Source organism: Miscanthus floridulus, chromosome 15 (genome assembly GCF_019320115.1).
Source record: "Miscanthus floridulus cultivar M001 chromosome 15, ASM1932011v1, whole genome shotgun sequence".
NCBI classification, from domain to species: domain Eukaryota; kingdom Viridiplantae; phylum Streptophyta; class Magnoliopsida; order Poales; family Poaceae; genus Miscanthus; species Miscanthus floridulus.
Genome location: NC_089594.1, coordinates 31,522,672 through 31,594,064, shown reverse-complemented (window position 1 = coordinate 31,594,064; position 71,393 = coordinate 31,522,672). Strand labels below are relative to the sequence as shown.

General features: G+C 46.6%; 3 protein-coding genes across 3 annotated transcripts; 2 read left to right on the top strand and 1 right to left on the bottom strand.

Annotated features, from left to right (window-relative positions):
- The first annotated feature begins 37,124 nt into the window (after nt 1-37,124).
- On the top strand, nt 37,125-38,663 carry LOC136508200 (pentatricopeptide repeat-containing protein At3g22690-like). Its single transcript, XM_066502836.1, has one exon. The coding sequence runs from the start codon at nt 37,139-37,141 to the stop codon at nt 38,606-38,608; it is 1,470 nt and encodes a 489-aa protein (XP_066358933.1). The 5' UTR covers nt 37,125-37,138; the 3' UTR covers nt 38,609-38,663.
- Nucleotides 38,664-38,712: 49 nt separating this feature from the next.
- Nucleotides 38,713-41,911, bottom strand: LOC136508201 (organelle RRM domain-containing protein 1, chloroplastic-like). Its single transcript, XM_066502837.1, has 9 exons — nt 41,418-41,911; nt 41,225-41,325; nt 40,564-40,798; nt 40,375-40,472; nt 40,236-40,301; nt 39,518-39,589; nt 39,319-39,387; nt 39,121-39,227; nt 38,713-39,024 (listed from the first exon to the last, which is right to left on the bottom strand). The coding sequence occupies exons 1-9, from the start codon at nt 41,762-41,764 to the stop codon at nt 38,917-38,919; spliced, it is 1,203 nt and encodes a 400-aa protein (XP_066358934.1). The 5' UTR covers nt 41,765-41,911; the 3' UTR covers nt 38,713-38,916.
- Nucleotides 41,912-57,662: 15,751 nt separating this feature from the next.
- On the top strand, nt 57,663-61,501 carry LOC136506704 (aspartyl protease APCB1-like). The gene is made up of 9 exons (XM_066501600.1): nt 57,663-58,368; nt 59,163-59,280; nt 59,478-59,701; nt 59,800-60,036; nt 60,228-60,381; nt 60,454-60,536; nt 60,644-60,758; nt 60,891-60,963; nt 61,097-61,501. The coding sequence occupies exons 1-9, from the start codon at nt 57,809-57,811 to the stop codon at nt 61,210-61,212; spliced, it is 1,680 nt and encodes a 559-aa protein (XP_066357697.1). The 5' UTR covers nt 57,663-57,808; the 3' UTR covers nt 61,213-61,501.
- The last annotated feature ends 9,892 nt before the right edge of the window (nt 61,502-71,393 follow it).

The following is a 71,393-nucleotide window of genomic DNA, read 5'->3' as shown; positions in this document are numbered from 1 at the left end:
CAAGTTTGTGAGGTACTCATTCTTCAAGATTGGGTGCTTTATATTCCATCTTGTAGCTCTCACGGTCAAGAAGCAGATCACATCCCTTGACTATGAGGGTTGCAAGATGGAAGGTAGAGAACCTCACTGAGGGTGAAGTTTTGCGATGTGTTGCATCGTTCTTTAGATTCCATAATCTTTATACCTCGGAGGATCTATTGCTTTGTATGTGCAAACCGTCATATGATACAGATCTATTATCGCGTAGACATCAATGGAAAATACATAAAGAAGTACTACCAAAGTATTTAATTTTGGTTGATGCTTGATAGCCAAGTCTCATCGGCTCAAAATAGTTGACACCTAGAGTATCACCTTTAGAACAAAAAATAACAATAAAAGACATAGGATCAAAAGTGACATTCAAATAGTAGATTATTTACTTATAACTTATAGGACCCTAGATATAATCTGTGGTCCTAAGAAAATATTGTTTACAACATCTGGCGCATGGATGGTCACTGTGATAGCCTCGACAACATCAGTGAAGTCTCCAATCAGGTCCTCTTGATCTTCCAACCGATCAGTGTCCGGAAAACCAGGTTCCAGGTGATAGAGCTCATGTCCTGAACGCAGTTGTGCTACAGCAAGAGCATCACTAGCACCATAGCGGATGCCATGAGTTGCCACTTCTCTAGCACAAACCGAGATATCCTATAGGCGATCTTCAAGAGAAACACCCCTGGCGTTGACAGCTGCAACTACGCCAAGTGATACACGTTGGAGGGACTCATGGCGATTCTCTAGGTCGATCTCTTGGTGACGAGCCTCCTCAATCTCACAACAAGAAGCCGCCAATAGTTCCTCAAGATCTAATGAAAATGAAGGGTTACCAGATAAAGTCATGAATATAAAAGCAAAGACTCTTCAAAGAAATTTTACCTGCTGCCCTAGCATGAGCTTCATCAGCCATCATCTAAACAACATTGGTCTCTTCTTCAGATGTAGAGAGGGCTGTTTTAACGGCATTGAGACATTGCTCGAGCTGACCTACCTCATGCGTGGCTTTAGAATATAGTTTTTGGCCTCCTTCCTTTCATGGATAAGATTCTGGATATTCTAACCCGACTTAGAGGATGAAGATGAAGATGAAGATACCATGGACCTAGCAAGATGTACAATCCATTATTGTCTGACCTCCACTAGAGTTGGCCAATGTACCGCGGCATGAGAGATAGCCCTACATATTCAAAGGATTAATGCAAGGCAGCCATAGAGATAAGAAATCATTCCCTCTCACCCTTGGCAATGAAGAGGGACACGAAGGCGCGGAGGCAAATCCGTGGCTTCTGAAGTTTTCTCCCTTGGACGCTTGCCATGAGCCAGTGTTCATAAGAAGACTAGAAGGAGAAAACAAAGAAGAAAAGATATGCGTCATAGCACAACAAATGAACACAAGTAGTATTCCTTCTACTCTGCCTTGCCTCCAAATTTTTATAGCCCCAGGGGACAGTGGGTTCATCAAAAATTTGGGGGCATGTGTTCACACTGAAATTTATTCCAAAATTTGGAGGCATGTATTCACACCAAAATCTAGGAAGATGCACAAGAAGCCCAAAACTCAGGGAAGCGTGCATGAGTGTTGAATGTCATCCCAACTTCCAACACCATCCCCGCCACTTATTACATCAGGAACCATCATATACCTCATCTTTCCTGATGCGTGCTCCCTAGATCACACATCTTAACTGCACTGAGTCTGGGTGCATCTTCAAGGCTGGCGTATTTAAGTGCGTGAGTGTTGAATGTCCCAACTTCGATTCCAATACCATCCCCACCACTTATTACGCCAGGAACCATCATATACCTCGTCTTCCCTGATGCGTGCTCCCTAGATCATGCATCTTATCTGCACTAAGTCTGGGTGCATCTTCAAGGCTGGCCTATTTAAGCCGGGTCTGGGTGCACTGAGTCTCTCGCCTCTCCCCTCCCTCCAAATCCCTTAGCATTAGACTGAGAGAGTGGCAACTCCTTTAGTCCATCATGGTTCATGGCAAACTTCGGTGGCTCCACCGTTGTTGGGAGAAGGCTTTCAAGATTGGGTTCTATAGTGGCCAGCTGGTGGTCGTTCATCTTGGGTGTTAGAGGAAGTTCTGCGAAGAGATGGGGAAGAACAATACCATCTTCGGTGGCCCGGGTCACCAATGACACGGTGACTAGGCTCGTTGATGGTTGGCGTGCGGGAGAGTTTTAGGTCATAATATCTATAGGAAATCCTAGAGGGCAGAGGAAGGTGCCTTGCTATTGCCGGGAAACCTTTTAAGCCCACAGATCTTGACGTGGGATCTCTCAATGCCATGGCATGCATTCCTCCCTGACATTGACGAAGACAGCGTGGGCAAGGCTCCTCGTGGGGCTTCTAAGATGTTAGAGGGAGTTTTGCGAGGTGGTTCTTCCCAAGGATTCTTCTAGGCATCGTCCCTACTTGTGGCGAAGATTCAAAGGTGCGATGAAGGTTAGTTATGCTTTCATTCGACTTCTATGCTTCATGAGATGTCCATCGCTCAGTGCAGGGATAAACCTACGATCATCGCTAAAATTTGGCTTATGCCGATACTTATGCTGATTTGTTGTGAGAGAAAAACACTGTTCGTTCGCTGAAAATACTATTGAAGTAGTACTGAAGAACAGAGCCAAGGTTTTTGTCATCATACTATAGTTGCTGATAGATTCTTGTTATTTTGTACACCTGGTGAATGAAAAGTGTAATAGAGTTAATCGAAAAAGAATGTCTTTTGTTGATTTTGAACACTATTACCTCACTGTGATGCTAGTGGGGTATTGTTTTGTATGTGCAAACCACCGTATGGTGTGGCTTTGTAATCGCGTCCATTGTTATTGTAGAGATTTGTACCTTTATTATGCAACATCAGCTGATAAATTTTGTCATGTTAGCATCCATTGTTATTGTAAAAAGTACATTGTGTGTTCAGTAAGCTACTAAGGCCCAGTTGAATTAGTATTAACATTGTACAATTATGCCACCATCAGATATAAGCATCGTTGAAAAAATTGTATCACTGCCGCTATTCGCCGTTTGGTGCTAACACCTCCTTTCCAACATTTAATTTCCATATGACACACCCGTCGTTAGGTGCTACGTACCATCTTCTTTAAGGACCCAATCACCACCATCGGTAGACTTCACCGCCGATATCGTCAAAATTTGCAAGCCAGCGTGTGACTCTTGCGTGTTTTTAGAATTTTTGACGTGTTTGTAGTTAGCTTACAAAGACCGCTACCCACCTAGCTGCCACCCTATCCGTCTCCTCCTCAAGTGCTGCTATTCATCACCTACTCATTGGTGTGTAAGCCTCCACTCACCGCTGACAAGCTAGTGCTCCACGTTGGTACGCCTCACCGGCAAGCCCGCATAGATCCACTGGTGACCAGGCTAGTACTCATCACCGTCGTGGCCACTCGAGCTCACTGCCACAAGATCCAAAGGCAAGGGTAATGCTTTCTCGCACTTCCCTTATCCATGTTTCTTGCCTTTTTATTCCCATCTTATATCATCTGAGTATGAATCAAGCTTCCATCTGATCATTAAGGAGCTCACGAGCACATCCCCATAGGTGCTCCTACTCTGATTCAGGCGACAGTGCTGCCGCTTCCATTGCCAGCCCTACTCCACCACATCCTAGTCAAGATGGAGGAGGAGGCCACCAACAAGAGGAACAAAGTAGACATCCTCATAGATGATGTCTTGGTCCTTATCCTCTGCCGCCTCACCACCTGCACCTTGTGTAGCTGCAAGTGTGTGTGTCGCTCCTGGTACCACCTCATCTCTGAATCCAAGCACCGTAATGAGCTGCCCAATTTATCGCTAGATTCATGTATGGCAACTAGAAAGGCAAACGCCGATTCGCTAGCTTCACCGGTGAATACCCCTCCTTGTCCTTCTTGCCCTTCCCCATTCGAGATTTAGTCATCTCAGATTATTGCAGAGGCCTCTTCCTCTGCTGGTGCGTTGGGCTTCGCTATGTTGTCTGCAATTCGGTGACTAGCAAATCAATGGTACTGCCGCATAGCAACCTTTGTTATGGTTCAACTCGCTTGGGGTTAGATCCCACATTCTCCTCACACTTCCATGTCATAGAAATGTGGGTAAGGTCACCTAGGGTGTTAGTTGTCAGCATCTACTCATCCAAAACTGGAGCATGGATGTATAAAGAATCTGAATGGGGAGAGGATATTTTAGTATGTAAATTTTCAGGAACTGTGTTTCTTAACGGTTTTATGCACATGCTGGAGGTGTCCCACATAGTTGCTGTTGATATGGAGGGAAAGAAATGTAGGAAAATTTTTAGGCCACCAGGTCCTGCAATGTCCATCCATAGAGATTAGGGTTAGTTGTGTCTATGTATTGCTGATATTTTCAATATGTCTGACCTTTCAATCTGGATCCTTGAAGACTATGGTACTAGTAAATGGACATTGAAGCATACGGTGAACACGCTGTAGCTATTTGGACTAAACAATATTGGACTCAGTTTTGAGGCTGCCAATGTGGACTACAGAGTGATTGCAGTTCACCTAGAATGGAATTTGATTTTCCTTGTTGATGAGGATAGAACACTGATGGCATATGACATGAGCCATAGAAAAGTTCATATCCTCCCTACCCAGGTCGTCCACTATTCTAAAAGTACCTAGAGTATTTATTTGAACATACCTCACTATCTGCCTTATGTTCCCTTATTCATGGAGTCATTAGCAGAGCAGTAAAGGTGCATATGTTGTATTTTGTTATTAGGACATGTCTTTGTTCATGTAGGTAGTTGTTTTGAGTCTATATATAGTCCAATTTTGGCTTGGTAACTAAACCAATGGTATGTTGAATATTATTAATTCTGCTGCTTTGCATTTTGCAGGTTTTAGAGTCTCAATGCTTTTGAACGATTTTCCTGCAATGGCTATATGAGAAAGATGAGGGGTTCCATGCTACATTGGCTGCCAAGCTGATCAAGGAGTGCCAATCTAAAGGAGTTGAGCACATCTACCTTACGTAAGTCTATAGGGAGCAGAACCTTTATTATGCTATCTATGTACCTCTTATGTTAATTTATCAGTTGACACAATTGTTATGTTAGTGTCGAGCATTGTTATTGTAATAAGTACTCTTCATTGTGGACATGATGAATGATGTGTAAGAATTATATCTGTATGGTGTGAGTTTAGTAAGTTATTAAGGCCCAGCTGAATTAGTAAATACATTGTGAAAACTAGATGTAATTCTATCACCGTCGGATGTAAAGGTTGTTGGTTATTTTGTCATCATCATTGTTCACTCACCTTTGGTGAAGCAGATGGCCATCACCACCGCTATTTGTCTAATGTAGTAGGGGTCAACAGTGCATCACCGTCGAATCGTTTAGTAACCCGACACCGACTAAAGGATCATCACGGGCGGATCGTACTACAACACGACGATGACCATGCCCAATGACCAGACGGTTCATACGCTAAAGCGATGGTGATATTCGCCTTGACATAGGTGGGTTACACTCCTAAAAGGGACCGTGACGCCTAAGAGGGGAGGGGGTGAATTAGGCAACTTAAAACTCTAACTCTAAACTATGGCCTCTTTTTCTAACCTTAGCAAAACCTATGCAAAAAGATGAACTATCTAAATATGCAACTACGGTTTTGCTAGTGTGTTGCTATCTCTAGCGCAAAAGTAGTTATGCAAACAATGTAAATGTGGAAGCTAAAGAGTAAGGTAGAGATATGCAAAATCCCATTGATGACTTTGATATTTTTACCGAGGTATCGAGAAGCGTGTAAGCTTCCCCCTAGTCCTCGTTGGAGCCCCTCGCAAGGAATCCCTCGCAAGGGCCAAGCTCCCAATCGAATAACTCCATGGATAGCCTCGGGCCTTCCCCACGCACAAGTGGGTCTTCGACATGCCTTCCGGCAAGCCTCTCCCGGATGCTCCCCACCGTCTTCACTATCAAGCTTTCGGCCGAAACACCGTGGGCCTTGTTCCCTCCGGTACATGGTGGCGACCACACCACAAACACCGTTGGTGTGATCTCGCAAGACTACAAGGCCCTCCGATATACAACAATAGTGCACACAACCACCAAGTGGTAAGAGGTATGCAAACCTGACTAAACACTAGACCTAGACCTAGAGCAAGCGCATTAGTGGTGGTCTAATCAACCTAAGCACTTCACAAAGCACCTACGCTAATCACCTAATGAATCACTAAGCACTATGCAAGTGGGGATCACTAAAATGGTGTATTAGCACCCTTGGTATGTTTCCTTAGCTCTCCACATCTCAAATGGTCAGTTGGGGGTCTATTTATAAGCCCCACCAAAAAAGTAGCCGTTGGGGGTGAAACCCAGCTTTCTGCTACTGACCGAACACGTCTAGTCATCCCGACCATTAGAGCGCGCGCGTTGATCAGACTCTGGGCCGAGTCTGGTCTCACTCGATCGGTGTCGATGAAATATGGTCGACAGTCTACCTAGGGGTATGCCCAAGGTAGTAGATTGTCGGCGGACAGATGCGCAAGCCACAAACAAGATGGTGACACAAGACAGACATGAGGTTTTATCCAAGTTCGGCCACCATGAAGGCATAATATCTATGTTCTGCGTCTGATTGTATTGTTGTATGTCAATGAGAGATGTTTTTTAGAGGGGTCCCCAGCCCGCCTTATATAGTCCAGGGGCAGGGTTACAGATCTAGAAACTAATCCTAGCCAGTTACAATTGCCATAGGTGGCCGAATAAGGATTCCTATTCTAACTGATCAGGATCTTGCTTGATCTCCAAATCTGTCTTGATTCCTTGCGTGGGATTCCGAACAGGTTGACCGGGCTGCGCGTCATCTTCTAGTGGACCGAACCCCTTGATCTAGGCCAGCCAAGTCTAGCCGTAAGAGTATAGGGGTTAATACCCCACAGCTAGTCTCCGAGCACCATGTATTATGCTGCGACACGCCGTTCGATCTCCTTCGACTAATGCGATCCGTCTTCATGTCATCTCCAATAGATTGAAACATTGACCAACTGAATGTGCCAGCATTCTGGTCAGAACAGAGAGCAGTAGACCACGATTATAGCCGAAGATTTCGGTTGTTCGAAGAATGCATGGTGCTCTTAAAGAAAAAAGAAAAAGATTTCTTTCCTTATCAAGTGTGCCCACTTGTATTTCTAAAAAGAAATGTAAGTGACCCTTGGACAATAGTAATTCTAGCAATCAGTCAAAGCGTAAGGGTCGATAAGATAAACTCATTCACTACAAGGTGAAGTGTGCCCACTTAGTCCCTGAGCCTAGTAGTAGGTGATGTAGGCACGTGGTGCCAGGGTTTAAAAAGAATTTCCACTGAAGTTAAGAATCCAATCGTCGTACAAGCAATACGAGATGCACTGGCAGGTGCATCGTACCGATGTAGTCCCCAAGCTTGCTGGAAGGCGAAGTATAAGCCTTGTAGCAAGGTCCAAATAAATGCCTCTCGACTGTATGTAAGTACAAATCACATGTAGCCGAGGAGAGCGGTCTTCGAGCAGTGGTCAGAATAATCCCCTAGCACGGTAGTGGTCGAAGCAGTCCCCGAGCATGGTAGTGGTCTGGATAGTCCCTGAGTATGGTAGTGGTCTGGGCAGTCCCCGAGCACGATAGTGGTCTGGACAGTCCCCAAGCACGGTAGTGGTCTGGATAGTCCTCGAGCACGATAGTGGTCTAGACCATCCCTGAGCACGATAGTGGTCTAGGCAGTCCCTGAGCACGATAATGGTCTGGACCATCCCTAAGCACGAGACGTGCGGCAAAGAACCAAATGCCACTTATATTATTATTTGGTGTATTTATTTATCTTCTTACTCTATCCAGTCCAATCTTACACATCTGGTCAAAAAAGTAGACGGGTATAACACGTCATACTACCTTCTTGTCCTTTCAAGCAAACAGTCACTTGGCACTTGTAAGGAGGTGCGTCAGTGTGGGCCCTCTCACACTAGTAACGAAGAGGCGCATACACTGATAACGAAGAGGCGCATATATTGGCATAGATCTCAAGGTTGTAAAAACAACCGTCTGTGGCGTGTGTGCACGTCTCCCAAGAATCTCGGGCAGACGAAACAGCAGAACTCTTGGTTAAATATAGTATAGAATTTGTAAGTTACTTTTTACGAAACCCCATTACCATTCGCCGCCGTAGCCTTCTTTTTCCTCTTGCCAACCCTAATACCTCCGAAATCATCACCAATCACTCCTCCACCGTATCCGCTTTCATCAGCAAGGCTAGATTCATGGCGAAAAGTGATGCCTAGAAGAAAGCCGGAGTCATGGCGAAGGAGTGGTGGAAGTTGAGAAGCAACGAGCAGACCATTGAAGACCTCATCACCATGGGAGTACTCCACAACAAGGAACTCACAGGATGGCGTGCGCTAGAGGGCGAGGGGTACCCTGATCCACAACCAGGTGAGATTGTGCTTTTCGAAGATTTCTTCAAGCGGGGTTTTGGGGTTCCAGTGCACCCTTTCCTTCAGGGGCTCTGTCTGTATTACGAGATTGGGATTTGTAATATGCATCCCAACTCGATTCTTCTTGTCTCCACCTTCATTCATCTTTGTGAAGCATATGGCGGCTTCCAGCCCCATTTCGACTTCTTTTGCCATCTTTTCTGTCTACGGAAGAAAGGAAGCAGCGGCTCGAAGATAGCTGGAGGTGTGTACCTCAACCTTCGTGATGGGATGAAGGCCCAGTACCTGCACTGCTCTTGGAACATGTCGCTTAACGACTGGTACAAGAAGTGGTTCTACATCCGTGAAGAGCCAAACACGATCACACTGTGCGACGTGGGGTTCATTCCGGAGAAGAGGACCAGCTGGTCGGAGAAGCCCAAGCACCTGGAATAGATCCCAGAACTACTTGGGATGATCCCATGGAAGAAACTAGATGGTCCGAGCGTGGTCGGGAACTTCATCAGCTGAAGGATCTAGCCCTGCCAGAGGAGGGTACATCCCGACTATGAGTACCAAGGCAGCGCAGACCCAACGAGGACAAGGCAAGAGGTGCTTGACAAGATCGAAGTCAGAGCCAGAATTGGAGAGCTATTTAACTTAGCTAATCCAAATTACGTCAGATTGAGCGACATCGAGCACGCTTTCAAGCTCGCTCGACCTCCCCCAAAGGTAAATCATCCTGCCTTGCACCCGTAGTTTTATGTTATAAGAGAAACTTACTATGTTATCTCCTTTGTGTTTCTCAGATTAATGATCGGGATAGAGCAACAGTGTTTGTATCTCCACCCCCTGGTGTAGATTGGCCGCAAGTTGCTGGCCCAACCACCCAGACCAGCGTCGGGATCGAAGACATTGATTGGGCTGTGCTCAGAGTTGGAGAGGAGGCAGCGGCCAAAGCTACTGGTAAGCGGCCGGTGGCCAGCAAGCGTCGTCAGGCGATCTTTACTCTGTCGGACGATGACACAGAGGATGCAGACATCTTTTGACTCGTCCCTCGAAAGAGGAGGCAACTGGAGTCGACAGAGCAAGGTGGCTCCTCCGTGCCGGTGGGACCCACATTGCCGACCACTATAGCACGAAGGACAAGCAGCGAAGGGGTCGAGCACCAAGCCCTGGCGTCAATGCTGGATGTAGAGGGAGACCAGGTGTCACCCGCACAGCATGTGGAGCAAGCACGGCTGAAGAGACATGCCTTTGCCACATCATTCCGCGCTTCCAACATGTAAGTATTTGTAACTTTGATGTAAGCTTGCAATTTTTATTGACTATGGTTGCCTTCTAAACTTATCTTGGATGTACTAGGTCGGTGTCCACTGAAAATCCAGATCAACTAACCGAAAGCAGCGTGGCTCTGGTAGCAATTGTAGAGAAGACTACGCAACAGCCGTCCATGGAGGTACCCATAGCAGAAAAACCATCGGAGCCTCAGCCCACCAACAGTCAGACAATAGTCCCCGAGTAGGGGGTCGAGGGAATAGCCGAGCCAAACACAAATGCTCCGAGCACAAACCCTGCAGGGGGCGATACCTCAGCACCAAGGGTAACGGGTCAGACCAAGGAGCAGCGGACAGAGGCGAGAGCATAGAGCACGTTTGTCGATGCTATAGCCCATGGGAAGGCCATAGTGATCGCAGAAGCTGCTAACTCTGGACCAGCACCGATACCCGAAGAAGAGGCCAAAGAGGACGAAGTAGAAGAGGTCCTGAGCCGTCCATAGGATAGACGACAACATGTATATGCGTCGTGCTGGTGGAACGACCAATGGGTTGTTCATGAGGAAACCCCAGAGGTCAAAGAGACCATGAAAGTTGAATGGGCAGCGAAACGACTGGTGACTAAAGTCCAGGTATGCTTTGCTTGACCACATGATCTTGCCATCTAGTCATACTATCTTACTTAGCTTTTTGCATGCAGGACTTAATGAAGACCGCAAGGTACCGCAAGAAATGCTTTGACCAGATTGAGGGGATCACAGCAAGCAATAAAGAACTGGCGGCCGAAGTGGAACGCTTGCACCACCAACTTGAAGCCGCCAACCATGAGAGGATGGAGCAAGAGGCGCAGAACCAGAACCTAGTCATCTAGCTCAATAACAAAGAGCAGGAAAGAACAAGTAAGTAGTTTCTTTATCACAACGATTGCATGACAGGTGTTGTTGCGTTGTTGGTAGTAATAGCTGTAGTGCAGGTTTAGAAGCTGAAGTGATCCATCTCTGAGAGGAGAATAATCGTGTGGTCATGGAGTGTGATCGCCTGAACGAGGACAACAAAAAACTGGCGCAAGACCAGTCATAGCTCCGGGACCACATGACCAAGATGACAGAGGAGCTAAAAGGTAAGTTGTCCAACCGCCTTTGCTCATTTTTGTTGCCTACCGTTATCTTGTCGTGGTATGACGTTTTAATGTCTTGTGCGGTTTATAGTTTTAAAAGTCAATGCTAAGAAGCATCTGGAGGCTGTGATAAAAGATTGTGATGGCTAGAAGGCGTAGTGCCAAGAGATCACCGAGGATCGGGACACATGGAAAAACCGGTGCCATGAAGTGGCAATGGGCATTTTGTCGGTCCTCAACCTTATCTATCTGGTGCTTATAGAGGACGTGCCAAGGACGCCACAGCTTGGACTGGTTGATAGATGCCGAAAGGCATGGGGATGGTTCCAAGAGTTCGTGAAGGAGGCGGGTGAGTACACAGGCGCACATGTGCTAAGCATGGTGCGTGCTCACTACCCCTTGATCGATCTCAAACGCCTAGAGGCTGGATACCCAAAGGAGGTAGATCTAGATAAGGCTGAGGAGCTTCGGATGACCCAGCTAGGCTTGTCGGTGAAAATAATTGGCGACATTAACCTATGTGGAGGCGGGACATCACCTGTATAGGGTACGCCATCAACAAGTCAGCTAGAAATGCCATTAGTTTTAAGCCAACCAGCGAAGCCTGCGGTCTCGACTAGCCAGGCATCGGCGGGGCTATCTTCTTCAGCTCGACAAGTACAAGAGTCCCCGAGACTCAAGCACGATGTCAGGACCAGCAAGCAGCAGGTGCTGCATGCCCCGACCAGCCAACAGGATAGGCTATAGCTATAGAAAGAAGATGTAGTTGTGTTATTGTAAACTTAGACCTTTTCAGGCAAGCTTGTAATAACATAACTGTATATCATCATAAGCTTGTTTGTTTTGTAGAAAACATATTTAAGCTTGGATCTCTTGTTGGTGTAACTAAGTGAGAACATGTTAGCATTCTGTTCAGTTGTACCAGTTTAGTCGACATGTCATCCTGACAGGTTTGTATGGCCCTAGTTTGTCCTGTGGTCGGAGTGTGAGGAGCGTAGCCTGTGCACACGTAGACGCAGACAAGCCAAACCAGAGGGGACCTGCCGATCACTCATAGCGTAGAGAGCAGATCACATGTACGCGTTGGGAGGAACCAGAGACAGGGCCTGCTCTGAAAACCCGGGAAGGAATGGTGGTTGGTTTTGACTGGTTGAGTTAGAATAACCATAGACTTCGAAGTGACACATTAGAGTGGTCAGAGAAATCATAATAGCTTTATTGAATTAAATCAAAAGTACAAGAGGAGTACATATCTTAGTAGTTAAGCATAGAAATGCCTAAGCTTGTCGATGTGCCATGAATTGGGTACGTCCATACTGTCTAGGTGAGCTAACCTGTAAGATGTTGGTCGTGTGACTTCCTTGATCATGAAGGGCCCTTCCCATGGAGTTGCGAGTTTGTGGACACTAGCCTAATTCATCTTCCACTTTAGGACTAGGTCCCCGACCACGAAGAACCACTCTTTAATGTTCTTGTTGTAGTACCTGTGCAAAACAGCAAGGTATTTGGTTGTACGTACGCAAGAATCAAGCCGCTTCTCTTCTGCACTATTCACTTCTAGCTCCCGCACTTCATTGACCTTGCCTTCATCGAAGTTCTCTACCCGTGCTGATCTAAAGGCTATATCTGATGAGAGGACTGCCTCAGCACTATAAACCATAAAGTATGGTGATACACCGGTATTGCGATTGGGCTAGGTTCTGAGGCCCAGACCATGGCTGGTAACTCTTTGAGCCATCTTCTGGGAGCTTTGTCATTTTCTCTGTACATCCTCTTCTTTAGTGTGTCCAAGATCATACCATTTGCCTACTTGACCTGTCCATTAGCTCTAGGGTGCGCTACCGAGACGTATTTTACTACTATGCTCCTTTCATCGCAGAAGTCCCAAAAAGCGTTCCCAGTGAACTGAGTACCCGGATCAGTGATGATGCTGTTGGGTATGCCAAAACGGTGGATGACCTGGTCAATGAACGTGACAACCTTTTTTGAGGATGCCTGTACCAGAGGCATGTACTCTATCCACTTAGAAAATTTGTCGATCAGCACAAAGACACATGTAAATTTCCAGGGGCCGGTTTGAAGGGCCCAATCATATCTAGTCCCCAGCATGCGAAGGGCCAAGAGGCTGGTATTGTCTGGATCTTGTGTGCTGGTACATGGATTCTCTTGGCGAAGAATTTACAACCCTCACAATGGTGGACTAGCTTCTCTGCATCGGCTACCGTTGACGGCCAATAGAACCCTGCTCGGAAAGTCTTGCCAACCAGCATTCTTGAAGCCGCGTGGTTGCCGCAGGAGCCAGAGTGGATTTGGTCTAGGAGATGTTCACCATCCTCCAAGGTTATACACTTCATCAAGATTTCCTCCTTTGCGTTCTTGCACCATAATTTGCCATCGACGAGTAGATACTGCTTACTACAACGCATCAGGCGCTCGTTTTCCATCTGATCGGTGTAACCGCTGCCATCTGTCATGTACTTGATGAAAGGTACTCTCCAGTCAGGCTCATTAGTGGTCGGAGGTGGCACGGTGGTGCTTGACGTCAGAACTGTAGCCACCAATAGTTGGTCTAGAGGCTTGTCGACCATGAGATCTTCCTCTTCGATGGAAGGCGTGAGCAGGTCTTGAACGAATACACCATGTGGGACTTTGGCTCAGGATGATCCTAACTTTGACAGTGCTTCTGCTGCTTGATTTTTGTCCCAGACCACATGTGTGTACTCGATGCTGTAGAACTTGCCTTCTAGCTTTCTGATCGATTTATAGTATGCATCCATCTTTTCACTGGTCGTGTCCCGGTCCTTGTTGAGCTGGTTGATGACCAGAGCTGAGTCTCCATAGACATAGAGACGTTTGACACTGAGCTCGACCGCAATGCACAAACCATGTAGGCATGCTTCGTACTCGGCGGTGTTATTAGATGATGGGAAATGAATCCTAAGGATGTACCAGAGCTGCTCCTTGGATGGTGACACGAAAAGGACTCCTACTCCTGCATTGTCGATGTTGAGAGAGCCGTCGTAGTACATCTTCCAATACTCATCGGGCCCTTGAGAGGTAGGCGTGCTTAAGTCTGTCCACTCGACAATGAAATCGACGAGTGCCTGAGACTTGATTGTAGTACGGCTTGCAAATTCCAAAGAGAAAGGGCATATCTCCATTGCCCATTTGACGATGCGCCCATTCGGATCCTTGTTATGAATGATGTCTCCCAGAGGGTACTCAGTCATGACCACCACACGATATCCATCGAAGTAATGTTTCAACTTTTGGGATGTTATTAGTATGGCATAGATCAGTTTTTGAATATATGGGTACCTGGTCTTGGATTCATTGAGTACCTCACTGATGAAATAAATTAGTCGTTGTACCTTGTAGGCGTGGCCAGGCTCATCGCGCTCGACCACCACGACAGTGGAGACCACCCGATTAGTTGCCACAATGTAAAGTAGAAGAGTTTCATCTTCTCTGGGAGCAGTGAGGACCGAAGGTGATGTAAGGTATTGTTTCAGCTATGTGAAGGCAGCGTCTGCTTCCTCCGACCACTCAAACTTCTTGGATGCTTTGAGCTGCTTAAAAAACGGTAGTCCTTTTTCTCCTAATCTTGATATGAAACGACTAAGAGCAGCCATGCATCTGATAAGCTTCTGGACATCCTTCACTTTTTTGGGCAGCTTCATGTCTAAGACAGCTTTGACTTTCTCCGGGTTAGGGCGTATGCCGTCGTAATTGACGACGTTGCCAAGCAGTATACTAGAAGGAACACCAAAGATGCACTTCTTTGGGTTTAATTTCCATTGGAATGTATTAAGGGCTACAAAGGTGCGTTCCAGGTTGTCAACAAGGGTATGTGCTTCCTTGGTTTTGACAACTACATCATCAACATAAGCCTCGATGAGGTCGTCTTTTATCTCATCTTTGAGGCAGGCCTGTATAGCACATTGGTAGGTAGCCCCGGCGTTCTTGAGCCCAAACGATATGGTTGTGTAGCAGTAGGCGCCGAAAGGCGTGATAAAAGATGTCTTGATCTGGTCGTCCTTTTTGAGAGCGATCTAGTGATAACCAGAGTAGCAATCGAGAAAGGAAAGCAGCTCGCAACCGACGGTTGAATCTACGACCTCGTCTATGTGAGGTAAGCCGAAGGGGTCCTTAGGGCAGTGTTTGTTGAGATTAGTGTAATCAACGCACATTCTCCATTCATTATTCTTTTTGCATACAATAATTGGGTTGGCTAACCACTCTGGATGATACACTTCTTTGATAAATCTGGCTGCCAAAAGCCATGTAACTTCTACCCTAATCGCCTCCTTGTCACGAGCGAACCATCGTAGCTTCTGCTTGATAGGTTTGGCCTTGCCGTTGACATTCAAGGAGTGCTCGATCAAGTTCCGAGGTACATCGGGCATGCCAGTAGGTTTCCATGTGAACACATCCACGTTGCTCCTCAAGAACCTGACGAGCACGTCTTCCTATTTGGGATCCAGGTTGGCCCCGATAAGGGTCGTTTTGCTAGGATCATCGTCGACCAGCTGGATCACCTTGTGCTCCTTGGACTTGATGTTCTTGCGTGGAGCCTCGAGCTCTGGGATCTCTAGGTGGTCGGCTGAGGTCTTCTTAGCATCGAGCATGGTCTCAGCCATGCGAATAGAGAGGTCATGAGCCTCTGCTATTTTGAAGCTATCGTCCTCGTAGGTATAAGCTGTGTATACGTTGCCTCTGAGAGTTAGAACTCCTTTCTCTATAGGCATCTTGAGCACCAAATACCTATAGTGAGGTATGGCCATGAACTTGGTGAGCGATGGTCGACCAAGGATAGCAAGGTAGGTGCCGTCGAAGTCAGCGACCACGAAGTTGACGTAGTCGGTGCGGAAGTGGTCCGGGGTACCAAACTACATAGGTAGCATGATCTGCCCAAGAGGTGTAGAGCTCTGACCGGGGAGAACACCCCAGAACTATGCCTTGTATGGTTTGAGATCCGCCTAGGTTATCTTCAGGGCTGGTAGACTGTTCTTAAATAGTATATCGATGGAACTGCAGCCGTCAATCAGCACTCTATCGAACTGAACCTTGTTGATACAAGGATCAAGGACTAGGGGAAAATGTCCTACCTTAGGTATTGCCACCCATTGGTCCTTTCTGCTGAAGGAGATCACGCGGTGAGACCAAGGAGGGAGCCACGGATTGGCGACGAGGTTGTCGGTGTTGGCCACATTCAAGTAGGCGCGGGCGAGCAGCTTGCGTTCTCATTTGGTCTCGATGGACACTTTGCCTCCAATGATGGTGTGGACACGATCGGTTGGCTTGATGTACTTGTGACAGGGATCTGCGTCTTCATCGTCGTTGTCTTCATTGTGTTGTTCCCCTATGTTGTTAGGTTTGTCGGACGTATCCGGAGCCTGTTGACGTGTGTAGATAGACTTGAGAATGCAGCAATTCTCCATGGTATGGTTTGACTTGGGGTGGAGTTGGTAGGGCCCTTTCAATGCTTTGGCGTAGTCTTCTTCATAGTTGTGATGTCTGCCACCTTTTTTAACGGTGTTGACCTCGCTGTCGTCTTCCCGAGCACGCTTGCCCCTATAATCATCACGGCGGTTACGCCGCTAATTACGTTGGTCATGGTGGTCGCGGGAGTCATTGCGCTGGTTGCGACGGTCAAAATTGTCATTCCGACCATGATTGCCGCAGTAGTCATCGTGGTGTGGGGGGTGGTCGGAGCATGGAACCCTTGCTGCTTCTTCGATAATTATCTTTTTAGCGTCGTCGGCGTCTGCATATTTCTTAGTAGTGGCCAGGAGCGATGTGACTGATTCAGGTCTCTTATGGAGGAGCTTGTCCCTTAGGGCGTTGTGGAAGCAGAGGCCAGTGATGAAAGCCTCGATTGCCTCGTTGTCGGAGATTGACGGGACCTTGATGCGCATCTCTGAGAAACGCCGAACGTACTCACACAGTGGCTCATCTTTCCGATCTCGAATCCGTTGCAGATCATATTTGTTTCCCGGTTGCTCGCAAGTAGCAATGAAGTTGTCGATGAAAGCTTGCTTGAGCTCCTACCAAGAATCAAAGTAGTTCGCTAGCAAGTTGACTAGCCATTGGTGGCCTGCATAGCCAACGGCGACTGGGAAGTAATTATACATGACGTGCTCATCAGCCATGGCTGATCTGCACGTGGTTTTGTATAGCATAACCCATAATTCGAGGTTCTCCTTGCTGTCATACTTCTGAAGCTTCTCGAGCTTGAAGTTCTTGGGCCATATGACTTAGCAAAGGTGAGAAGTAAACTGCTTCAAACCCGGAGGGCCATGGGTAGTATCATATTCCATACGGCAATGGCTTTCATGGGATGCACGATTATGGGCTCTCTGGTTGATGCGATCGCACAGATCGCGTTCTTCGAGGTAACGGTGAAGATTGTTATTGCCATCACGGCGATCCCGGTTGCCACCCTGGTTAACCCTACGACCGCAGATATCACGGCGATTGTCATGGTTGTCTCGGCAGTTGTCATCCCAATAGTTGTGGCGGTTGTCGTCCTGACCACCATCATGGCCACTGTTTCTGCCTTGACGGTTGTCTGAGGGGTCATCGTTGCGCGAGCCACGTTGGTTGAGTGGCTGTGAGCGACTTGAGTACTAGCAGCTGTGGCTTGACTCGACTGAGACAAATGGAGCCCGGGCTTGATTTACAATCTCTACGGTCTGAGCCATAGCAGCCGTCAGATAAGCTTGTATGTCATCGCGAACTGCCTGGGTTTCTAGGGTATTGGGTAGTCATTGCATTATCGCCATAGCAACAACTACGTTAGCGCTTAGAGTCCTAAAGACCTATTTGTCCCCCACCCTGTCGAAGGCATTGTTAAGGTCATGTGGCTAGACCCTTATGCGTCGTGCCTCCTCTTCTGCCTCGGCTTCGATTTGTTGGCGATTAAATCGGTCAATATTGCGTGCTTCGCGTGCAAGCCTTTCTTGTTCTGTTTTGCCAGCTACCGGTGGTTCATCATTACTGACAACATTGATCAAGTCCCCTCGCCTTGGTGGGAAAGATAGGAATTGTGGGAACCCCGGGGCATGGTCTGGGATATCCAGATCGAATTCCATGCCTTCATCGTCATGATGCTGGAGCTCGGTGTGGATGGAGGCATTGGATGCGATGCCAGACGAAGAGCTGGAGCCACCCTCTTGAACTATGTGGATGGATCCTTCTCGATAATCCTTAATCCAGACCATGTTGACGAAGTTGCGTAGGCTGTAGGGCTGGTCCTGGTAGTTCTCCGTTGAGGCTTCGTACTCAGAGAGCCGGAGACCCATTATGGAGGTCGGCTGGCGACGAGCGGAGCACCCTTCAGGAGTAGATGTGACCACGAGATCCATACCGAGTCATGCAGGACAACTGGCCCGAGCTGGTCGGGTAGATCTATTGTGGGTAGCGGTTACCTACTCATTAGGTTGACTTTGAATTGAACTTACCAGATCGATGGAGTCGAGCAGGTCGGTGTTGTCGATCTGCTTCCCTTTGTAGCGAGGAAGCGGACGATGGGTTGTCGGCGTGGCTAAAGACGATGCGGGTGTGGTCAGAGCCAGATCCACCATGGTTGGAGCCAGATCCACCGTGGTCAGAGCCATAGCCGATGCAGGTGATGCAGTGGTCGACGCAGATTGAATCCGCGCCTCCTCCATGGTCATGGCGATGAAGTCGTCGGAGCCAGTGGTCTAGGTGATCTGGCCGATGGTGAACGTGAGGCCATTCGGTGTAGCCATGGAGCCAGAGATGATGACCATCTTGTTCGCTTGGAGAGCAGTACGCACACCCCCTACCTAGCGCACCACTGTCAATGAAATATGGTCGGCAGTCTACCTAGGGTTATGCCCAAGGTAGTAAATTGTTGGCAGATAGATGCGCAAGCCACAAACAAGATGGTGATGCAAGATAGACATGAGGTTTTATCCAGGTTCAGCCATCGTGAAGGCGTAATACCTATGTCCTGCGTCTAATTGTATTGCTGTATGTCAATGAGAGATGTTTTTTAGAGGGGTCCCCTACCCGCCTTATATAGTCCGAGGGGTAGGGTTACAGATCTAGAAACTAATCCTAGCCAGTTACAATTGCCATAGGTGACCGGATAAGGATTTCTATTCTAATCAACCAGGATCTTGCTTGATCTCCAAATCTGCCTTGATTCCTTGTGCGGGATTCCAAACAGATTGGCTAGGCCGTGTGTCATCTTCTAGTGGACCAGACCCCCTGATTTAGGCCGGCCCAAGCCTAGCCGTAAGAGTATAGGGGTTAATACCCCCACAATCGGACACGTCTGGTCACACTGGCGCCGCTCTGGAACCTCTCTGGACTCGATCGGACACTGTACTTTATGCGTTCGATCGTCCAGTGCTGTTGCGTTTAGTCATGCTAAAAACATTGCCATGACAAAGAATAGTGTCATTGGTGCATCCGGTCATTGCTTCGCTCAGCGTTCGATCATAGCTGCTAACGCCTGCTGTTGCCGAGCAACTGATCGGACGTGTCCGGTCCCTATAAGGGCCGCGTCCGATCACCTCTGTCGAGCTTGTTTCTTTGTGATCTTACGTCTGGCTTGGTTTCCATCTTTGTTCTTCGACTATGTTTGATATCTTGGGTCTTCTCTTGTGCTTCTAGGGTCTTGCTTATGGTGTTGATTGTGGGATCATCATGTCGCCTTCGTCTAAGTCACGTCTTGCACCCTATTGAACTACAAAACAATTGCTTGCAAATTTATTAGTCCAATTTGGTAGTGTTGGTCATCGAACACCAAAATCCAAAGTAAATGGGTCTAGGGTCCATTTTCCTTACACTTAGATTTTACTATTCTTTTGTCCGTGTGTAAATAATATTGTGTTGAAGGAAACAATATATAAGTTTTGGTTGAGATGGCCTCGCTATGACATCTCTCAAAAGTCCAACGGACGCTTAATCGAGAAATTGGATATCTTCTCGAGTGGAAATCAAAGGTTAGTTTTGCTATATGACATTTACAACCTTCTTGTGTCAAGCCTCCTCTTCATTCCTTCTAGTATTACCCTTCACTTTACATGCAACCTTATCTCCTTTTTTATGCCTGCATATGGAGGAGTGTGTTGTTGCAACAATTCCTCTCTTCTTGTCCGACGCCGCTCTCTGTCTTGTCATAGTCTCTCATACCCACCAAGGGGTTGTTAAAGAAAATTGATGCTGGCACAAGAGTGGAAGGGGTTGAATTGGGTCATTAAAAACTTAATATATGACAACTTGAACTATACTGGACAAACTAATAAAACAACTAATTAGCAAGATGTGCACTTAAATTTATCTCTTGTTCTTCACTTATCTAAACCCACAAATGGCTTTACAACTTGTTGGCAACCAAAAATGTCCAATAATGAAATTGAAAGTGCATCTAATCCTATCATGGGTTTTGGTGATATAATAACAATGCAAACAAAGATATAATACGAATTGTAGAGGATTTCAATTTTACATGCAACCGGGCAGTGGCCAATGGGTACTACTCGCTAGCCACCACTATCCAATACGGCGCCGAACACGTCCTCTTTAGACTTACCCATGGTTTGGCTCTATTCAACAAACCAGGACAGGAGAGGAGACAGAAGAACAAAGCGAGAGCATCAAATCAAGATTAACTAGATCAAGACATCGCCTAGAAGAGAGAAGACTAGTGGGTGGGTGGTTGGCTTGTGCTTGGGTTGTGGTGTGGAATTGGGTGAAGCTCTGTTTGGATGTAGATATTTAGGTGGAGGAATTGCAATGGGGTAGAACACCAAATATGAGTGGAAAGGGAAATGCTTGTAATGCCGATGTTGTTGTTTGGATGTGTATATCATTGGTAGTTGGAATCAAAACGTAGTCCCTAGTTTCAATTCATGTTTGGATATTTTCTTCCTCAAACATCTTGAAGGCCCTAGTAGTCGCCTCCATCTTTAAGGCAGGCCATAGCACATCGATGGCTACACGCATGTGTTGGGATCAAGCTCAAGGCAGGCTCGACTGGAGCTCACTTGTTGCCACGTCGGTGGTCGTGGCAGACTTGCCGCACTGTGGCGAGCCAATATGTGGGGGGTACGACCCTAGATACCCACGGTAGACCACATGGGCTGCGCCCCCAGGGGTGGCCCAGCCCACAAGATGAAGCCTTGCAGGGCACGACGCTGCTCAGCGCCTCCCACAAGACACTAGGAAGATATCCTAAAGATACTACGAGATCTATTAGGATATGTATGATCCCATGATTTCTGTAATATGTTATTACTTTTCGGTTATCTCCTAGATCTAACTGACTTGTAACCCTACCGCTTGGACTATATAAGGCAGGCAGGGACCCCCTCTAAACACACGCAATATCATATGATAGCTAATACAATCCAACACACCATAAGAGTAGGGTATTACGTCATACTGATGGCCTGAACCTGTCTAACTCATGTGTCTCTGTTGCCTTCTTGTTCTTGATTACACGCATCTCTGCCGATCAATCTACCTTCGTGGGATACCCCTCAGAGGACTGCCAATGATATTTTGTCGACAGTTAGCGTGCCAAATAGGGGTGTGCGTGTTGTTTCTATATCGAACAAGATGATACATTCTATAGGCTCTTCGTCCCTCCCACAGCCTAGCCAGATCTTCACGGTCGGATTGATCTCGTGGATCATCAATGATAACAGAGTCGAAGAGCTCATTGAGCTAGTGCAGATCAGTATGGCGCCGATCACCCCAACACCTGTTACTATAGATCCGATCTTAAAACTACTTCTGAGGTCATCTTCATCGACAACTAGCCACCCACTCCCCCGCTATCTGAGGAGGAGAATCAACAATGACGATCTGATCGCATCCATCGATCAGGTCGGCCAGAAGCTCACCGATTGCCTCTCCATTACAGAATTGGCTCTGACCACTCTAGTTTAGTGCTGACCACCCTCTAATCTAGATCTATCGGAGGCTGCTCAGGAAACTCCAGGGGTTATGGCCCTACCCTTTGGGCTCACCAACGTCACCTCCACTTATCAAGAGGCCCTATAGGGCAAATTCGTCGACTAGGTTGGAGATGTCCATCCTCTCGCTGACCAGATCACCGACCAGCTCCTACCAGCAGTCAACTTGCTATACGTCGGCTGATGCCCCAGAGCATCCCTCCAAACCATCTTGGAGGAGAATCTAGACTCTGAGTCCCAGGGCTCTATAGAGACTATCGCCAAAACCACCATCGAAGAACTTCCTTTCCCTCCTTTCCATGGGGGTGCAATCTTCACCGTTAGCGTCGACAACCCACCATGGGAAGGGGAAACCGAGGAGGACTATGCTGCCCGCATCAATAGGAACATCAACCATGTGCAGCACTGAGCAAACGAGGCTGCCCTTGCGATGGCCAAGGCTCAGCTTGACTCGCAAGGAAGGCCACGCCAACTCCAACGCAACCTCTACGATGAGTTTATCCATGTTGATGGCCACGATGTCTACAAGACCCCATGCACTAACTTGGCCGTGGCTGCCAACGAGCTCGCTCGACTCTCGTAGACACCAGAGGTTGCCAAGGTTTGCCGCCATGCTTAAAGCAGCACACTGCTAGGTCAACAAGATCCACCAGGATCAGAGGCCTTTGTACTCCACAAGCTCAATTCACTGATCAGCCACGCCAAGATCTGATCACCACCCAACTCATTTCACCGACCAGCACCGTGACAACAGACAACCTCCTAGGGGGGATCTAGGGGCAACCGCATCGAACACCTTCGCCAACACGACCAGGAGGTCGACCAGGACGTCTGAGTGCACCTCACTAATCTTTGAGATGCATGATGACGTATCAACGAGCACTGCTTTGGTCACCATAAAGAAGAAGTATGCTGCCATCAAGAGTACGAGCAAGAGTACGGTAACCCAAACTCAGCTCTCGAGCCGCTCAACGCTAGCAATGCTACATATCACGATGCTGACAACCCTGAAGGGCCCCTAACATTCACAAGAGCACTCTAAACACTCCAGTGGCCCCGTGTTTTCAAAATCACTAGGGTCAAGCCATACAAGGGAAGGATGAGCCCCACACAGTGGCTACAAGCTTACACCACTGCTGTGCATGCCGTTGGAAGAGATACCAGTGTCATGGCGAACTATCTTCCCATCATGCTCCCACCAACCGCCATGAACTGGTTCACAAGCCTTGCCCCGGACTCCATTGGATCCTAGGAAGAGCTAAAAAAGGTCTTCACCAATAATTATGTGGCTACGTGTACTCGGCCGGGCACCAAGCATGATTTGAACCGCATCTACCAGAAGCCATCCGAGCTCCTCCATAGCTACATCAGACGCTTTTTTGAGATGAGGAATTCTATTCCCAACATCATGAAAGCTAAGGTTATCACCGCCATCATTCGAGGACTCCATCACCATGATCTTCGCTCCAAGTTCAACCACAAGCCACTCATGGGGATTGGCGAGATAATTACGACCACCAACCAGTATGTCGACGCCGAAGATGCCGAAGTATGCTTCAACGAGGATGCAGGCACTCATCGCCCAACTCACCACAGTGATGATCTCCCCGACGATCGGCGCCACAACGACGACCATAGTCACCATTGGGATAGTGGCCATGATCGACCAGAAGGATCCAAATCTGGTCAATATCACCGCCGGCGACCAAACCACATCATCGCCGCTATTGATGAACCTAGCGCCAAGCGCAACTACGACGAGTAATACAAGAAGATCCTCGATGGCCCGTGCCCTCTGCACAAGAACACCAAGCATAAGATGAAGGACTGCCTCGGCTTGGCTAAGGAGTTCTAGGCCAAAAAGTTAGACGACGACAACAACAACGGAGCTGGAGGCCGCCGATAGCCTAGGGGCAACAACAATGCCTTCTAGGATCACAACAAGGTGGTCGCCACCATCTTTGGGGGCCTCGCCTCCATTGAAAGTAGAAGAGAACGGAAGCTCACTGCCTAGCGGGTGCTCACCGTTAATGCAGAAGACACCATCACCAACCCCAGCTATCGCCCTTGGTCCGAGGTCCCCATCACCTTTAGAGGGTCAATCAGTGGGCGGACATCCCTTACATAGGGCATTTCCCCCTCATCCTCGACGCAACCATCTAGAAAGTACTCTTCAGAAAAGTGCTCATCAATGGTGGGAGCGCTCTGAACCTCCTCTTCGTCGGAGCCCTAAAGGAGCTAGGGCTCGAGATAGGAGATCTCACACCCTCTGACTCCTCCTTCTTGGGTGTGGTACCTGGTAGGGCATCCAAACTGCTTGGAGAGATTACCCTACCAGTATAGTTCGGCACGGCAAGCAACTACCGCATCGAGCACATCAACTTCTACGTCGCCGACTTCAATACCGCCTACCATGCCATACTTGGTCGGCCAGCTCTAGCCAAGTTCATGGCTATACCACACTACACCTATCTAGTGTTGAAGATGCCTTTGCCTATAGGAGTCCTGGCCCTATGGGCCAACCTCTCCATTGCCTATGCCTACGAGACAAAGAGTCTCGTAGTCACCGAAGCCACCGATCTCTCCATCCAGATGGCTAGTGTGGTCATTGATGCCAAGACTATGCCCACCGATGACCTAGAGATCCCATCACTAGAGCCTCCTTATGCCTCTGCCAAGTCCAAAGAAACCAAGGAGGTTAGCCTTAGCCTCGACGACCCCTCCAAGACAGTGAAGATTGGGGCTCACCTCGACCCCAAATAGGAAAGCGTGCTCATCTCCTTCCTACGTGCCAACACCGACGTGTTTGCTTAGAAACCTATAGACATGCTAGGGGTACCACGGGAGAAGATTGAGCACTCCTTGAATGTCTCGTCGACTACCAAACTAATCAAGCAAAAACTCCGACGATTCACGTCAGACAAGAAGGAGGCTATTAGGGTAGAAATAAAATAGCTCCTAGCTGCCGGATTCTTAAAAGAAGTGTATCATCCTGAGTGGTTAACAAACCCTATTCTCGTTCAAAAAAAGAATAAAGAATGGAGAATGTGTGTTAATTACACTAATCTTAACAAACACTACCATAAAGACCCCTTCGGTCTACCTCGGATAGACAAGGTTGTAGACTCTACCACCGGCTATGAACTGCTCTCCTTCCTCGACTATTACTCTGGCTATCACCAGATTTCCCTCAAGGAAGAAGACTAGATCAAGATGTCGTTCATCATGACTTTCGATGCATACTGCTATACCACCATGTCCTTCAGACTTAAGAACATCAAGGCGACCTACCAAAGGCCCATCCAGATGTGCCTCAATCAATAGATAGGCTGCAACATTGAAGCTTACATTAACAATGTGGTTGTTAAGTCCAAGACCGTCGATAATCTCATCATCAACCTTGAAGAAATGTTCGCTGTCCTAAAAAGGTATAGATGGAAGTTGAACCCTTCAAAGTGCATCTTTGGAGTTCCATCTGGCATACTCCTAGGCTACATCGTCAGCGCCCGTGGCATCAAACCCAACCCCGACAAGGTCTCTGCCATCACCTACATGAAATGGCCAATGTCTGTAAAGGATATATAGAAGCTTACAGGTTGCATGGCCACTCTTAGTCGCTTCATATCGTGCCTCAGCGAAAAGGGACTACCATTCTTCAAACTCCTCAAGGCCCGCGAGCACTTTTCCTGGTCGGAGGAGGTAGATACAGCTTTTGAGTAGCTCAAGTTGTTTTTAACAAAGCCTCCGATCATGACGGTGCCTTGGCTAGATGAAACTCTACTGATCTACATCACCGCCACTTCTCACGTTGTTAGCACAGCTATCGTCGACGAACGTGAGGAGGCTGGGCATACCTATAAGGTGCAACATTTGGTCTAATTCATTAGCGAGGTCCTTAATGAGCCCAAAACTCATTATCCTCAGGTTCAAAAGTTGTTATACGCCATTCTTATCACATCGCGCAAGCTCCGCCATTACTTTGAGTACTACAAGATCGCCGTGGTCACCGAGTTCCCTCTAGGGGACATTCTCCACAATAAAGAGACCAATGGCCGCATCATCAAGTGGGCTATTGAGCTTGGCACTTACTCCATTGAGTTCAAAAGCAGGCCTACCATCAAGTCATAGGCGCTCGCTGGCTTTGTTGCTAAGTGGACCGAGATCCAAGAGCCCATCCTCGCTACATGCCCTAAGCACTGGGTGATGTACTTTGACGACGCCCTCAACATCAATGGTGCTAGTGTTGGCATTCTATTCATTACACCGACCAAGGATAAGCTTTGGTACGTTCTTCAAATACATTTTCTAGCCTCCAACAACGCCACCGAATATGAAGCATGTCTCCACGGACTCCATATAGCCATTGAGCTCGGCGTCAAATGCCTCATGGTATACGAAGACTCCACGTTGGTCATCGATTAGCTCAACAAAGATTGGTCCTATTCCAACGAGAAGATGGACGCATACTGCATCGAAATCAGGAAGCTTGAGGGAAAGTTCTACGATATCGAGTACCACCAATTGGTACGAGATCAAAATTAGCTCAGCGACCACCTATCTAAGATAGGCTTTTCTCGTGCCACGATTCCTCTAGGGGTCTTCGTTCAAGACATCTTTATGTCATCTATCAAGGAAGAGAAGGAAGTACAAGAAATTCCCCCCGCTGAGTAGCTGGTACTTACAGTACCCTCGCCGGTCACTGATTGGAGGGAACAGTTCGTCAAGTACCTCACCAGTGCTGAAGTACCCATCGATAAGACTGAAACCGAACGCCTAATTCGTTGAAGCAAGCATTACGTGCTGGTGAACGGGAACTTGATGAGGAAAAGTGCCAAGGAAGGGATACTATAGAAATGCATCACCCAAGAAAAGAGAGTGAAACTACTTCTTGAAATTCACTCTGGTTCCTATGGCAACCACGCGGCCTCAAGAAACCTGGTCAGCAAGGCTTTTTGAGCTGGTTTTTACTGGCCCACGGCCATCTCTGATGCAGAAGACCTCATCTAATGATGTGAAGGATGTCAATTTTAAGCCAAGCAAATACTTGTGCCAGCAGAAGAACTGTAGACCATCCTAGCTTCCTAGCCTTTCGCATGCTAGGGACTGGACATGATTGGGCCTTTCAAGCTAGCGGTAGGTGGTTTTCGGCATGTGTACATCGCCATCGATAAGTTCTCCAAGTGGATGGAATACAAATCTCTTATTTTGGCTACTGCTAAGAAGGCAGTCAAGCTCTTCGAAGATATCATCCACAAATTTGGTCTCCCGAATAGCATTATCACCGACCTTGGGACTACATTTACTGATCATCATTTTTGGGACTTCTATGAAGATCGATGCATCTCCGTCAAATACATCTCTGTTGCCCATCCTAGAGCCAACAGCCAGGTCAAACTGGTGAATAGTATGATCCTTGATGCCCTCAAAAAGAGGCTATATCAGAAAGAAGAAAAGCATCATGGCAAATGGCTCAATGAGCTACCAGCTGTGGTCTAGGGACTACGCACTCAAGCTAGTCACAGCACCGGTGTGTCTCTATATTTCTTGGTCTATGGCTTAGAAGCCATACTACCAGCGGACATTGCCTTCTGAGCACCTAGGGTGGTAAATTATGATGAAGAGCAAGCCACAGCTGTTCGGACAGAGGACGTCGACAGGGCCAAGGAAGAACGCCAGATCACCTGTGTTTGCACAACCAAATACCTAGAAGGCTTGCGGAGATACTACAACTGCAACATCAAAGGTCGTTCATTTGTTGTCGGTGACCTCATTCTCTATAGAAAACAGAAAACCAAAGGGATGCACAAGCTCTCCTCCCCCTGGTAAGGGCCATATGTGGTCAAAGAGGTTACCCAACCAGGGTCCTATCGGCTATGTGACTTGGACAGAATCGATATCCCTAATTCATAGCACATCGAGCACCTTATACGTTTCTATCCTTTAAATGCTCCAGATATGTATTCTCCACTCCATAATGAATAAACTTTTAGTCGCCATAATTTGTCTCCATTAATTCTCCATTACGATTTAATCTCCACTCGCGGTCGCCAACTCTAAGCTACTCCTTAATGAACTCCAATATGAGATCGCCATAAATGCTCTGCCACTTTTCTCCATATCTCCAATACGAGATCGCCATACATGCTCCACCACTTTTCTCCATATCTCTAGTATGAGATCACCATAAATGCTCTGCCACGTTTCTCCATATCTCTGAAATGTTTCGCTAATCACCGAGCAGCACATGTTTTGTTCTGTGCTCTATAGAGAAGACCCAGTCTCCAATCTCTCCCTACATGTGCTATGGGCTCTGTGCTCTACGTTATGGGTGGTCGGCTACGTTTCCTTGGTCACGCCTGTTCCTCCTACACGTGCATGGGCTCCGTGCTCGATGTTATGCACTATGGGCTAGCTAAGGCCAAGAGCCTAGTAAAGAACTAACTGCTCGGACGCCACTTATACTACGTATATCTCCAAGTTATTTCACCAACCGCCGAGCAGTACACGTTCTGCTATGTTCTCTATATAGAAGACCCAGTCTCTGATATCTCCCTACACGTGCTATGGGCTCTACGCTCTGTATTATGGGTGGTCGGCTATGGTTCCTTAGTCACGCCTGTTCCTCCTACACGTGCATGGGCTCCACGCTTGACGTTATGGACTATGGGCTAGCCGACGCCAAAGTGTTCAGTGATGAACTAACTACTCGGACGCTACTTATACTACGTATAATTGCATTAGGGTTAACACTACAACGATTCTTCAATGAAAATTGGCAAACCGCATAAACATGCACATGTCATTTTACAATATTTATACATATATATAAATGATTGTCTATGCCCTTGCGCATTTTAACTACTCTCTCTAGTTATTACAGAATTTTCTCCGAGCAGATCATGGGGCTTTGCCATCGCCTTCCATCTTGCCAAACAGGTCGATGTCGCCGACCAGTTTCTTCGCCGCATCTTCCACCTCATCTTCCAGCTACTGATGCTCCGTCGCCTCCATCCCGTTGGCGAATCTAGCCCCTATCGCTTGAAGGTCAATGGCTAGGTAGTGGGATCAGACCACCGCTAGGGTGTGTGTAACGGCGGTGATGATGGCGTCACGGTTGAAGCTCTTGAAGTTCTCCCACACTACCTTGCACCTATTGATGATGGTGTCTAGACGCGGCGGCCTCCATCGGGCTGAGGAGCCACCTCCAAGTCAACGCAGTCGAGCACCGGCTTGACTTCGGCAACTACAGCATCGAGTTTGCTCCACTGGGTTCTGGCCTCCTGTTCTAGCACATCGAACTATGACTTGACCCTCCGACGATAGTCTGCAGGCATCACAAGGGTCCGTCAAGCCAAGAAATTACTCCACTAGTAACTTCGACAATGAATAACTCTCCTTTTAGCTCCTCGACCAGCTTCTCTGCCCGCCTAGCCATCTTCTTCTCCTCTTGGAGTTGCCCAATGGTTTGGTGCATCTGGCCGAGCTCTGCATCTTGCTCTACAAGCATAATCATCGTCAGCAACAATATGACTGTTCAATAATCCAAAGCAAAATCACCGATACACCATACCTTTTCTCTGCTCGGAGATGATCCTAAGCTGCTCCGACTTCCACTCTAGCTACGCAAAAAGACTCATCACCTTCTCAGAGCTATGTTCCAGCTGCTCAGACTTCCCCCATAGCTGCTCAGACATGGTTGCCAGCTGCTCGGACAGGACACCCTTCTAGTATTCCAGATCCCACGCGTTGGATTCAGCAAGACCCCACTCGTGTTGGGTCCTCTAGATGTTTTTCTCCATGAGTTTCATTGCCTCCTTTAGCTTTTCATTTTCTTTGGTGAGGGTCTCCATCCTCTTGATCAACTAGCGTCATTGCTCGGCAGTCTAAGCTATCCCCTACAAATGCACCAAGACTATGAAGAACTTCGATCTCTAACGTCAAAGGCGAGCATTGCAGACATGGTACTGACCTTGATCTGCTTCATCACTCTAGAAAGGGAAGACTCCAGCCTCCTAAGCTCCCTAGTGGTGTCCTCTTCCTCAATGACCACCACTTTGTTGCCCCGCTTGTGGAGAATTTGGATAGCTTGAGGTCATGATTCCACATGCTCAATGTCTTCCACTTCATCCTCCTCCGTAGCTAGAGGCACCACCTAGGGGCTTGGTGGTCGGACAACATGTCTGACCACGCCCTCTGACACTTCAGGGAGCGCCGTCTGCTCCGCTAGCACCATAGACTTCTCTGTTCTGGACTCTAGCATGACATCGGATACTCCAGCCTTCGCTCCTGAGGACTCGACGACTTCCGCTGTTGCCCTAGGCACTACCGCTGACCCGTCCACTATTGGCGCCAACCTTTCTCTGCCACCAAGTCCACCAGTAGGGGAGGTTGACTCCTTCGTAGGCTATCGAGCACCTGCGGACTCCAGGACAGGAGCTGCCGATGTTGCCTCCATGTCGGGACCAGCCCCCGGTTGCTCGCTAGTCTGGATGGATGGATTCAACTCCTCCGTACGCCTCGCTCTGTATCAGATTATCTCATCAATCTCCACTGTGATAAGGATTCGACAATAGATCAACTCCAAGACAAGGATACTTATGTATCGGCTTGCTGGTATACTTTTGAAAGGTCCTAATGGCTAGAGGGGGTGAATAGCCTATTAAAAATTTCTACAATAACACTTAACAAACCGGTTAGACAACTATGAGGCGAAGCAAGTATTGCGCTAGCCTACTAAAAATGCAAGCCACCTACCATAATTCTAGTTTATATAGTTTCTATCCACACAATAGTTATGTCACTACACTAAGTTAGTGTGCTCTCAAAGGCTATCTAAAGACCCACACTAACCAAACTAACAAGCTCACACAACTAGCTACACTAAAGAGCTTGACAACTAGTTTGCGGTAATGTAAAGAGAGTGAGCAAGATAGTTATACCGCCGTGTTGAGGAGTGAATGAATCAATCACAAGAATGAATACCAATGAAGACCAATCACCTCAGAATCAAATGATGACACAATGATTTTTTACCATGGTTCACTTGCTTGCCGGCAAGCTGGTCCTTGTTGTGGCGATTCACTCACTTGGAGGTTCACGTGCTAATTGGCATCACACACCAAACCCTCAATAGGGTGCCGCACAACCAACACAAGATGAGTATCACACAAGCCACGAGCAATCCACTAGAGTACCTTTTGGCTCTCCGCCAGGGAAAGGTCAAAAACCCATCACAATCACCACGATCGGAGCTAGAGACAATCACCAACCTCCACTCGATGATCCTCACTGCTCCAAGCCATCTAGGTGGTGGAAACCACTAAGAGTAACAAGCGAATCCCATAGTGAAACACAAACACCAAGTGCCTCTAGATGCAAACAATCAAGCAATGCACTTGGATTCTCTCCCAATCTCACAAAGACGATGAATCAATGATGGAGAGGAGTGGGAGGGCTTTGGCTAAGCTCACTAGGTTGCTATGTCAATGCAAATGGCCAAGAGATTGAGCTTGAGATGGCCATGGGGCTTAAATAGAAGCCCCCCACAAAATAGAGTCATTGTACCCCTTCACTGGGCACAATACAGGGTGACCGGACACACCGATCATATTGATCGGACGCTGGACCCCAGTGTCTGGTCGTTCGATGCACGCCACATGTCCCCTCTCTTCAAATACTGAGCGCTCGATCCCAATGGTCAAGTGATGATCGAACGCGCTGCTGTGAGGTGACCGAACGCTGGACCTCAGCGTCCGGTAGTTTCCAGTAAGCATCCAAAAATGAGAAATCACGACCGGACGTGTCTGGTCATGCTCGACCGGACTCACCCAGCGTCTGGTCACTTGGCGTCTCCTTTGTGCGCTGCCATGTCAGTAGGACCGGACACAACCCTCCAGCGTCCAGTCACTAAGTGACCCAGCGTTTGGTCAGAGACCGACGCTAGCGTCTTTGCTACTTCTACAGACCGGATGCACCGGTCCTTCTGAGACCAGTGTCTGGTCACTCACAGTGACCTCTGTCTTTTCTGTATAGGGCGCCGGTGGCACCATCGGACTATCCACACTCCACCGGTGAAGTTCCTAACCCTTGCTCAAATGTGCCAATCACCAAGTGTATCACCTTGTGCACATGTGTTAGCATATTTTCACAAACATTTTCAAGGGTGTTAGCACTCCACTAGATCCTAAATGCATATGCAATGAGTTTGAGCATCTAGTGGCACTTTGATAACCGCATTTTGATATGAGTTTCACCCCTCTTAATAGTACGGCTATCGATCCTAAATGTGATCACACTCACTAAGTGTCTCGATCACCAAAACAAAATGACTCCTACCATTTATACCTTTGCCTTGAGCCTTTTATTTTTCTCTTTCTTCTTTTCAAGTCCAAGCACTTGATCATCACCATGGCATCACCATCATCATGTCATGATCTTCATTTGCTTCATCACTTGGAATGTGCTACCTATCTCATGATCACTTGATAAACTAGGTTAGCATTTAGGGTTTCATCAATTCACCAAAACCAAACTAGAGCTTTCAACTTTTCTGAACCGGCGCTACCTACCCGAACCCCTAGGCGTGGCTCTAGGGTCGACGCCTATGCCCTAAGATTGAGGTCTCACAGTCTCTCCCATCAGCCCCTCCTCTGCCAGCCGCTCTAGGACTCCCCCCGCCTACTGCTCGGGGACTCCCTTCACCTGCTGCTCAGGGACTCCCTCCCCTCCCTTCTTTGCTCCTCCATGCGCGTGTTGCGCAGAGGTGCTTCAATGCTCAGACATGGAGTTACTGGAGCCCCATCGTCGTCCGACCACTTTGACATTGCCACACTCTACGTCCGAGTGGTCTAGTCACCGCCAAGCGAGATGCCGCTCGATTTATGGGGGGCAACACCCGCCATCTCCTCTTTTTCTGGGCTGGTTCATCTGCTGTGGCCCTCTTCCCCTAGACTTTCTCCGACACTGGGGGAGGACTCTCTGTCCATCCAGCGTTCGAGCCTATGGACTCCGATGAGGCGCTAACGGCTCCCTCCTCAGGCTAAACTGGTGGTCGGGCGTCTATCGCCTATGGCCAATCGCCCCTCGACACGCCCAAGAAGTACACCGCTCGGTCCTAGGAATGGATCTTTCCACAAGTGAATTAGCACACTGCTCGGCAATGGTAGAGGATGAAAAGCATCAGGAATAAAACAATTGGGGTGTTTACCTGAGGAGGCATGTTTGTACAGTTGAAGGCCCTCGTCTGCTTTGACACACTGAACAAGGCATTTGGAGCGAATAGCTCTATGGCCCACTCTAGCACTTCATCCTTCAACAGCCTCCCCGAGCTCTCTCAGGTACCATCATTGTCACCCTTGAAGTCATAGCCTATGTGGGCCCTCTCCTTGCAGGGCTAGACACGGCACACTATGATGCTCGCTGCCACTAGTCTGCCATTAATTTTCATGCCCTTTATTAGGTCGAGGACCTCCCTCACCTGCTCCATGTCGACACTGCTTGGCTTCTCTGACTAGCTCCTCTGGTTCTCTGGAACATGGTCGACATCGCAGTGGATGGCGAGATGGTTCTACTTCATGTAGAACCACCTGGTGTTCCACCCCTTTAGCGAGGTGTTTAGTGGTACAATGATGTACTCACTCGCCATCCCATTGCGGAGTTGAAGATACACACCGCCGACCACCTTTGAACCGCCGCCACCCTTTTTCTTTAGCCAGAATAGATGACAGAAGAGGTTGAATTGGGGAAGAACTCCAAGATATGTCTCACAGAAGTGGATGAAGATGAAGATGTGCAAGATGGTGTCTGGATGGAGGTTGCACAGACTAATGACCTAGAATTCCAGCAGATCCCTCAAGAATGGATGAACGGGAAAATCTAACCCACACCAGAAATAATCCGCAAAAACTATGGCTTTGTTGGTATGGGGCATTGGAAAGGGCTCACCGCTGACTGGCCGCCATCTGGTGGTGACACGATCTGGGAGAACGCCCGCTCCCACCATCCTGTTGATCTTCGCCTCCCCCATGACCGACGGCACCCACTCATTGTCGCGGCTGGCTCCGGCGGCCGCCTTCTTTGGGTTTCCAGCTCCCTTCTTTGACGCCATCTCTCAGATCTATTTTGGGATTAGCGGTGGGAGCGTGTGTGAATCTAGAAGTGCAAGGGCTAAGGAGGAAGATGAAACGACAAAATGGCAAAGGTGGGAGCATGGGGTGCGATGACGTAGTTATAAAACATTCCTCCCACCTTTCGCATTCGAGGGTTTTTGGGAAACCGCTCCCATGATTTGCGCCACTCCAAATTCTCCGCAACAGCGTGGTGGGCCATTAACTGGGCTTTCGTGCAACTGCAGCTCATATCGCCCATTTATCGCCGTAATTTGTTACTGCTCATCGAATATTCGCCGACTTCTCCGCCATCTGTTACGGCTCAGTAATTACTACTGTACAACCATTACTTCAGCTTTTTCTCTAGGATTTGTTTTCTCCAAGATTTCCTCATGTGGCTCGAGGACAACGTCAACACTATGACTTGGTTCCTCACCGTACTAGGGACTTTCTTCTGTTGACTGCTGTTTCTGACCCTGGCACCACGTGACCACATCACCTACTGTCAGGCTCGGGGACTAAGTGGGCACACTTCACCTTATGGTGAATGTGCTTTTCTCATCTCGAGGCTACGCCCAGGGACTGGCTGCTGCTCGGCTGGTTTTTTACTTTTCTTTACTTTAGACCCTGGCACCACGTGACTACGTCACCTACTGTTAGGCTCGGAGACTAAGTGGGCACACTTCACCTTACGGCGAGTGTGTTTGCTTTAATCTAGAAGACTTCTCGCCTCTTGAAGCTAAAGAAGACTATCTCACTTTCTCGTGGTTGGACTCTAAGTGGGCACACTTGGTCTACTGTGAATTTTTTTTTGATTCTGAACTTGAGCTCCTTACATTCTTATGGCAAGCTGTACTTAGGTTACACTACTTGACGATGGTTCATGCTGCTCGACGACGGTTTACACTGCTCGGCGATGGTTCATGCTGCTCGACGATAGTTCACGCTACTCGGCAACGGCTCACAACTGCTCAGCAACTTATCATGGTGGTTGAACCATGAGTTTGACTGCTCGGCTTTGTTCGCACCTACTTGAACATGCTCAAGACGGTGATGCACATCGGATACAAGGCGCTCGGGGACTAGCTATGGGGGATATGACCCCGGATACCCATGGCAGACCACATGGGCTGCGCCCCCAGGGGCGGCCCAGCCCACAAGATGAAGCCTTGTGGGGCACGACGCTACTCGCCGCCTCCCGTAAGACACAAGGAAGATATCTTGAAGATAATACGAGATTTGTTAGGATACGTATGATCCCATGATTTCTTAATCTGTTATTACTTTTCGGTTATCTCCTAGATCTAACCAACTTGTAACCCTGCCCTCGAACTATATAAGATGGGCAGAGACCCCCTCCAAACACACGTAATATTATACGATAGCCAATACAATCCAACAGACTACATGAGTAGGGTATTACATCATACTGACGGCCTGAACCTATCTAACTCGTGTGTCTCTATTGCCTTCTTGTTCTCAATTACACGTATCTCTGCCGATCAATCTACCTTTGTGGGATATCCCTCGGAGGACTGGCGACGATATTCTGTCGACACAATAGCTAGTGGCTGCCAGGTCTGGGGAGGTGCTGCACTAGGCTATGGCTGCCACGACGTAGCACTTGGAGATGGAGCGGCCATGTGCTAGCGACCGGCCATGTGCTGCATGTCGAGCCGAACCGATCTATGCGCCGTCGGGAAAAAGGGGGGTAATGGCAGAGGATTGCCGGAGATGTGAGAGAACAAGGAGAGCGAGAGAGGCGTAGCTGTTTTGGAAAAACTATTTAGCAAAACAGTTTCACCAATAACTTCATGTATGGTTGAGAGAGGAAATCGAGGGAGAGAGTTGTGAAAAACTACTTTTCTTCCAACTTCACTTCTCTCCTTTCCTTTGTGAGGGCATAAAAAAGAGCTTCAACAATGAGCTATTTTGAAAAAAAGATGTTTAGCAAAAAAAAACAGCTCACAAAAACTCATGAAGTTGTTGGTGCAGCTGCAGCAAACAAGACTTAACCATGGCCCCCTTTAAATTCATCCAACTAATAAATCAGTTAATTGTTAGTTAAGTACCTAGCCAACAACTATCTCACTAGCTATTCAAACTTAGCTAATACTCCTATGTACCCCTATTCACATTGCCTAGCAGTAGCAAATAGGAAAGGGAGAACATTATGGGCCTGTTTGGCAGGGCTCTGGCTTCTCTGAAAATGGCTCCGGCTCTGGCTCCTCTGAAGAAGCAGCTTCTCTGGAGGAGCTGAAGCCGTTCTGGAAAACGTTTGGCAAAACGGCTCCTTCGCACTAGACGACGTGAACCCACAGCAAGGAGCCGCGCGAAGCTCGTTTTTTAGGTTTCTCCTGCGCAGATAAAAAATAACTCCGGCTATTGACCGGCTCTCCATACGGAGCCCTGAGCCTACCAAAGAGGCTCCATATATAAAACCACCAATGCATTTTTTTAGTTAGTGGATCCAAATACAACAACAACAAAGCCTTTAAGTCCCAAATAAGTTGGGGTAGACTAGAGTTGAAACCCAACAGAAGCAATCAAGGTTCAGGCACGTGAATAGCTGTCTTCCAAGCACTTCTATCTATGGCTAAGTCTTTGGGTATATTCCATCCTTTCAAGTCTTCTTTTATTGCCTCTACCCAAGTCAACTTCGGTCTTCCTCTGCCTCTCTTCACGTTACTATCCTGACTTAGGATTCCACTACGTACCGGTGCATCTGGAGGTCTCCGTTGCACATGTCCAAACCATCTCAACCGGTGTTGGACAAGCTTTTCTTCAATTGGCGCTACCCCTAATCTCTCACGTATATCATCGTTCCGAACTCGATCCCTTCTCGTATGACCGCAAATCCAACGCAACATACGTATTTCTGCGACACTTAGCTGTTGAATATGTTGTTTTTTCGTAGGCCAACATTCTGCACCATACAACATAGCAGGTCTAATCGCCATCCTATAAAACTTGCTTTTTAGCTTCTGTGGTACCCTTTTGTCACAAGTTAGTGATCCAAATATCACCGAGTTAATAAGCACTGAACTATTAGTCAGCTAAATATTAGTTGTTAATAGATCCAATGCAAACAGGTTACGTAGCAAACGTAACGTAAGTTAAACTGAAAAAAAATTATATACTTTGGCTATGCGCATATATGAGATACTGTTGGAACGAAAAGAAAATAGAGAGCCAGAGGACATGTTATCCTTGTCCAGGTTGCAGTGATGGGATGGGGATGGGTGCATGAGCACGCTTCCATGAACAATTTGGCGCTCTCGATGCTCTCGCCCTCGACCTCAGGTTTCCCGCCACGTCCCCGACCCTCCAAGGCCGCCACCAACGCCGCCGCGCCCTCGGGCGACGCCTCGCTCTGCGCCTTCCGCGCCGGCCGAGCCCTCCACGCTAACCCGGCGCTGATACCCGCGCTCGCGGCCTGCGCGCGGCTGCCCGCCGCCGTGGCCGAGGTCGAGCAGATCCACGCGCTCCTCGTCAAGTCCGGTGTCCCGCGGACTGTCTCCGATGTCCAAGCGTCCACCTCCCTGGTTCGAGCCTACTCACGGCTCGGCCGCGTGTGCGACGCGCGCAAGGTGTTCGATGGAATGCCGGACCGGACGGTGGTCACCTGGAACGTCCTGCTTGATGCGCTTGTCAGAGATGGCGACTTGGACGCTGCATGGGAGGTATCTGTGGAAATGCCACAGCGCAATGTGGTTTCTTGGAACACCATAATCGCTGGTTTTGCAAGGAATGGGTGGGCGCAGGAGGCAGTGGACTTGTTTGTCGAGATGACTGTGGCTTATGGGTTGGCGCCAGATGAGGCCACGATGGTTGGCTTCATATTGGCTGTTCGGGACATTGGTCTACTTGGAATTGGGAAGAGTGCACATGGGTATGTTCTCCGTCGGGAGTTCTCACTTGACGGTGCTCTTGGGGTTGCGCTAATCAGTATGTACACGAGGTGCGGGAGCATGGGTGCTGCACACAGTTGCTTCTTGAGTGTCACCACCAAGAATGTGGAGCATTGGACCTCTTTGATCGCGGGTTTCGCAGCACATGGTCAACCAGAGAAAGCATTGAGGTTGTTCATCGAGATGAGGCGGGTGGGCATTGAGCCTAGTGGTGTCACCTTTGTAGCCATCTTGAACGCCTGCAGCCATGGTGGGCTTGTCAGTGAAGGTTTCAAGTACTTCGACCTAATGAGGAGCATGGGCATCAGGCCAATGATCCAGCACTATGGCTGCTTGGTTGATCTCCTTGGCCGTGCTGGGTTCTTGAAGGAGGCCTTCAATCTTGCCAGCAATCTACCTGAAGATCCTGGTTTTGTAATCTGGAGCTCGCTACTAGCAGCCTGCCGTAGACATGGCGATGTCGACATGGCAGAGCTCACTGCGTCAAAGTTGGCAGACGCAAAACCAAGTCATGGCAGCTCGTATGTGCTGCTATCGAATACATATGCACGAGCGAAACAATGGGAGGACTTGAAGAGGACGCGGAGGAGGATGGAGGAACATGGGGTAACCAAGAAACCTGGGCTCAGCTGGATAGAGGAAGATGGAAGTGTACATTCCTTTGTCACTGCAGACAAGTTGCATATGGAAAGCGAGGGTATTTATCAGATGTTGGAGGATTTGAAACATAATTTGACATCATCTGCATATGAACCTGAACCGTTCGCTCTTTCTGAACAATTGTAATAAATTTCTTTGGAGGAAGATTATCACTTGTTAATAAAAATCCATAATAAATATTAAATATATATTTAAACTTATGAGCAGGAACAAGGCTGTACCTGAGAATGACTTAATTAAGTATATGTTACTAATGAAAGTAATCGTACACTTTAACTGCATTTACATATTTTTGCTGGGAGTACTCTCTAGCAATTCGCACAAGACAAGGGCACAGAACTACAATCAGACCAGGCAGTTCGACATTTCCCCAGCAATTCCTCGCTCTCGTGCTTATCTCTAATCTACAGCTGTAAGTTCTGTACATTAAACAGTCATCTAGCCTGATAGTGTGGTCGAAATGCTTGATTAGGCCCACCAGATAGACGGTCTCTCGATCTAGTTTTAGCAACATCAACAACTATCATCCAGCCGTTTATTATCTGCAGATAAAAGTATAACCGTGAGTTTCAAGAGGTCTGTAAATATCCTACAACTGTAACAATGCTAGTTGTATAATAGGAATTATAATCACCTACCTGTCCATTCATTGCTTTTAGAGCAGCACCTCCAGCTTCCTCAGTAGTGTATTCTACGAAGGCGTAGCCTTTTGATCTTTTTGATATCCTGTCCATAATTATCTTCACTGTATGTAACAAAGCAGTTCAATGAATCAGAAAGTCAGACGCAAAAGATAAATGAATGGGTACAAACATTTTTGCTACCCTATCACAAACCTTCAACGAGCTCACCGAAAGGCTCAAACGCTGCCCGCAAAGTTTTCTCAGATGTATAAAATGAAAGCCCTGCCATACAGTGTACACAAAAGTTAGGGACAGTCAAGATAGAAATAGATCTGAATAAATAAATGCTAATGATACATGAACAAACAAATTAGGTAAAATGCACAAAAAAGTAGTATATGTTGTGCTTCACCTGTAACAAAGAGCCTTTTAGTTTTGATATCGGCCACTCCAGTCCCTTCAGATGATTTCAAGCCATCATCACCTGAAACCATCAAAAGCATTTACTATCTGGGTGATTTATACAAGCCCTCTAAGAAGCATGGACATTCAAGTTGTCAGATGCACCCCAGGCATGCTAGGTACAAGTTCAATGAGAGTATAAAGTGTAAGAAAATCAAATGTACCAACTTAAGTCCTCCAAGGATTAATAGCAAAATTGGTATATGGATGGCATCATCTTAGTATTGATCAGGCCATAGAAATGAACCTCACAAAGGAACAGCAAAAGAATACAAAGCTGTGTAGGGGAAGAAATAGGATTTTAGTTTTGGCCTTTGGGGTAAAATAATCAGAACCTTGCTTGTTCTAGTCTTGTCGAAACTGTCTGGTTTTCAAGTTTCAACTTAGTTCATATGAATTGCTTGTGGTTGACTAATCCAAATTTTCAAATCATTAACTCTAGATATCTTGTTAGAATGGAAAACAAGGCCAAACCCAGGCACAAGATTTGTATAGCAGTATTGGTGGTTTCCTGCATTGAAAATTTGAAATGCACCATAAAAGGTCTTGAACAGGAAGAAAGGAATTTTGGCTGCCAATGATGCACATCGTGATGGAAATGGGACTTAAGATAATGGCATTAAGAAATGAGTATATATTTATCAGAAGCAGAAGAAATGAGAACAAACCTTTGTAATCTTTGTTGTCTGATCCAAAGTTCATATCGGGTTGAACAGATAACACTCCAGGAACATCTGGTATGCAAAGTTACTTGTCAGGATTTGTCAGGACTCTATACAAAGAGAGATGAAAGCCCAAGTTGCTCACCAGCTAACTCTTTTGCGCACTCTTCATCAATATGACAGCAGAAACCATAATCCCTCTCCCATGAAATGTGATATATGCTAACTTGGGCATCCTGTTCGCTGAAAAATTGAGAGATGACAATATTTTTATCATGCACACAACAGGCAGATACTAGTAAAGTAGTAGCTAGGTTGATGTAAGATTTCATACTTCCCCAACACTTTCATAAGGATTTGGGTATAGTGATCCACCATTTGGGCCTTTGTCACGACTTCAACTCCGGGCTTCTCCATTCGGACAAGCCAAAACTCATTTTTCCCACTTGAAGATGTAGAAGCACTATCACTAATGCTTACAAGGTTAGCTGTCAAGAGACTCAAGCTGTGGTTATCCTTCTCTGATTTGTTACCCATATCTGGCTGAACAGATAACACTCCCTGCATCTCTGTAAATTGAGAAGAGAGGAAGAAGCAAAATATGTATGAGTTCCAGTATGTACCTCTCCAAATGTTTTTCACTTTGTCAATCAGAGGTTCTAATTTTCAAATGCATCATCGAAATCAGTCCAACAGGTGGTGCAATTCCTAAACCAACAAAGCAACTTAATTATACCTTGGCATGCTAAAACTATTTTGGAATAGTATGTCTGAGTCTGAATAAGGAGAACAATTGCAAACTAGAATGATTCAGAGAATGTCATGATAAGAAAGACAGTTGTCTGCAGTTATCGACAAACTTGTACAACTGTTCCCAGTTTACACATATCTCACTCTGCAGGATTAAACTTTCTCACAAAATTATACTAATACGGAGCACCGAAGCACACCAGGTTTTTTCACACCGCACTTCACTAAGGGATTGGAGGTCATACTTGCAAGCTCCTTCGATGCATCCTCGTCGATCTCGCAGCGGAACACGTAGGTTCCATCCCACGAAGCCTCATATATGCGCATCTGCGCCTCCTTCTCACTGCTGTAATTACGCAGGGCACAATATTTTCAGCATAAAAACCGTCGAAAAAAAAGCTAAGTGTTCTTGTTTGCCAGAGAATGCATACTACTCACCTTCCCACAACCTGGGCCAGTGTGGCTGCGTAGTAATCCACGGCCTCTACGCGGGACACCCCACTGCCTCCCGCGGCGGCGGGGGGCGTATCCATCACAACCACCCACCTGGAGGAACGCGACTGGCTCTCAGTCGAAGCGGCGGAAAGTGGCGTGGGAGGCGACTGCGAAGATGAGGCGAGGAGGGGCAAACGGCGCCGGCCCCGCTGGCGAGCAATGGAACGGAGGGCGGAGGTCGAGAGGTGGGGGACTGAAATGGATTGGCTGCCGGCTTTGGTGGCGGTGGGAATGGAAACGGACACGGCGAGTCCGCCGCCGATGAGGAGGGAAGGTAGCACGGCGTCCATGGCTGGCGCGGTGGCGTATGAGGTACGGACCAGCGGGTTGGAAGTGGAAACGACTAGACGAGGCAGATGCGAGCTCGCTGCTCGCGGGAGTGGCTTACCGCCGGGCGCCGGTTAGCGGCTAGGTGGAGAAGACAACCCTAGTGTGGGCCGTGGGAGAAATATCCCGCCGTGCTAGTTTGCGGTGTCGTAGTTATGTTGGCCTCAAGTAATATCGGCCCAGTGGGCCGGTGTTTCATCGGCTGAACGGTCAAATCATATGTCGGCTGCTTGTTTTGTTGAAAAAAGTCCATTCTACCTCTCTCAATTATCTGATTTTTCTCCTTGAACTTTAAAATCAGAATCTTCCCCCGTGAACTCTCCTGTCCTAGTTTATGGTTTTGTCATTTTTAGTTAAAAAATAAGTAAATATTTGATAAGTTTTTAAACCACAAAAATTGTATCCAGGCTCTAAAAATTATAAAAACATTTCTAGAGATACACTAGGATAAAAGAAAATCCAAACAAATATATTTAGAGTTCATAAAAATAGACCTATATGTTTTAAAAAATAGATTTAGCTCTAGGAAAATGAAAATAACCAAAAAGAACTATAAAATTATTAAACATTTTAATTAATATGTAAACATGTTTTGAAACTTTTCATGAAAAAACATAATATGCAACTAGCATGATTGCATTCAACATTAATGTATGTTGCACTCGAGATGGTTGCATCTCATATTTTTATCATGCATAGTTTTTAAAACATGTTTATACATTGATTAGAATGCTTTAGGAGTTTTTAGTAGATTTTTTTTTCAATTTTACTAGAGCTAAACCTATTTTTTTGAATGTTTAAAGATGTTTTCATAATCTCTAAATATTTTTTTTTGATTTTTAATACCCTGATCTATCTCTAATTTTTAATGTGATTTAAAAATCCTTATAAACTATTTACCAAAAAGTTTAACTTAAAAGGACAAAAGTGCCTTCAAAACTCACTTTAAATCAAAGGCAAGGTGGTAATTTGGACGTTTTTGGAAGTTTCAGGGATAAGACGTCTGATTTTAAGTTCAAGAAGGAAAAATAAACTATGATAATAATTCAAGAAGATAGAATAGGCTTTTTTCATGCTTTGTTTGAGATTGCCAGATGGGCATGTGCAACTCGTGAGTGAAAAGGGTGATGAGGTGAGCGAACAATTTTGGTTTCGCTGAGAAGGACTATAGTACATTCTTATATAAATCTATTCGAAAAAATAAAGAAAATATAATAGGCCATTTCAATCTTTGTGCTATCTTATATAGGTGGATGAGACAACACAGAACTCAATATGTAACATGACAATTCTTATAAATTGTCAACCAACCTGAAATTCTAGAACTGTCGATGTTTTACCACCGATAGCCTGCCACGGGAGTACCCGGGGCAGTATGTTCGGGCTTCGGCGTATGCTGAACTCGATGGTTAACGCAAGAGACAGTCGATTTATCCTGGTTCAGGCCCTCGATCGTAGATCGAGTAATAACCTTACGTCTAGTCGGCGTTAGCCTTTGCGTTGGATTGATCGTGATGTGTTGTATTGTACCATTGTTGTCCCTTTCTCTCAGGAGCCCTGCCCTCCTTTATATAGTCAGGAGGCCAGAGTCCTAGTCGGTTTACAATGAGATTTCCTAGTATGATTACTTAATAGTTCTACTACTAAGATTACATGGGAAGAATCCTAGTTGGACTAGATCTTCTCTCTCCCTTACGGGGTATCCTGTGGGTCCCGCATCGACAAGCCCCCGAGCACTTCATGGTTGAGCTCTGAAAGTCTCGCTTTGCTCCTTCAAGTCTTGTTGAGTAGGAACAAAATGTCATCCGAGTGCTTTCTGGAGTGAAACCTTGTAGCGCTTCTTGGGATCTTCGAGTGGTGAGTGCTTTTTGAAGAAAAAGTACATCCATCTGGTTGTAGCCCCCGAGCCTCTTGCTATTTGGAACAAGGAGCTGGAGGATCTTGTCTTGAAGTTGCTCTGATTGTTCGTTGAAGTTTTATCAAAAAGAACTCGAATATGGCTCGTTCCGGGTTCTTTTTGTCGTAATGTCTTGGAGTGGTCTGCATTGAGGAAGTTTTTTGGCGACGTGCGCTTTTTCGAAGAAAAAGTGCACTCACTGAGTGTAGCCCCCGAGCCTCTTGCTATTTGGAACAAAAAGTTGGAGGGTCTTGATCCTTTATGTTGTTTAAAAATTTGTGTCCTGAAGTAGTCCCCGAGACTTGGATTATGTCATCATCCGAGTAGTTTTGCGACATCTTTCTGAAGTGGCCCTTTAGTCTTGGATTAAACCATCATTCGAGTAGTTTCGCAGCATGCAGCCTCCGAGCTTATGTCCGGGTTCTTTTTGGGTGGATGCAATTTTTTGTAAAAATTGCACTCACTGAGTGTAGCCCCCGAGCCTCTTGCTTTTACTTGCAAAAGTTGGAGGGTCCAGGTTCTTGTCTTCAAAAAATTCTGGGGCTATATGTCCCGCAGCCCCGTGCTTTGTCTGAGTTCTTCCCTTTAGAAAAGAAGTCGGATGAAGAGTTTTGATGTGTCGTCGTCGTTGTCAGATGTAGTTGTATGGTGGTGGTTGAGTGTAAATGCCTTTTGTTCACGGGTTGTACTGTGCTGGTATATTCTTCCGAATATGCCTGTCTTCGAGTACTGCTTCCTCTCGCCTGAGTCATCCATTATTGAGTCCTGTCTTTTCACTGTGTCCTTTGTTAGGCTTATTTCGTTGGTACTCCTAGTCCATGTGCGCCGCTCCTTTGGTCTATAAATACTGTCCCAGAGTGCTTGTTTTAATCCATTGGACATTCTGTTGAAATCTTCGTGGTTATGAACATGGTAGTTTGTGAAGTAGAGCAGCCTTCGGGCATATTTTGTAGTTCTTGTGTGTCTTGTCGTAGCTGGAGGAAGTCTTGTGATAGGGATTAGAGGTAGGCTAATCCCGCGATAGCATTGTGCCAGGGTGTACGTGGTGGTAGTTGGAGGAAGTCTTGTGATGTGGGCTTCGTTCCTTCATCCGGCAGTTCTGGGTTGATCCTCGTCGCCTGTCTTGAGACTATCCGGTGCAGATCAACACCATATCCAGCATCACATCGGTCTTGGGTAGACAGATGCCCGCTGGCCTTCTCTGCTCCATGTTGCCCTGCCATGCTGCCGATTTCCGTCTTGGATGCACTGCGTCCATCCTTTGAAGAAAATAGTATAGCTGATGGCGGTTTGTCCTTCCGAGTAGCAATTTGGGACATGTAGTCGTTCCAGAGCCTAGCCGTGTCTGTGTTCCTTTTTGCTACTTTGCTTTTCGTGGCGCCGAGTTCGTTGGGTCTTGTAAGATTTGTAATCTTTCATTTTTGAAGTTGCTTGTAATGTAACGAATCTTGTCTTCTGAGTTGTCTTTTACTTTTCTGCTGTGATCTCTGTCGTTCATGAGGTTACCGAGTTCTTTCTTAAATAACCGGGTTACTTTGTTCTTTGCGAGGTAGCCCTTTTTTTCTTCTTGGTTTGACGAGTTGTTCTTGTAGTTCATCTGATAACCCTACCGTGGTGCTGTGTGGATAAGTCTAAAATCTGCCCGTTGGTTTGTACCGTTGTGTGGATTCGTGCCCTCCGCCGTTTTAGCTGTGTCGGTAAATGGACCGTTGCGTTCTCACACTGTGTTTTAACGGGCCTTGTGGGCCGTTTTTGTTACCGAAAAATCTATTTAAAGACCTTTTATCTTCCTTTCCCTTGCTGTCTAGCTCTTGCCTTTAAACCCTAGCTTTCAGAAATCTGCCGCCGTCATCGTCGCTGTCACTTGATCACCTTCATCCTAGCTTTCTCTTTCCTAGTGCCTTCTTTGCTTCCGCCAGTTCATGGGAAAGAAGAAAACCACAAGCAAGTCTCAGGCGACCTTCGTGGATGAGGAGTCGTCCCTTTCTTTGAATGAAAACCAAGAGTTCGTGGCCATAAGGGCTGCTCAGAAGGTTTGGCCGGCTCCAACAACAAGCGAAGACCAGCTGAGCAAGCTCGTTGGCGATGGCTTGATTCAAAGCAAAGTCATCGCTGAATGGAGAGTTCTGGGTGAGCATCGGGTTCTAGCTCCGGGTCCTGGTGAGATTGTCCTCTTTGTTTCCTTTGTCTGCGCCGGACTTTGTCTTCCTGCTTCTGCCTTCCTTCATCAGTTTCTTGGTTATTTCGGAGTTAGTCTGAACCATCTAACCCCCAATGCCGTTCTCCATCTTTCTATTTTTGTTCACCTTTGTGAAGCCTTCCTTGGGATCCCTCCTTCCCTATCTCTTTTTCGCTTTTTCTTTCGTCTAAAACCTCAACCCCACCGTGAAGAAACCAGTGTTCTTGGTGGTTGCGGGATTCAGTTTTGCCAGGGTCTCAAGATTAAGTTTTTTGACTATGACCTGGTTGACTCCATAAAAGATTGGCGTGCCGAGTGGTTTTACGCTGCCAATTTGATCCCTTCCCTCGTCGTCCACTCTGGATCTAGTCCTGTGGTGAATGACCGATGGGACAAGAAGCTTGAGTCACCTGCTAAGATTCAAGTGATCCAGCCACTCCTTGATAGGATTAGCATGCTAAAATAGCAGGGTTTGACCGGCTTTGGTATCGTTTCGAGCTTTCTTCGTCGCCGGGTTCAGCCTTTGAAGGAGCGGGAACATCTTGGCTTTGAGTATTCTAGGGCCGAGGATCCCTCACGCATGGTCCCAACTCTTGAGCTGACCGGTGAGGAGGTACTCGAGCGCCTCCAGAAAATGCTGAAGGGAGTGAGCGTCATTCCTCCTGCCGTCTCCGAGTTCTCAGCCAATAACCCGCCCCCAGCTATGAGTTGTCTATCTTCTTGTTTGAGTACTTTATGTACCCTTGCTGCATCCGTTCTTGCTTAACCTTTCTTTGTCTTAGTGTTTTATTCTTTTTCGCAGGAGCTTGGGTGGAACTTTGTCGATCCGATCCCCCTTGATGCTCTCCCTACCGTGGCGGAGACTGGGGGTCGTCTAGCTGGAACTTCTGCAATTAGTAAGTCCCAAACCTCTACAGCCCTTCCTAGGGTTTCTTCCAGATTTGTTGATGTATATGAAGAATATGTTCCTCGTCTAGTCCCTCACGGTCCTCGCAGTGTCCCGAAGAGGGGGCGAATGGATGGGTCTTCATCTGGCCTGCCTGTCTCCAAGAAGCCTCGCAAACCAAGTACTCCCTCAGGTACTCCAGTCGTTGCTAGCATGCTCTTAGGTGAGCACATGTAATACTCTTTGTTCCTTTATTTTCCTGTTTCTCTCTTGAACCGAGTAGTTTTTATCTTCTTTTCAGCAGGTGCTCTGGTTTCCTTGGCTGAGGAAGAAGAGGATGATGAAGTACCCCTTGTCATGCGGCGGTGAGTTGTTTTTCATATTCCTATTGTATTGAATTTCTCTTCTTTGTCTTGACTTTCATTCTTGAACTTTTTGAAGTAATCGGAGGTCGGGTGTGAGTTCCTTCGAGGTTCCCGTGCCGACTTCTTCTGAAGCTCCGGTGTTGAGTTCTTTGGTTGCCTCTGTCCTGAGCTCTACCGCTCCTCCAGTGCGGAGTTCTTTCACGGTTCCAGCCCTGGCTTCTTCCACGGCTCCATTGTCGGCTATCCCGCTCCCATCGCCGGGTGGCGGGGACGTTTTCGCCGTCATGGTTCCCCCTGTGAGGCCTTCTTTTGGCTTCGCGAAGAAGAAAGTAGTCGGGTGAGTAAATTCTGGCTTTTATCCTTTTGGCTTCTTTCTTCCTTCTTCTGGTTCTTATCGGTGCTTCCTTTTGTCACTTTTCAGTGTTTCGTCTTCTCTCGTTTCTTCATCGACTTCTTCTCTGCCTCCCGTCGTGCCAACGAGTTCCGAGCCTCAGGACTCACAACATTCTGTTGATGAAGTTGCCGCGGGAGCTTCGGAGCTACCTGGCGAAGTTGCGGATTTGGCCACTCCGGAGGTGACTGTGGCCGTCGTGCCGGGTCCTTCTAAGGGTTTGGCTCCGGCTTCTCTGGAGGTTGCTTTGGTCGCTCCTTCTTCGCCCCAGCCGGCCTCTCCTTCCCCTTCTCTTGCTTCCAGCGGTCCCTCTTTTTCCGGTGGTGTGGTGCAACAGTTCGATGCCACTCATCGGTTATCGGAGCTAACCATAGCCTAGGGGAGCTTGTCGACCCTCGTGACTTCTTTTGGTGAAAAGCTCCAGATAGGTTTTATTGCTGCTCTTTTTTGTGTGCTTGTTTTTCTTCTATTCTCATGCCTTGTTTCTCTTTGCCTCTTTTTGCTCAGTCTTTCTCTCGTGATCATTCTGGCTTCTTTTTCTCATCTAAAAATGAGAGAAAGTTGTCTTCTGAGGTGGACGCTCTGAAAGCCAATCTCGACCTTCTCCGGGCTGAGTTGGAGACAGAGCGTCAAATGCATCGAAAGGAGGAGAAGACCCTTTGTGCCCGGGTAGTGGAGACAGAGAAGCAGAGAGATGCCGCGGTGGAGTCTGCGAAGGATGAATGCAAAGGTGCTGCGGGTTCTGCCTATTTCTTTTTGTATTTTTGACTTCTTTTTTCACTGACTTGTTCTTGGGTGTCTTGTCTAGCTCTCCGAGTTGAGAAGCAGAAGCTCTCAGAGAGTATCGATGAAATAAAGGCTCTTGTCCGCTCCAGTCATAATAAAGCTGAGGAGGTAATTACTCATGCTGAGGAAGAACTCGCCCTTGCTACGCTGATTAGGCGCGGAGCTGACAGAGATCTTGTGCAGGCCCAAAAAACTATTGAAAGCTTGTCTGGGAAGCTGGCGACGGCTACTGAAAATTGGAACGTTTTGTGGAAATCTTTTCGCTCAGTAGCCGATGTTCTCTGGACTCCAGCGGATGATGGGCAATCTTGGGCGTAGTTCATTCCCCGGATTTCGACTCATTTCCAAGAGTTCACGAAGAAGTGTGCTCAAGTATGTACCAAGAATGTGCTGGCCCAGGTCCGGGTCCTTGCTCCAGAGGCGCCTCTGTCCAAGATAGCAGAAGAAGCTGAAAGCCAAGAATACCTTGACACCATTGAGAGGATGGAGCCTGAGGTCGAAGGTTTAGCCAGTAGGGTTGTAGACAGTCTAAATATTGACATTTCTCTTTCTGATGACAATGCCTGATTCGACTGAACATTCCCTTGTAATATTACACTCCTCTTTAAATGAAGATTCTTTATTTTTGTTGATGTATTCTTTGCCTGGGTGCGGTTGAAGTTACTTGACTTGCTGAGTACTTTGTCCTATTTTCGTCTCTGCTCCACAAAACAACTCTGTGCGTTATTCTGATGAGACCCCTCGATTTGTCGAGTACTTTTCTTTTCTTCCCCTTTTGTGATCCGTTGAGTGCTTTGTCCACGCCATGACTTGTTAGATGTAGATCTTTGTGTTGATAACCTTTCGTCTGCGCTATGTAAAAATGACTCGGCATAGAACGTTGCCTTGACGAACTTGGCGCTTGTGCTTTTCTGAGAAAAAAGTATTCCTATCTGGATGTAGCCCCCGAGCCTCTTGCTTTTCGGAACGAAGAGCTGGAGGGTCTTTTGAAGTTCAATCTCGGTTGACTAGTTTTTAGCTTTTAGCTACCCTCATCGGCGGGCTCAAGCGTCTTTTCAGCTATTTTGCTCTCGGCCGAGATGCTCAGGTATGTTTTCAGCCATTTTCCTTTTTGTTTCGGATGTTAGCTTTTAGCTACCCTCATCGGCGGGCTCAAGCGTGTTTTCAGCTATTTTGCTCTCGGCCGGGATGCTCAGGCATGTTTTTAGCCATTTTGCTTTTTGTTTTGGGTGTTAGCTTTTAGCTACCCTCATCTGCGGGCTCAAGCGTCTTTTTAGCTATTTTGCTCTCGGTCGGGATGCTCAGGCATGTTTTCAGCCATTTTGCTTTTTGTTTCGGGTGTCAGCTTTTAGCTACCCTCATCGGCGGGCTCAAGCGTCTTTTCAGCTATTTTGCTCTCGGCCGGGATGCTCAGGCATGTTTTCAGCCATTTTGCTTTTTATTTCGGGTGTTAGCTTTTAGCTACCCTCATCGACGGGCTCAAGCGTCTTTTCAGCTATTTTGCTCTCGGCCGGGATGCTCAGGCATGTTTTCAGCCATTTTGCTTTTTGTTTCGGGTGTCAGCTTTTAGCTACCCTCATCAGTGGGCTCAAGCGTCTTTTCAGCTATTTTGCTCTCGGTCGGGATGCTCAGGCATGTTTTCAGCCATTTTGCTTTTTGTTTCGGGTGTTAGCTTTTAGCTACCCTCATCGGCGGGCTCAAGCATCTTTTCAGCTATTTTGCTCTCGGCCGGGATGCTCAGGCATGTTTTTAGCCATTTTGTTTTTTGTTTTGGGTGTTAGCTTTTAGCTACCCTCATCGGCGGGCTCAAGCGTCTTTTCAGCTATTTTGCTCTCGGCCGAGATGCTCAGGCATGTTTTTAGCCATTTTGCTTTTTGTTTCGTGAAAACAACTCATTGGAAGTCATGACAAGACGTGCTGTGGATGAATATCATCTTTATTGATCATTAATACATATGTTGTTGAAGAGTATTGTCTTTCATCAATTGTGAACGTTGGTCCCTTGTGGCTTGCATATTTGTTTTTTCTTGAGTTGTTTTTACGCATAGAATCTTCTTAGCTGGCTGATGTGCCATGTATTGCTGACTTCTTTTCCATCTTCGATTATTAACTTGTATGTGCCTAGTTCGGTGACTTTTGTGACAATGAACGGACCTTCCCATGGACTGAGTAGCTTATGTCGTCCGTCAGTCTTTTGTATCCTTCTTAGCACTAAGTCTCCGACTTGTAGCGATCGAGGTTGGGTACTCTTGTTGTAGTGCCGTCTTAAACCTTGTAGGTATCTGGCTGATTGGAGGGTAGCATTTACTCTGACTTCTTCTAAGCTGTCGAGTTCTAATTTTCTTGTGTGTTCTGCTTCTCCTTCATCGTATTATTCTATCTTTGATGATGTCCAGATCAAGTCGGCGGGCAGTACGGCCTCTGACCCGTAAACTAGGAAGAAGGGTGAGTAGCCTGTTGCTCTGCTTATTTGAGTTCATAGCCCCCACACTACTTTCAGTAATTCTTCAATCCATTTGGACCCATAGTCCACTAGTTCTTCGTATAACCTTGGTTTTAATCCGGCTAGTATGAGTCCATTAGCCCTTTCTAGTTGTCCGTTGGCTTCTGGATGTGCAACAGACGCATAGTCCATACTGAAACCACAGTCTTGTGCCTAGCTTTTGAATTCTGTAGCTATGAAGGGGGAGCCTAGATCTGTGATGATTCGATTGGGCATGCCGAAGCGGTGCATAATGTCTTGGATGAACTCGACTGCTTTGGTTGCGCTGTATTTCGCGAGTGGTTTGTATTCAATCCACTTGGTGAACTTGTCGATGGCTACAAAGATGTACTCGAAACCGCCTTTTGCTTTCTTCAGGGGTCCTACTTGATCCAGCCCCCAGCAGGAAAAAGGCCAAGCGGGTGGGATGCAGATAAGATTGTGAGCTGGCACATGGGCTTGTCTTGCAAACATTTGGTAACCTTTGCATTTTCTAACAAGTTCTTCTACGTCTTTCAAAGCAGTCGGCCAGTAGAATTCGGTGCGAAATGCTTTGCCAACTAGTGTTCTTGAAGCGACATGATTTCCACAGTAACCTGAGTGTATTTCGTCTAGGATCTCTTTACCTTCTTCAAATGAGACACATTTTAGGAGTACTCCTGATGATGTTGCTCTTCTGTAAAGTTTATCTCCTACTAGAACGTAGTTTTTGCTTCTACGAACAACTTGGGTGGCTTCTGCCTTATCTGCTGGCAATTTGTTTTCTTTGATATAGTCGATGAAAACTTGGCTCCATGAAGTGTTGATTACCAAGATCTGAACGCTTTTAGCCTGAATTTCATGTGTTGTTTCACCGAGTTGTTTGATAGAGGGTACTGATAGCTCTTCTATGAATACGCCAGGTGGAACCTTCGCTCTGTCTGATCTGAGCTTGGCAAGGACATCTGCTACAATGTTGAAATCGCGTAGGACGTGTAAAATTTCTAATCCTTGGAAATGTTTTTCAAGTTTCTGTATTTCAGCATAGTAAGCACTCATGTTTTCTTTGGTGCAATCCCAATCTTTGTTGACTTGGTTGATGACTACTGCTGAATCGCCGTATACGAGTAATCTTTTTATTCCGAGGGTAATTGCCACTCGTAGCCCGTGGATGAGGGCTTCATATTCTGCTTCGTTATTGGTAGCTTGCCATAATATCTGAAGGACGTACTTGAGTTGTTTTCCTTCTGGAGAAATGAGGAGAACGCCTGCACCGGCCCCGCCTAGTTTGAGTGATCCGTCAAAGTACATCTTCTAGTGGTCAAGGATTGTATCTGATAAAGGCTGTTGAATCTCTGTCCATTCGGCCACAAAATCGGCGAGGGCTTGAGATTTGATTGCTTTCTGTGGGGTGAAATCGATGTCAAGAGCTCCGATTTCAACTGCCCACTTGGATATGCGCCCCGTGGCATCTTTATTGTGTAGGATGTCTCCGAGTGGAAAATCTGTCACCACGGTAATCTTGTGGCTTTTGAAATAGTGGCGAAGCTTGCGTGAGGTGATGAGTAGAGCGTAGAGTAGTTTTTGTACATGCGGGTACCGGATTTTGGATTTTGACAGTACTTCGCTGATGTAGTATACGGGACGTTGCACTTTATACACGCGCCCTTGTTCTTCTCTTTCTATGACTATTGCCGTGCTGATTACGGTAGGAGTCGCCGCAATATATAGCATCATATCTTCATCTTTCTTTGGAGGTGTCAGGACAGGCGATGAGGTGAGGTATTCTTTAAGTTTTTTGAAAGCTTCGTCGGCCTCTATTGTCCACTCGAACTTGTCTGTCTTCTTTAGTAGTTTAAAGAAAGGTAACCCCTTTTCGCCGAGTCTTGATATGAAGCGGTTGAGGGCCGCCATGCATCCTGTTAGTTTCTGCACATCTTTGACACTTCTAGGTGGGCCCATTTTTGTTATAGCTCGAATTTGCTTGGTACTGGCTTCGATCCCATGCTGACTGACCAAAAATCCGAGTAGTTGTCCTGAGGGAACTCCAAATACACATTTGTTTGGGTTCAATTTCCATCTCCATCTCTTCAAGTTTTCGAAGGTTTGCCTTAAATCTTCAATCAGGGTGTCTGGGTTCTTTGTTTTTACCACTACATCGTCCACGTATGCCTCCACATTTTCACCGATTTGATTCCTAAGGCAAGTTTGGATAGCTCTTTGGTATGTGGCGCCAGCGTTCTTTAGTCCAAACGACATGGTCTTATAGCAGTAGGCACCAAACGGGGTGATGAAAGATGTCTTGCTCTGGTCTTGTTCTTTTAGTGCGATCTGGTGATACCCTGAATAGCAATCGAGAAAAGATAATAATGCAGATCCTGCCGTTGAGTCAATTATCTGGTCAATGCGTGGTAGCCCGAACGGATCTTTTGGGCAATGTTTGTTGAGATCTATGTAGTCGACGCACATGCGCCACTCATCCGTGTTTTTCTTCTACACAAGGACCGGGTTTGCTAGCCAGTCTGGATGAAGGATTTCTCTGATGAATTCGGCTACCATCAGTTTTGTTATTTCCTTTTTAATTGCTGCCTTTTTGTCGGGTGAGAATCATCGTAGCCGTTGCTTTACAGGCTTGGAGCTTTCATTAACATCAATTCTGTGCTCAGCCAACTCCCTTGGGACTCCTGGCATGTCGGATGGCTTCCAAACGAAAATATCTTTGTTGTCCCGAAGAAAGTTGGTGAGCGCGAGTTCCTATTTTGCCGAGAGGTGAGCACTGATGGTTACTGTCTTGGAGGTATCGCCTGTGCCTAAGTCGATTTGCTTGACGTCGGCTTCTTTTGGTGGTGCGATGATGCTGGGCTTTTTAGCCAGTATTTCTAATTCTTCTTGGCTTGTCTCTGCAGCGATTGCGGCTATTTCTTTTCTTCCATTGTCGGCTTGTGCCTTAGCTGCAATTTGGATCGCCTAAACGTCACAGTCAAAAGCACGCTTCAAATCGTTTCGAAGAGAAAGGATATCGTTGGGTCCTGGTATCTTAAGCAGTAAGTACGGATAATGTGGTATTGCCATGAATTTGGCCAGTGCTGGACGTCTGAGGATTGCATGATATGACAAATCGAAGTCGGCGACCTCAAATTTGATAAACTCTGTTCAGTAGTTTGAAGGAGTTTCAAAAGTAACGGGTAAAGTAATTTGTCCGAGTGGCATGGCTGCTTTGCCAGGTACTATTCCATAAAAAGGTGTGCTTGTTGGCGTGATCATCCCGGCGAGTTGTAGTCCCATTTTCCTTAGAGTTTCTGAAAAGATGATGTTGAGTCCAGCTCCTCCATCGATTAGTACTTTGGTGACGGTCATACCAGCAATAGTTGGATCTAGAACCAGTGGATAATGGCCTGCATTTCCCACGCTAGTCCATTGGTCTTCTTTGGTAAATTGGATAGGATACTGTGACCAATTGAGGTATCTTGGTGTAGCCGGTTCTGTAGTCATAATGGTCCGTAGTGCTAATTTTTCTTGATGTTTGCTTCTACAATCCGGAGCTCCTGAGAAGATCACTGCTACCGTTCCCCTGGGTTTTTGGAATCCTTTGTCCTCGTGGTTGTCTTCCTCTCTTTTCTGACTATCCTCTTTGGTGTTTTTCTTACTATCTTTTCTTGTGTATCGATCATTAAAAGTGTAGCAATTTCCGATGGTGTGCCTCCCATTAGGGTGCAATGGGCAACGTATGTTTTCAATGTCATCATATTTTCTGGGTTTGGAAAACTTCTTTGATTTGTCGGCCGTTGCCACAGTATTGTCTGGTCTACGTTTTCTTTCTTGATGTCTGCTATTTCGGTGATTTTGCCTGTCCAAGTTGTCCTGGTTGTTTCTGTCTGGGAACCTCTCTCGTGTTTTTTCTTCTTTAGTAATCATCTTTTCTACTGTTCGTCTGAATTCTTTGTTGTTTCTCGGATTTTCTTTGCAGAAGTCTTGAAACTGCCACCTAGCCATGATTCCGTGAGAGAAAGCTTCAATTACTTCTCGATCGGTTATGTCATGCACTTGAGCTCGTAGTTCGCCGAATCGTCGATAATAATTTCTGAGGCTTTCACCTCCCTTTTGCTTGAGTCCTTTTAGTTCTACATGAGTGATTGGGTGTGTAATGATTCTTGCGAAATTCTCACAAAAAGCTCTTTGCAAATCCTCTCAATTTCTGATAGATCCTAGATTCAGTTTGTCGAACCATTGGAGGGGCATGGCTTCTAGTGCCATGGGAAAGAATAGGGTTTTGATATCGTCGTCTCCTCTGGCTAGTTCAATTGATTGTGAATATATTCTGAGCCATTGCCTTGGTTCAGTTTTGCCATCATACTTGGAGTGGTTAGACGGTTTGAATTTGTGAGGTAATCGTACCAATGCAAGCCTGTTCGCGAAACAGGGGAATCTGTCGTGTGTTCTGGTTTCTTTGAATTCGGATTCGGCACCTTCTTTTGGCCAACTATCGTTTTGATGGGAATAATCTTGCGAGGTTGTCTGGGTAGGCACCCTACTCCTGGTCTTCCTTGGTTGTTCAAATCGGTGGCCTTGATTATGTTCCTTCCTACTTCCTCTATTATGGCTTTCACCTAGCCCAAGTCTTTCAAAAGCAGATTTCCTTTGATTTTGATCTTCTTTCCGGCGGGTGGTTGATCTGGCGGGTAGTCTTGATCGAGTTCTCTCTTCATGCGTTTTCGGGATCGCCGATCGGAGCAAGTCCTGGAGCTGTTCATACCTCTCACCGGGATGTGAAGTTGCTCCGATTTCTTCTAATGCTTCTCGAATCTTATCGTAAGGCGTATTTGCCGTGCGTCTTCCTTTGCCTTCTCGTTGCGATTTTCTTTTATCGTACTCAGCCAATTCTGACTCATATCTGATCCAAGCTTCCCTACGCTGCCTAGCACGGTGTTGGCGCCCTTGCTTCAACTTGTTTTTTCTTTCTCTAGCTTGTTTCTGACTTTCGGTTTCTCCATCGTAGCCCGGGGCAAAGGGTGATATGTTGGATTCTGATTCATCTGATGATCTGACATCGGGTGCTTTCGGGGAATTTAATGGTGACCGAGGATGTCAAACCATGAGCACTTCTCATGCGTGAGTCGTTCCGTTTTTGGCATTAGTTTTCATGCTGTCGGAGTCGCTGATAACTTTAGTAGATGCCTCGGTGTCGTAGATCGAGTCTCCTTCTTGGTAAGGTAGAATAACTGTTGTTGTTGTGCCAACTAGTTGGGTTCCGCTACCTTCAGGAACGGAACCTGGCCAGTGGATGATACAGTCTTGCGATGTTATTGTTAGCACGAGACCCTCCTGAGCTCCTATCAGTGGTATCCCGAATCTTGGATTGAAAGATCTTTCGAACTGTCCCTGATAGGATTTTGCCATGTTGTCGAGCCCAAATAGAAAAGAACTCGACTTCTTGAAAGAACTCTAAGGGCAATCCGAGTTGTTTTGGGTTGTGCTTTAGAATCTTGCCAAAAAGAACTCGGTTTCTTGAAAGCACTCGGATAAAACTTCGCCTTGGAGCTTGAATTCGAATCGGATACGAGTGGCCGTGAAATCTGATTTGAATCGGACACTATGAGCTACGCGAATCTTCTGGTGAGCTGATCCGTTGTAGTTGTTAAAATAGGAATTTCTTTATGATGATCTGGATCTTTGAGGAGATGGCCCTGAAGCTTGCCGTTGTTGTCTACCTCGCAGATCCATATGCCAAAGATGAAAGTTGATCCCGTCGGGAAGATTATGTTGTCGAGGTTCATCGAGCTCTCGGATGCAAAATCAATGAAAGCCCCTACCCGGCGCGCGCAGCTGTCGATGTTTTACCACCGATAGCCTGCCACGGGAGTACCCGGGGCAGTATGTTCGGGCTTCGACGTATGCTGAACTCGATGGTTAACGCAAGAGACAGTCGATTTATCCTGGTTCAGGCCCTCGATTGTAGATCGAGTAATAACCTTACGTCCAGTCAGCGTTAGCCTTTGTGTTGGATTGATCGTGATGTGTTGTGTTGTACCATTGTTGTCCCTTTCTCTCAGGAGCCCTGCCCTCCTTTATATAGTCAGGAGGCCAGAGTCCTAGTCGGTTTACAATGAGATTTCCTAGTAGGATTACTTAATAGTTCTACTACTAAGATTACATGGGAAGAATCCTAGTTGGACTAGATCTTCTCTCTCCCTTGCGAGGTATCCTGTGGGTCCCGCATCGACAAGAACCTAATTCAATCATTTTTATTTCCCATTGCCACCAATGTAGCCCATGACCTAAAGCCTTTGTGTAGTCCCTTTGATATTAAATTATTGCCATAGATGTTTTTTTTTCTAATAGCCTTGTTTAGTTCGTCCTTCTAAAGTTTACTCCTTATCTTATCGAATATTTGGACACACGTATGGAATATTAAATATAGACTAAAAAATAACTAATTGCACAGTTTACGACTAATTTGCGAGACGAATCTTTTAAGCTTAAGTAGTCCATGATTTGACAATGTGGTGTTACAGTAATACATGTGCTAATGACGGATTAATTAGATTTAATAAATTCGTCTCGCGGATTACTGACGGATTCTATAATTTATTTTTTTTATTAGCATCCAAACACCACATACGATACCCTTACATGACACGTGATGTGACACCAAAAACTACCCCGTTTAAACAAGGCCACAATCGCATTATACTATCACTGCTCCATGGAATTTCCGCCAAAGGTTGTTTTCAAGCGCAAGCTTATCCATGTGGCTACTGGCTAACGTTATACACTTGCGGCAGCGTTGAACAAACAAAAACAGCCCTGCCGAAACTCCCGGTTCTACCCCTGCCCTGCGTCGAGACTACGTCAAGTCAATGGGGGCGCCGAGCTCCAAAACCACCACCACCAACCCGGGCCCACTACCCTCTCCATCCCTAGTCCCCTTTGCCCCCGGTTTCCGCCCTCCTCCTCTTCACTCGCCTCCGATGGCTCGCCCCCGCCGCATCCTCTGACCCCCCGCCACGCCTCCCCGGAGAGCGGCGCCGCGATCTTGCCGGAGATGGCGCCGCCTCCTCCCCCGGCGGGGGAGCAGCAGCAGCCGCAGCCGCAGCTCCACGGGGTGGTCATCATCACGTTCCCTCCCTCGGACCAGCCCTCCAAGGGCAAGACCATCACCGCCTTCACCTACACCGACGACGCCCCGCCCCCTCCCCCGCCCCCGGATCCGGTGATGGGGTACCCGGCGGCGACGGGGGTCAGGCGGCGCCCGAGGCGGGTGCTCTCGACGCGGCGCGTGGCGGCGGCGGCGCTCGTGCTGGGCGCGATCGCGGTCGCCGCCTACTACTGCTTCTACTCGGACGTGGCCGTGCAGTTCCTGGGGATGGAGCAGGAGGAGGCGCAGAAGGAGCGGAACGAGACCAGGTCCTTCCTGCTGCCGCTCTTCCCCAAGGCGCGTCAGGGCCGCGCCCTGCGGGAGTTCGGGGACGTCAAGCTCGCCGCCAGGAAGGTCGATGACGGCGGAAGGAAGGCGAGGAACAAGATGGAGGTCGCGAAGGCGGCCGCGGCCGGGACCAATTCCACGGCGTTGCTCCCGATCAAGGGCAATGTCTTCCCCGATGGGTACGCAAACAATCGCGCAGGCATTCCATCTGATTTCAACTCTAATAGCGGCTCATTTGTGATTTGAGTCGATAGAGTAGTCTTGAAAGGGACCATAGCTTGGATGGATTAGATTTTGGGGAATTTCCTGGATCCCAATGTGACCAAATTGGGTAGACATGTTGCTATATTTATTTGTTTATTACTAATATGACCAAATGCGGTTTTTGAAGTATGGTGATTGTCATGGAATTACAAGTCTTTATGTTTCTTCTGATAGGCCTAGGTTCGTCTAAGCTTGTTGTACAGGTGTTTATTTGTATACAATCATTTAGGCCTCGTTTAGTTGCCAAAAAATTTTGCATAGTAACTGTCACATCGAATCTTGCGGCACATGCATGGAGTACTAAATGTAGACGAAAAAAAAACTAATTACACAGTTGGTCGAGAAATCGCGAGACGAAACTTTTGAACCTAATTAGTCCATAATTAGACACTAATTACCAAATACAAACGAAATGCTACAGTGAGCCAAAATCCAAAATTTTTTGGATCTAAACGCACCCTTAATAGGTTTTGGAATGGACTTAGTTTCGCTGTATGTGTGTTTATGACTTGTGACCCGTTGAGTATTCATAAAAGCAGGCCTTTTGCGTGCCGACTACTATTGAGGTCAGAATATCCAGTATTAATCGATATTCATATCTTATCCACTTTTCTTCATTTTTATGTGCCTGTGGACAATGTAAAGGATGATATATGTGACATTTCATTCTTGTTCCATTGAAGCTAATTCTATCTTATTAAAACTGCAGCCAGTATTATACATCTATCTTTGTTGGGAACCCTCCAAGACCATACTTTCTTGATGTTGATACTGGAAGTGACTTGACGTGGATCCAGTGTGATGCACCATGTACAAACTGCGCAAAGGTATGCAATCGAATAACAGCAATTTCCATTCTACTTATAATGGCAACTTTTTCCTAAGCGACTCTAGGATTTCCATTCGCTATTTTGGGTACCTCATTAGTAAGAAACAATATGGTTATCTTAGTTTTACTCGCTATTAGCCTCATTGTTGCTCTTTCATTGTATGGCTCTCTGATGAACATGTGTGACAATTTCAGGGACCACATCCTTTATATAAGCCAACAAAAGAAAAGATTGTCCCTCCTAGAGATTTGTTATGCCAAGAATTGCAAGGCAACCAGAACTACTGTGAAACCTGCAAGCAGTGTGACTATGAAATTGAATACGCAGACCAAAGCTCCTCAATGGGTGTCCTTGCAAGGGATGATATGCATCTGATCGCAACCAATGGTGGAAGGGAAAAACTAGATTTTGTCTTTGGGTATGTCCAAACCTTTCAGAAGCAGATCTCTTTTATATGTATGATGTATTGGAAAAGTATGATGTCAGATCATTTAACTTTTGCTGTCTATGGTCTAGGTGTGCATATGATCAGCAAGGCCAGCTTTTGTCCTCACCAGCAAAGACCGATGGGATCCTTGGACTTAGCAATGCGGCGATAAGCCTTCCCAGTCAGCTGGCAAGTCACGGGATTATTTCCAACATTGTCGGCCATTGTTTCCCTAGAGAGCAAGGTGGTAAAGGATATATGTTTCTGGGAGATGATTATGTACCTAGATGGGGAATAACATGGACTTCTATCCGAAGTGGTCCAGAGTAAGTCTTATCATGTTTCTTTGAAAATGTAATTGCATGTATTGCCATCTCCCTTTTGGATCATATATTTTGGCTGAATTGCCTTGTCTTTTGTTGCAACTATCCTAAAAGATCATAGAAAAGTTTATCCCATTTTCTTTCGTTACTCGTTAGTCATGACCTTTTCTCTTTTCTTTTCTCCAAATTTCCAGTAACTTATATCACACAGAAGCCTACCATGTAACATATGGGGATCAGCAGCTCCGGGTGCGTGAGCAGGCAGGAAACACTGTTCAAGCAATTTTTGACAGTGGAAGCTCCTATACGTACCTCCCAAATGAAATATATGAAAACCTTGTTGCAGCAGTGAGTATTGCTAGCGCTTGTTCATTGGGATGAATATTCAAAATCAGCTTGCTAACTTTCTTTTGTTCACAGATCAAATATGCGTCTCCGGGCTTTGTCCAAGACAGCTCAGATCAGACATTACCTTTATGCTGGAAAGCTGATTTCCCTGTGAGGTAAAATAATAATGGAACTATTAGTACTGTCTCTTTAGAGAGGGAGTTGATCAGGCAACTATGCCACTAGATAGACTACCTGTCCTTAACATTACTTTCTTCGCTAGGTATCTGGAAGATGTCAAGCAGTTCTTCAAGCCCTTGAACCTTCACTTTGGGAAGAAATGGCTTTTCATGTCTAAAACATTCACTATTTCTCCTGAGGATTACTTGATTATTAGTGTGAGTTTCTTTTGGCATTCACATCCTAGATTACTGTTTATTCTTCTATCATATATATGTCAACATTTCTAAGCTGAGTCATATGGTGACATTTATGTATATATGTTCTTTTTCTTGGTGGACCTTTTCCAGGATAAAGGAAATGTCTGTCTTGGGCTTCTCAATGGGACAGAGATTAATCATGGGTCAACTATCATAGTGGGAGGTATAAATGACCTACTTCAATCCTTTCATTTTAACACTTGGATTTTAGTGTTACCCATTGAATAAACCCAGCAGTATAGCGAAAATGTGTTTATATTGCCAAACTTCAACCAAAACCTTTCTGTTTTCTGTAGATGTTTCTCTGCGCGCCAAGTTAGTTGTGTATGACAATCAACGGAGGCAGATTGGATGGGCAAATTCAGACTGCACCAAACCGCAATCACAAAAGGGCTTTCCCTTCTTCCTCTGACGAGCATCCCCGCTGGCAATAATACATGTGTAAAGCTTAAATTGTGAACGCCGTTGGTATTCTAGAATTCGTTATTAAGTAGAACCTGCCGTTGTGTATGGTATATCGTTCCATGGGAACTGTCCGAAATCCCCCACTCTGTGTTACTCGTCTGTAATGTGTATACTGTGTTGTACACTTGTATTATGTATATACACTGTCTCCTCTACATGGAGTTTTTGTAGATTAGTTACATTATGAACATTTTCGACCTAAGTTGGCTACTGTACACATTTGACCATCCATTCAATACTGGGTGTTTTTTTTAATCATCTGCGTCACTTCAACCGGAAAAAGTCATGTATTCTAGCTAAAACCCCAGGAGGCTCCCTGCTGATTGTCGAAGGTTCCTCCACAGGGTCCTTGAAGTTAGCTTTGTCACTCAACTCCTCAAATGCATCAACAAGATTCTGGAGCCGGGCAACAAACTCAATGAGGAGCGATGCGAATGTGGCCAGCGACAAGGCGCTTGCGCTCTCGTAAATTCTTGATTCTCCACTTTCAAATGGAAAGCTTGGATGGAAAGATTGTCGGACAGGCAATGATGATTGCGCCTTATATGAACCGACTATCATTAATCCTGAATCATATCTGCCGAGGATCATCATGAACCGAAAGATTGTCTTCTCTTTTGCTTCTAGGGTCTTACTTGTGATGTTGATCGTCGAATCATCATGTCGTCTTCGTCAGTCACGTCTTGCACCCTATTGAATTACAAAGCAATTACTTATAAATTCATTAGTCCAATTTGATTGTGTTGGTCATTAAACACCAAAATCCAAAGTAAAAGGGTCTGGGGTCCATTTTTCTTACAATCTCCTTTTTATGATTGATGACAACATGACCAAAACAAGCAAATAATAAACATTTTAGAATTTAAAAACTATGTACTTATTAGGATGCAATGCAAATCGCAAGATTATATGATGCTAAAAGATACCACATGTAAACATCTTTGAAAACTTATCTTGCCCTTGCAAATGTCCCCATGTGACATTATGGATTTAAGTCTCTCCCTAACTCCATAATCCACTATCCTCCCCTTCTCGGACCATTACCGCTTGTAAATTATTATTATTACCACTTGTAAATTATTATGATCGAGCTTACTTTTGGTCCTACAAATTCTCCCCCTTTGAAATCAAACATCGAAAAGGAAGACATTAGTAGCACAAGGGACAGTCAAACTTTGTGATCCTTTGTATGTGGAGTGGAATAGGTCATAAAATTTGGCTCACATTATATAGACTAAGCTCCCCTAAACATATGTATACATATGATGGAGAATGTAGTTTATGCATAATTGGTAAATTAATGCTCAAGGAAGTTTAATCTATATAATGGATGGAGAAATCATATAAATACCAAAGTGAAGTCAACATAATGATATTGGATTAGAAATACCACATGTGGAAACTAATTTGATTTATACCACTTGCAATAGGTGGTGGATATTTGAAGTATGATGCTTAACTCCGGAGACTCCATTTTCCTTGCAATGAGACTACTACACACATGATTAGCTTGAAAAGGTGTTAGTCTCAAAGCATCCAACTTGTAAAGTAACATCTCCCTAAATTTGTGCACACAAGTATGGAATACTTGTAGGATGCATGCACATTGATTTTAGAATAAAAAATACCACTTGAAAGATGACATCACATGAATGTGAGAATCATTTTCGAAAGTGATATTCGGGAGAAATTAACTACAATTTGGACTTTGACACATATTAGATGAACAATTGTAAAACAAGCTATGTGCTGTGCTCTTAAACAATTTAAACCATGTAAGTTTGCTCCAAGGGTTAAGAGTGAAACCGAGCAAGCCTACCATAAGATATACCTAGTGTATGCAAGATAAAAGATTAAACATGCAAATGCAAACTTAGGCATGAAAAGGAATTAGATGCTAATTGAAATTGTAAGAAATTAAATCTAGTTACCTAACATGGAGAGAGAATTTTGGGTCCATAGTGTTCACTAACCCACTTGGCAATTGACATGATCCAATGTGATCCACCCTATGAAATGCATCCAAAACTATACCAAGTCTCCAAATTCCCCGAAGTCCATCGGACTTCTCACTTCCCTTTCATGATTCAAACCTTCTTGGTGCTCTTCATGTTAGAAATGATCTCCTTTGACACCCAAATGCGTTTGGCCCCATTATTGGCTTGCTTGTTCACCTTGATGGCCACCACCTTGTCATTTTTCTTCTTCTTCAAGAGATAAGGTGTGGAGGCCTTTTTGTCTATCTTGTTGGTGTAGGTGTTGGAGAGCTTGCTTGTTTCCTTTTTATTTTTCTCTTTCTTCTTAGCTCCTCCCCCATTCTTCACCTTGCACTCATAGGACTTGTGGCCTTCCTTGTGGCACATGTAGCAAACCACGGTTTGTCCTTCATCAAGCTTCTTCACTCCTTTAACAGTGTTATCTTGATGATGTTGAGCTTGCTCCGTTTTGCCTTTTGCTTGAGTCAAGTCCTTGGTAAGGCGAGCCACTTTCTTGCTTGAGTTGCTCATTCTCCATTGCAACCTCTTGTGTGCATGTATCTACAACAATTTTCTCAACACAAACTTGGTTGCAGAAGGGTGAGTGTGTGTGTGGGGGGGTACGACCCCGGATACCCACGGTAGACCATATGGGTTGCGCCCCCAGTGGTGGCCTAGCCCACAAGATGAAGCCTTGTGGGGCACGACTCTGCTCGGCACCTCCCACAAGATACTGGGAATATATCCTGAAGATACTACGAGATCTGTTAGGATACATATGATCCTAAGATTCCTGTAATCTGTTATTACTTTTCGGTTATCTCTCAGATCTAACCGACCTGTAACCCTGCCCCTAGACTATATAAGGCGGGCAGGGACCCCCTCCAAACTCACGCAATATCATACGATAGCCAATACAATCCAACAGACCATAGGAGTAGGGTATTACGTCGTACTGATGGCCTAAACTTGTCTAACTCATGTGTCTTTGTTGCCTTCTTGTTCTTGATTACATGCCTCTCTACCGATCAATCTACCTTCGTGGGATACCCCTTGGAGGACTACCGACGATATTCTATCGACAGTTGGCACACTAGGTAGGGGTGTGCTGTTATTTCTATATCGAACAAGATGGTATTTTCCGCAGGCTCTTCGTCCCTCCCACAACCCGACCAGATCTTCATGGTCGGATCGATCTCGTGGATCATCAACGCTGATAGAGTTAGAGAGCTCATTGAGCCGGTGTAGATCGATTCTGCGCCGATCACCCCAGCACCTGTGATTGTAGATTTGATCTCGGAACCGCTTCCGAGGTCGCCTTCATCGATAACTCGCCGCCCGCTTCCTCGCTACTAGAGGAGGCAGATCAACAACGACGATCTGATTGCATCCATCAATCAGGTTGGTCTGAAGCTCGTTGATTGCCTCTCCATCGCCGAATTGGCTCTAGACACTCTAGTTTAACGTCGACCACCCTCCGATTCAGATCTATCGGAGGCTGCTCGGGAAATCCCAGGGGTTACCTCCCTACCCTTTGGGCTCACCAATGTCGCCACCGCCTACCAAGATGCCCTAAGGGGCAAATTCACCAACCAGGTTGGTGATGTCCATCCTCTCGCTGACCAGATTGCCGACTAGCCTCCGTTGGCCGTCAACATGCTGCACGTCGGCCGACGCCCCGGAGCATCCCTCCAAACCATCCCGGAGGAGAATCCAGACTTCGAGTCCTAGGGCTCTATGGAGATCGTCACCAAAACCACCACCGAACTACCTCCTCTTCGTGGCAGTGCTATCTTCAATGTTAGTGTCAACAGCCCCCTCGGAACGGCGAAACCAAGGTGGAACACACCGCACGTGAGAACCAGAACATCAAACGAGCAAAGCGCTGAGCAAATGAGGTCACCCTTGCGATGGCTGAGCAGCAGCTTAACTCGCAAGGAAGGCCATGCCAACTCCAATGAAACCTCGATGACAAGTTTGCTCGTGTTGACAACCACGATGTCTACAAGACCCTAAGCGCTAACCTAGCCATAGCCGCCAATGAGCTCGCCCGGCTCTCGTAGACACCGAAGGTTGCCAAGGTCGCCGCCATGCTTAAAGCAGCGCACTGCCAGGTCAATGAGATCTGCCAGGATCAGAGGCCTTCATACTCCACAACCTCGATTCGTCAATCAGCCGCGCCAAGATCCGATCGCCGCCCAAGTCGCTTCACCAACCAGCACCATGACAATAGGCAATCCCTCTAGGGTGAAGCTAGGGGCAACCGCATTGAACATCACTACCAACACGACCAGGAGGTCGATCAGGACATTCGAGTGCACCTCAACAATCTTTGAGATGCACGACAACATATCGACGAACGCCGCTTCGGTCGCCATGAAGATGAAGTACGCCGCTGCTAGGAGTATGGACAAGAGTATGGTAACCCGGACTCAGCTCTCGAGCCGCTCAATGCTGGCAACGCTGCCCACATCGACGCCGACAACCCCGAAGGGCCCCTAGCATTCATGAGGGCGCTCCGAACACTTCAGTGGCCCTGTGGTTTTAAAATCACTAGGGTCGAGCCCTACAAGGGAAGGATGAATCCAACACAGTGGCTATAGGCTTACGCCACTGCTATCCGCGCCATCGGAGGAGACACTAGTGTCATGGTGAACTATCTCCCCATCATGCTCACGCCAACCGCCATGAACTGGTTCACAAGCCTTGCTCCGGACTCCATCAGATCCTAGGAAGAGCTGAAGAAGGTCTTCACCAACAACTACATGGCTATGTGCACTCGGCCGGGCACCAAGCATGATCTAAACCGCATCTACCAGAGGCCATCCAAGCTCCTTCGTAGCTACATCAGATGTTTTTCTGAGATGAGGAATTCTATTCCAAACATCACGGAAGCTGAGGTCATCACCACCTTCATCCGAGGACTCCATCACCATGAGCTTCGCTCCAAGTTCAACCGCAAGCCACCCATAGGGATTGGCGAGATGATCACAACCGCCAACCAGTATGTTGATGCCAAGGAAGCCGAGGTGCGCTTCAATGAGGATGCGGGCACTCATCACCCAACTCGCCGCAGTGACGATCGCCTTAATGACCGATGCCACAACGACCGCCGCTACGATGACCGCAATTACCATCGGGACAGTGGCCGTGATCGGCCAGAAGGGCCCAAGTCTGGTCAAAATCACCGCCGCTGACCAGACCACATCGTCGCCACCATTAATGAACCTCGCGCTAAGCGTAACTATGATGAGCAGTACAAGAAGATCCTCGATGGCCCCTGCCCTCTCCACAAGAACGCTAAGCATAAGATGAAGGACTACCTCGGCTTGGCTAAGGAGTTCTAGGACAAAAAGCCAGACAACGACACCCATGATGGAGCTGGAGGCCGCCGACCACTTGGGGGGCAATAACAATGCCTTCTAGGATCACAACAAGGTGGCTGCCACCATCTTTGAGGGCCTCGCCTCCACCAAGAGCAGAAGAGAATGGAAGCTCGCCGCCCAGCGGGTGCTTGCCGTCACTATGGAAGACACCGCCACCAACCCCATTTATCACCCATGGTTCTGAGGTCCCCATCACCTTTAGCAGGGCTGACTAGTGGGCGGACAACCCCTACATAGGGTGTTTCCCCCTTGTCCTTGACGCAACCATCTAGAAAGTGCTTTTTAGAAAAGTGCTCCTCAACGGTGGGAGCGCTCTGAATCTCCTCTTCGCCAAAGCCCTTAAGGAGTTGGGCCTCAGGATAACAGATCTCACACCCTCAGACTCCTTCTAGGGTGTGGTACCTAACAGGGCATCCAAACCGCTTGGAGAGATCACCCTACCAGTACAGTTCGTCACGACGAGCAACTACCGTGTCGAGCACATCAACTTCTACATCGCTGACTTCAACACCGCCTACACGCCATACTTGGTAGGCCAGCTCTGGCCAAGTTCATGGCTGTACTGCACTACACTTATCTAGTGCTGAAGATGCCTTCGCATGGTGTAGGAGTTTAGGCCTTGCGGGCCAACCTCTCCATCACCTATGCCCAGTGTTTTCCTAAATGCTAAACAGTAAACAGTCGGTCACCTACCGTTTAGCCATTATTCAGGCAAAACGTCCCATTAAACAGGCTAAATGGCCAATTAAATGGGGTAAACGGGTGATTAAACGGAAACAGCATACCACCGTGTAGCGTTTACACGGTGTTTAAATGGGCTAAATGACCGTTTAGGTGAATAGTGCCTATGCCTACGAGATAGAGAGTCTCGCCCTCACCGAAGCCACCAACCTCTCCATCCAGATGGCCAGTGTGGTCACCGATGCCAAGATGGTGCCCGCCGATGACCTAGAGATCCCATCGCTGGAGCCTCCTCGGGCCTCCGTTAAGTCCAAGGAAACCAAGGAGGTTGGCCTTAGCCTCGATGACCCCTCCAAGACCGTGAATATTGGGGCTCACCTCGACCCCAAATAGGAAAGCGCCCTCGTCTCCTTCCTACATGCCAACGCCAACGTGTTTGCTTGGAAACCTGTAGACATGCCGGAGGTACCACAGGAGAAGATCGAGCACTCCTTGAATGTCTCGCCGACCACCAAACCAATCAAGCAAAAACTCCACCGATTCAAGCTAGATAAGAAGGAGGCTATTAGGGTAGAGATAAAATGGCTCCTAGCTACCGGATTCATAAAAGAACTGTATCATCCTGAGTGGTTAGTAAACCCTGTTCTCATTCAAAAAAAGAATAAAGAATGGAGAATGTGTGTTGATTACACTGATCTTAACAAACACTACCCTAAAGACCCCTTTAGTTTGCCTCATATAGATGAGGTTGTAGACTCCATCGCCGGCTGCGAACTGCTCTCCTTCCTTGACTGTTACTCTGGCTATCACTAGATCTCCCTCAAGGAAGAAGACCAGATCAAGACATCATTCATCACGCCCTTTGGTGCATACTGCTACACCGCCATGTCCTTTGGACTAAAGAACGCCGAGGCAACCTATCAAAGGGCCATCTAGATGTGCCTCGATCAATAGATCGGCCGCAACATCAAAGCTTACATCGACGATGTGGTTGTCAAGGCTAATACCATCGACAATCTAATCACTGACCTCGAAGAAACGTTCACCAACCTAAAAAGGTACCGATGAAAGCTGAACCCTTCAAAGTGCATCTTTGGAGTTCCATCCGGTATACTCCTTGAAAGTGCATCTAGCCCTTTAGTGGGTTTTGGATGATTGAATGACAACGTGATTAAAGATCTAACCCATTTGCTAAGTGTGGATAGGAAATAGGTTATCTCATAGGTACTTAATGAAAGCCAAAATGATGTGTTGTTGTATAAACAATCTAGTTCAAGCACAAGACAACAATGCAAATGGAATTCATACAAAGGCTTATTTATTGTGGGATTTTCATGTACTATGTGAAAGCAAGCTCATAAGAATTAATTAATGAGACATGAGGGATTGCATATGGAATGGTCTCATATTTGAAGCTTGCTAAATTGAAATGAAAAATATAACAATACAAATGAATGGATGATTCAATACAAGATGTGACTTGATGGCTTGAGATGGTGAAGATAGCAAGGAAAGGCTTTGAGGTACTAAGCAAGGGTGAAGGGCAAGCGGCGGCTTGGTGGCCAAAGAACCTAGCTAGGGTGAAGAAGGAAGTACTTGCATGTAGTTGAGGTACTAATCAAGCTATGATGGTCATGTCTATGTGGAGGATCAAATCACTATTGGAGTGTTTGATGGAAGTGACTTGATACATTTGGGATTATTCAAATTTGATGAATGGAATCAAGTAACGTGCTCAAGATGGCTATGCTCAAGTGAAAAGATCAATATCAACATGTTGGCACCCTCACTTGATGAAGAGTGGAGTACATGGCTTTGGTTGAAAGAGATCAACTCAAAAGGTTTAAATTCGTTATACTTTTAAATTTAAGTTAATAGGAATACCGTACTATTAAAAGGGATGCATCATGTTGGTAGATAATGTTTCATAAGTGCTCAAGCCAACCCATGTGAGTTTTTAGAGTGTTTCAGAGACAAAAGAGCTAATTGATTTTTGCTGGTCTGGCAATACCGGACGTGTCTGGTATTTGCCCAGCAATGACAATATTGTTGATCTCAGGTTGGTTCGTCGGGAGTTCCAACAATGGTCAAGAGTTCCGATGTCTTGTGCTTAACTGACTTGGAGAGTTCACTATGGTGGTCATACCGGACGTGTCCGGTATGGACGGCCAGAAGCCAATGGCTAGTTTTCAAATGTCTTGAGGGTCAAGAGTTCTGACGTGAGTCGAGAGTTCCGACGGTTGGAAGTTCTGGCATGAGTCAGGAGTTCCAACACCTCACATACTTTAACTCAGTTACCTTAGTTTTCAAATGTGTTGAGAGTCAGGAGCTCCGACGTAAGTCGGGAGTTCCGACGGTCGGAAGTTCCGGCATTCATCGGGAGTTCCGATGCCTCACAAGATTACTATAACTCAGTTACCGTTGGCGCAGTGTAAGTCATATCGGACATGTCTAGTATGGCAACGGCTAGTTTTTCCAAGGGGGCTATAAATATCCCTAAGCCTCCACCTTTGGAGGCTGCTGATCCTGCAGTTTGGTTTGAAGATAGAAATCGAATGGAGCAAGTTTGGAGCTGCTCTGTAGAAACCGTGCATACCGGACACGTCCGGTATACCTACTGGACACGTCTGGTATTTCCTACCTGTACTGAATATATTTACTCTCTGTTCTAACTTTGTATTGCAAGGGTTGTAACTTCTATATATATTCTTTATACCTTGTTTACTCTATGGCTAACTTATGTGGGGTGGTACTACACTTAATTTGGAGTTTCCATTTTGGAAACTCCCTTTACTAATCATTTCCGCATTTAAAGGTGTTAATTTTTAGAAATGCCTATTCACCCCTCCTCTAGGCGGCATCCTAGGTCCTTTCAATTGGTATCAGAGCGAGATTCTCACCTAAAGCTTCACCGCCATGAGAAAAGGATGTCGACGCCTATCGAGTTGGAGCCGGTGCTTCTCCAAATTGATGGTTCAAACTTTCTACCTTGGTCAATTCATGTACTCAATGCTTTTAGGGATATTAGTCCTCTTATTGAGCATATTGTGGATGCAAGCATATCTCTTCCTATAGTTGATTGGAGCAACTACAAAAATTTGTCAAAAGAGGAAGAAATATGCATGTAACTCAATGCTCAAGCTATTAATGTCATGTTGAGTACATTGAGTGCAGAGGTTCAAGATGAGGCAATCTTCAATGGACAACCACCTCCGAAGAGTGCTCATCTCATTTAGACTAGACTTTTTGATTTATATGGAAAATCCAAATGTGATGATGCACTTGAGATCAAGTCAATGGAAAATGTGTCCATTGTGTCTTCATACAGCGAAGAAGCCTCACAAGACCTCAAGAGCGCTGAGCCAGAGCAAGAAGTGCAAGCAGCGCATGACCTGCTATCTGCCTACACATATCGGACGTGTTCGGTATGGTTGAGGCAGCAAAGCAGCAAGCAGCTGTTTGCAATGATGCTCAAGCCTGGTGGCGACCAAGTGATGAGTCAACCTCAGTATCTCATGATACTCATCACTTGTGTCTCATGGCCAAGAAAAGCAAGAAGAAGAGTAACAAGAAAGATCAAGAAAAGGAGAAAGCACAAGTAGATGATCAAGATGAGAGTGATGTTGAAGTTGAAGACAACTACAACCTTGATCATCTTGTCGGGTACCGTAGAACGGGGTACCCCGAGCGTACATCAAAAGGGTCACTTTAGTCCCATAAAAAATAAAGCTAGAAGGTAAGCCATGGGCTCATCACTGGCCACGTCCAAGCCCACCAGGCTCTTTGCCTCGCCTCGAGCCTCGCACAGGAGGTCTCAGTGTCCTGACGTAATCTCCGCCTCGCACGAGGCCTCCCATGGAAGGCCTCGGCAAGGAGTCCAATCTCCGTCTCCCTCGAGGCCTCATTCTCTGTATTGCTTGAGGCCAGCTTGTCCATAGCCCGTCACCCCCGCCTCGACCGATCTTCTCGACAGCACATCATGTCCCATTAATACATCAACCACTCCCGCAATCTCAGTCGGACGATGGCTTGACACCGCAGAATGGCCAACGGGACATGAGGTCGCATCAGCACCATACCAGCTG

What these genes read in the sequence shown, in the direction of transcription:
- LOC136508201 (XM_066502837.1), bottom strand. Translation starts at nt 41,764, where the DNA reads ATGGACGCCGTGCTACCTTCCCTCCTCATCGGCGGCGGACTCGCCGTG. An exon ending in CTTATGAAAGTGTTGGGGAA is followed by an intron (nt 40,473 to 40,563) that starts GTATGAAATCTT and finishes TCAATTTTTCAG; the next exon opens with CGAACAGGATGCCCAAGTTA. An exon ending in TAAAAGGCTCTTTGTTACAG is followed by an intron (nt 39,388 to 39,517) that starts GTGAAGCACAAC and finishes ACTGTATGGCAG; the next exon opens with GGCTTTCATTTTATACATCT.
- LOC136508200 (XM_066502836.1), top strand. Translation starts at nt 37,139, where the DNA reads ATGGGATGGGGATGGGTGCATGAGCACGCTTCCATGAACAATTTGGCG.
- LOC136506704 (XM_066501600.1), top strand. Translation starts at nt 57,809, where the DNA reads ATGGCGCCGCCTCCTCCCCCGGCGGGGGAGCAGCAGCAGCCGCAGCCG. An exon ending in ATGAAAACCTTGTTGCAGCA is followed by an intron (nt 60,382 to 60,453) that starts GTGAGTATTGCT and finishes TTTTGTTCACAG; the next exon opens with ATCAAATATGCGTCTCCGGG. An exon ending in GTCAACTATCATAGTGGGAG is followed by an intron (nt 60,964 to 61,096) that starts GTATAAATGACC and finishes TGTTTTCTGTAG; the next exon opens with ATGTTTCTCTGCGCGCCAAG.